Consider the following 72089-nt stretch of genomic DNA (forward strand, 5'->3'; position numbering starts at 1 on the left):
TCTCCAAAAATAGCCTCTTAAACTCCCTCCATCTGTAGTTTGAATTGACCAAAAGATTGTGATACCATATAGACACTCTACCTTCTAAGGTGTATGGAAAGAGTCTACAAGCAACATCGTTAAAATTTACCTCGAGATTTTTTAAATGCATGTAGAAGTCGCCAATATGGTATTCTTATTGGGATCAAACTTTGACAACAACTTTTCTAGATTTTTTGACATGTTGTGAAGATTATATAGAAGAGCAAGTGGCTCTTGGGCCATCCAATCCAAGTCTGTATCATCCATGTCTTCATATCTTTGCCCCTCCTCTTTTTCTAAGTCTGAAGAGGGTTCTCCTCCACCATTAAAACCTATATAATAATCGAGATGTTCTTTGTCATAAAACTAAAAATATTCCCATTTGTTTTCCAAATTCTCCTCAATGGGTGGAAGTTCCCCTTGGTGACTTATTATTTCCATAGGATCAACTAACTCCTCAAGCGTTGTGATAAGTAAATCTTCCATCAGAGAAACAAGTACACCCCTAGGAGTTGTTTCTTTCTTTACAGGCTTATGAGGTTGAATAGAAACAACAGGGAGTAATCCAAAATCTCTTGCAAATTGACGAGTAATGGGTCGGATAGTCTAGCATTGATCATAAGTAACCTCAAATGCTTGCCTTGGACTAGACTGAGAAGTTTCTTCTTTCTCGGGAGTATGAGTTGGAGTGGAAATAAGAATTTTACTACCTTATGCAAAAGTCTACTTCTTAGGATGTGGTGAGTTACCAGGCATAAAAAGGTGGTTTCCCTCCTTCTAGCACCATAATGTTGATGGTCTTAGATCCCACCAACATGCAAGGGGTTCTCCCTGATGAAAAGTACCAATTAGACATTGCACCGTTTGGAATAGGATCCCTTTCTCAAATAAGGCCTAGTTGCAATTTTACTTAGAGAATTTCCTCGGCTGTGATGGTCAGCACCAGAGAGTAATGTACATGAAATTTTGAACAAACAAGTGAGTATGCCTTGTAGAATGTTCAATTGCATAATGTATCAAGGTTCTTTCACTGGAGGGGAAATAAAAATGAGCCTTTAAGAGAAGAGTAATAGTATCGATCTAATAAAGGCACATGAGCATACATATATGAAAGAATCATTGGTCAACTAGCGAAATAGTTCACATAGAAGAAACGATCGTTAAAACAAATAGAACACACCAACAAGATAAGCACCAAAACTACTAAAATAGTTCAATTTATTTAGTACATATGAAAACAACATATATTGAAAACATTCAAAGAATAGGATTACAACATTTACGACATATGCGTGAAAGTGTGTTGGCTCAATGAGCTTCAAGTATTAAATAAAAGTTCCAAGAAACACGAGTACAATGAACACCACTAACTCTAATTTTGGAGCATTGGAGCTACCACTTTCTCCTCCAAAAGAACTATCTTCCTCTCTAATTCCTAGTGGGAGGAGCCAAGGTGAAAAGTCTTTTCCATGAGCTATGAGGGTGTATATATAGCACATGAGGTGACTCTCCACCTCCCCTGTGACTCTTTGACTTCCACATGACCTTTCACATTTTATAGGTGACTCTTGGACTTCCACTTTACGTTACATTTATCATATCATTGAAAATTACATAATTACATCTACAAATGATGTGGCAAATGATGACTCATATGGCACCTTGACATGAAAGCTTCACAAGACATGACATGACATTGATGACATAGACTCAATGATGATGTGGCAATGTCAAGCCACTATTTCTGCTGCTATCTTTGTGTCTTCTTGAGATATGGTACATGTTTTTCCTCTTCCTCATCCATAAGGCTTGAAGGTAGGGAGCCTTCACTTTGATCTTGATCTTCAACTGTTGTTGCAATATAATTTCACTCCATCTTCTTGATCAATGGTTAGCTCGTCTTTTCAGCTTCATAGTTATCTTCTAGCATGATCTCCTTCTTCTTCTCCTCCATCATCATCTTATCATGACAAGATATAATACTTGCAATTGAAAACCACGAATGATAATATGACATCAATCCAAAAAATATCGTAGCCTAACTTGCTTCATGAAAATTTTGATTGAACTGGAACTGGGGGTTGGATTTAGAGGCAGATTCAAGGATTGCATAATGCACACTTCCAAGGACTAGGAGTGGCGGATTGAATCTTTAGACTACAAGTGTGTAGTTATGGGGGCCTAGGAAAGATGATTGCATAGTTGGGGAGCTCAGTGAGGCAGTCTTGAGCCTTAAAATTTTCCAATGCACACTACAGGAGAGAGAGGCTTAGGGATTGCGAAATTCCGCAACTATAGGAGGCAAGATAACAACTTGTGGCTTGCCACTATGTATTGCACATAAGGAGTATGACTGGGAGGATGAACTTTGAAGATGTGGAGGTCAAGGTACCTCGGTTCCGAACTGAGACTGTGCAATGCACAGTCCTTGGAGGAAGGAACTAGACACTTATAGCAAGCTCATAGACACTTATTAGGTCCCTATACTACTTTTGTAACCCCTTATTGTTATTAGTACAACCCCCTTATTATATTGTTGTACCCATGTAGTCCCCATATTGTTACTATTGTGCCCCATAGAAGCCCACTATTGTTATTAGTGTGCCCTTACATTATTATTGTTATGTCGGCTCTGATTATATTATGACCCCTTAGACTCCTATATATAGAAAGGAGGTCTTGTCATTTGTATCATCCAAGAATTGTTCATTTGTGTAATGTAAAGGAGGTTGCCCCCTCGAAGTGGCTTATTTCTAGGCGTTCATCTATCTTTTCTATCTTTTTGTGAGCTGGTTTCATAACATTTGGTATCAGAGCTGTGGATTCTAGGGTTTCACTGCTCCAAACAGGTCATCGTGGGATTTTCACTATAACTATTTTGCTACGAAGTTTCAGAAACTTAAAAAAAAAAACCCATTTGAGATGAAATCGGTCTGAACATTGGCTCTGAATTATAGATCATGTGTCGCTATATTTTTGAGATATAGTCTGAGGAAGCTAGGGTTTTTGCAGACCCCCGAATTAGATTCCAAACATGTGACCTTGGGAAAATTGTCATAACTTTCTCTCTGAGAATCGGATTGAAATTTCATAAAAAGTTATAGAAAGAGGATGGGCTATAGTCTCTTGTGTACATTTTTAAGATCCAAAGGTCGAAACAGTGACACGTGTCACGTCGTACAAGTTCTCTCTACTGAACTAGTCTATAATCAGGTCACCATGGGAGATTTGGCATAACTCTTCCTTGGAGAATCCAATTTGGATCAGGCTTGAGGCATTGGTAAGAGGACACGGAGGGCTACTGCAGGTCGCAATTTCAGAACTTAAAGGTCTAAAAGTACAGAGTTATAGTAGTTTCAATATGGAGCTCCTAAAATCAAGAAAAAGCAAGATGAGGAAGTTTGATGGCAAGGATCCGATAAATTGGACACTATAGATGGAGAAATATTTTGATCTACATGGTGTACCACTATTATAGAAGGTATGTATTGCATCTTCATATTTAGAAAAAGATCAATTTTTATGGTATAAAAGGCTTTGTTCTCGTAAACAACTTGTTACGTGGTCAATTTTCACGGAGGAAATGATAGCACATTATGAGGATACAAAGAGAAAATCCTTCTTTAGCCAATTTATAAATCTCAAACAAAAGGGTTCAATGGAAGAGCACATTGAGGACTTTCAAAAATTGAATAGAAGGGCAAATTATATTCCAGAGAAGCAAAGGATTGATGTCTTTATAGGAACTTTAAAGGATAACGTTCAACATGAGGTTCGTTTTTGGGAACATGATTCATTGGAGGAGGCATTCGAGTTGGAAAGAAAATTTGAAAGCGAAATTATGGAAACAAGGGATCCCACCACTCATCACTATAATTATGGAAGTTTTTCTTCTCCTAGCCTTCCACAACCTACAAGACTTACACCACAGCAATTGGAAGAAAAAAAAGAAAAAGGGCTTTGTTACAATTGTGATAGAAAATGCACTAAAGGTCATAAGTCTGCGGAGAAGAAATTATTTTACATAGAGTATGAAGAGGAGGAAGAAAAGGATCAAGAAACATCAAAAGAAGACGATATATGCTAGGACCCAACCCCAGAGAAAGAAGAAATGAATCCGACCATATCTTGCAAAGCATTGGCAAGAATTACCACTCAAACTCTCAAGATAGAAGGACATATCAAGAAGAAAAAGGTTAAAGAAGTGAAAGATCACATCGAGAAAGAAGAAATGAATCCAACCATATCTTGTAACGCATTGGCCGGAATTACTACTCCTCAAACTATCAAGATAGAAGGACATATAAAGAAGAAAAAATTTCAAGAAGTGAAAGATCACATCGAGCATCAAGAAATGAATCCGACCATATCTTTAAAGCATTGGAAGAAATTACCACTCCTCAAACTCTTAAGATAGAAGGACATATCAAGAAGAAAAAGGTTCAAGCAGTGAAAGATCACATCGAGCATCAACAACAAGTTCTCCAACTTTTAAATGATAACACCACTTTGGTGCAGAATCAAATGAAACAACAGGTAGATCAACATCACAGTGAAAAAAGTTTTGATGTAGGTGATTGGGTATTTTTATGACTACATCTCAAGCAAGCTATTTATGAGAAGGAAATGTTGGCAATACTACATGCACTTAAGAAATGGCGACCTTACCCAATGGGAATACATTTGAAGGTAAAAATGGATCATGATAGTCTTAAATACTTTTTAGAACAAATATTATCTTTAGAAGAACAGAAAAAATGAGTCACAAATATGTTGGGTTATGACTTTGACACCATCTAGAAAAGGGAAGCAAAATTTTGTTGCAGATGCACTCTCAAGAAAGGATGAGGATGTGGAAGCATTGTTTTGTGCTATTTCTATTATCCAACTAGGTTGGATAAACGAAGTAAGGGATGAATGGAAGAAGGACAAAGAAGTGTGGCCACTCATTTAAAATTTAAAAAAGATCCCAATTCAAACAATATTGCCAGAACTTGAAGAGGAAGGAAAAATCATATTGGAACTTGGAGCAGTCATAGAAACAAGAACCTGGCAGCTATGAAATCGATCAATTTCAGAGTATCTCATCAAGTGGAAGAACTTACCTGCTGAAGATTCCACATGGGAGGACAAGAATTTTATACAGAAGCATCAAGAACTACTCAAGCGTTGAGGACAACACTTTTTGAAGGAGAGGGGCATGTTAGGCCCCTATACTACTAGTGTAACCCCTTACTGTTATTAGTACAACCCCCTTATTATATTGTTGTACCCATGTAGTCCCCATATTGTTACTATTGTGCCCCATAGAAGCCCACTATTGTTATTATTGTGCCCTTACATTATTATTGTTATGTCGGCTCTGATTATATTATGACCCCTTAGACTCCTATATATAGAAAGGAGGTCTTGTCATTTGTATGATCCAAGAATTGTTCATTTGTGTAATGTAAAGGAGGTTGTCCCCTCGAAGAGGCTTATTTCTAAGGCATTCATCTATCTTTTTGTGAGTTCATTTCATAACAAATGCACACTTCCAAGGACTAAGAGTGATGGATTGAATCTTCAGACTACAAGTGTGTAGTTCTGGGGGCCTAGGAAAGAGGATTGCATAGTTGGGGAACTCAGTGAGGTAGTCTTGAGCCTTAAAATTTTCCAATGCACACTATAGGAGAGAGAGAGGCTTAGGGATGGTGCAATTCTGCAACTATAGGAGGCAAGATCACAACTTGTGGCTTACCACTATTTAGTGCACATAAGAAGTATGATTGGGAGGATGAACTTTGAAGATGTGGAGGTCAAGGGACCTGAGTTGCGAATTGAGATTGTGCAATCTACAGTCCTTGGAGGAAGGAACTAGACATTTCATATTTCCAGGAGGCAAGGGATAAAATTGATTATTGACACTACACAGTGCATAGTTCGAGGAGGTTGATTGAGGTCAAGTTGATCAGGTAGGAACTTTCAAAATTTTGACTAAGTGTGGGATCAATGAGGTAAAAGTGAGCAAGGATAAAACTTGAACATGATCACACACTCAGAGCAATAGACAACATACCATTTATCATTTAGTATACAAGAAAAACACGATCCCTTAATGCGATAAAAATACAACAACCTCCTCCAAGTGTGACACTTAGGATGTACTTTGTGATGACAATGATGACACTTGTGTGACAATGCATAAAACTTTGGGAATGAGTGTAATACATATCTATATGATAAATAGGACTCATTATCACCAAAATAACCCCTTGAGATGAACCATAAATCCACTTATGTGATGTTCAACACTTCCCATGCCAAAAGACGATACTTTGGTTTTCTTCACAAAGGGACCAAAAAACTCAGAGGATACTAATAGAATGACTCTAATTACTACTAGAAATGAAAACATGCAAGGTCAAAGTATGCTGTGAAATTTAGATGTAGGCTAAAATTTTGGAGGGTGTTGTAGCAGCGACAACAAGTTCCCAAAATAATTTTCTGTCTGGTAGATAAGATACATGTTTTTTTTGTAAGAGCTTGGATAGAGGATAGTTTGGGTGATACGATTAAATGTTTTACTAAGCATAGGAGGTTTTTCTTGATAAAAATGAGGAGGTTATACATGTCTTTTATTTTATTTTATTTTGGTTATGAGGTGATGATGGTGAATATATAGTGAAATATCCATGATTTTGTAATTACTTTTCTTCAATAAAAAAGATAATCATTTTTTTCTAATGAATGTTTTTATAAAACATAGGTTTTCAAATGAAGCGGAATTTTGAAAGGAAGAAAATCTAATTTCCTCGAATTATACAATATACAAATCAAATGATTTTTTTTTGTTTTTGTTTTTTGTTTTCACCTCAATTATGGCGAATTTGGTAACCATGATTCTTCCTCTCCACTTGGTTCAGCCATGTTTCGATGTCAAGTAAACCACCCTCTCTAAAGTCACCGTAGTTAGAATTCAAAGTGGAGACTAAAAGAGAGGATCAATGATGCAAGAGCATTCCACTTCCAAGTGAAAATGTATTTTGACTAGAGTAGGGATCTTTTCAGTTACCAAAGGATTTGGTTCTCTAAATGAGTGAAATTGTTTAATTTGATGTATTTTTCATAGGTTTCTAGAATAATTGTACATAATTGATTCAAGTGAGGATTTATGTAATCAGATGAGAGATATCAAGAGTATTTAGGAGAGTTAGAGATATTTAGAATTAGTTGGATTTACGAGAGGTTTTTGTGGATTTAGAGATCTAGAGATAGGGATTTTTTGAAGAATTTGTGGATCTGAAAATAAATTGGTTCTAGTATTTAATTTTTATGAAAACATGTAACGATGGAATGAAAAGAGGATAGAGAGTGATCATAGGAGGGGAGTAAAGAAGCTTAGAGGTAGAGAGTGGCCATATGGCCGAGACGGCCAAATGATGTATTTTCAGGGCAAGGATCTTTTTAATTATTGTATATAATACAAGATCACTCTATTTCGAGTGTATTGGAATGTGATTACCTATTTACTGTAAAATTCCAAGCCATTTTTTACAACTATCAAGTCGAGTGTATATAAAATTTGGAGTTTGCAGGAATGAAAGCTCAAGAGGGAAAGTGTTCCAAGAATGCACATTTGAATCAATGCAGGGGTCGCAGACAGAGTTCAAAATATAAAACCAAACCAAAAACCTGTAATAGAGGGCATAACATAACTATACAAGCTCAGGAGTGATAGCGCTTTAGAGAAGTGAGAAGACAAAAACTTATTGATTCTTCCTAGATTTAGCTGTGAAGTTGAGATCATTGACCAATAGTGTGATTAATGATCTATTTCTGGTGAGGGATAAAAATGGCATAGTGTGCGAATGATCAAAGTGAGCAGCAGAACCATTAGCATGTAGAGGAATAGGGGCATAAAATTATAGGACAAGCAGAAGGACCAACGAAAAGTTCCGAAACTTAGACATTTTTAGTCTCTACAGAAATTTGTGACTTAACAATAATGAGATAGGGGAGTAGATAGAGCCAAGAGACAGTAATTAATAACATTGGCCTAGAGGTTCCATTTCGGAAAACAAAAGCGTGTAGCCAAAGGAGGAGCGTTGAGATGATAAGGTTCAGGCTTACGTGGAATCATGGCTCCCACCTAGAAGTTCTTCCCTGTAGGGCTTCATAAAGGGCTTTCCCCATTGAGTCGAGCTAATAATAGTGGGTTGTAAGGATTAAATAGGAGGATTGATTGGCTCCCATCTAGAGGTATTACCCCAAAAATATTATTAAAGGGATTTCCCAATAGCGCATAGATTGAATTGGAGGGGGCTATGTGATGTAGGCTCATGTGTCTTATGGGTCTGCCAAAGGTTTGGAACTCAATGTAGAATGACTATACAATATAGATGGGCAGAATTGGTGGAAGCCAATGTGGCAAGTGGTCCACGCCTGAAATATTGGAAGTCAGAGAAGTTAGAAAAGGGACCATAGTGGAAGCGATAACGTCGAGAGTGGGCCCACCCTCAAAGGTTTTATCTAGAGCATCAAATATCAAATAATTAAGAAGAGGCTAACTTTAGAGACCGAGCCTTTATAAGCCTTGATCCCAAGGCATGGTCACAAGGAGTAGAAAAGAGAAGCTTCACTGCTGGAGAATAGGAAAAGGGATCGGGTTATAATAGTGTGATAATTGGGGATGGTGTCATGAAGTCAAGTCGAAAAAAACAGAAGGGCCATGGAGGTCCTGTCATATTAAAGAATAAAGTGGCATGAAACCCTTTTGGCTCCTCCCACTTTAATCCAAATCCTCCCACTGTTAGATGTAAATGGATTTATATCTTGAGGGTTGAAAGAAGCACTTTTTTATACAGGACTAGGACTGTGCATAGAAGAATCAAAATTGGGTTTGCATCATGTGTTATTAGAGCCAGAATGCTTTGAAACTCTTAGGATAAAGAAGTAGAAGAAGAGTTGCAGCAGATTCGAGTTTGTTTGAGGTAAAAAAAAATCTTTTCAATTTGAATAGGAAATTAATGATTATGAATGAAGTTTTGTGTAGACATGGTCTGTCGAGGATATGGAGGATGTCTACATTGTGAATAATTAGAACATATTTGATCTAAGAAGAAGCTAAGAATAATTTTTTGAGATTAGAGGAGCATGAAGAACATATTCAAAGAATTTATTGAAGAAGATCTTGACACAGGTATGAAATTTTTATAAATTTTTTTTTGCTGATAACAGACCAAGGAGAGGTAGAATCCATAAAGTAAAATATTTTTAGGGAGGATTGTAACATAATCCAATAACATACGGATTTTTGAGGTGATGATAGAAGAAGTTCTCATAGGAGGAAGTGAGAAATTGAAGATGCAGCATTCCAACAACTTTTGAATTTTGAGGATCAGACGTGCTTAAAGAAACAATATGAAGAGGTTCTAATACAGAGGACTGGAGGAAGAGGACAATTTTAAACATATAGAGTAGGGTATAATTTGTTGCGGGAAATTCCATAGTGATTGTGCGTAGAACTTCCTAGAGAGAGAGAGAGAGAGAGAGAGAGAGAGAGAGAGAGAGAGAGAGAGAGAGAGAGAAGAGGCTTGCTGCAGCTCATAGGTGGAAAAAGATTGTTTAGAGAAGAAGAAATGGCTATTGATAGTGATGCACATGGTTCGAGGAGAACTCACAATAAGATAAAGAAGAATGCCAAGGAAGTTGGCATGAGGAGTATGAGGGATGAAGAGTTCAAGAGAGAGATGGTTGAGTTGAAGGCATAACTCAATCATTTGAGATAGTTGTCATGAGATGAGGGATATGGCTGGTTAATGAGGCAGAAGAAATCGAGACAGAAAATGCGTGCTAGGATGAAAAAATAACTCAGAGCAGTTGAGAGTGAGATGGAGGTTTATTATGAACTTGAGCACGGATCAATCCTCAGAGGAAGTGAGAAGGAAGAACATGTCCAGGAAAAGTCTTTTAAGGATCATCATATTGGTGAGCACTAGTATTGCAACAATAATACTGCAACTCCTGGGCTGCCTACTTTACTCTTATAAACCCGGTAGTTCGTAACAAACTTGGAAGCGTTGGTGCTGTATGCACAAGTACTAATTCTCACTGCAGGTTGTCACTTGGTCAGACGGCGCAAGATCACTAGGAGCTCAAGCCAACTTCTATGGATTCCAGAAGAAGCTCTATATGTGATGAAAGGAAAGAAAGATTACTCTACAGATGCTATTATAACTGCAGAAAGGAGAAAGACTGAAATGTAAAGCAAACCTAGTAAACCCTAATCAACCAACTAATTCTTCTTTTGCAGAAAGCACTATGAAAACCATGAAAGGAATGCCATTACTTACTCAAGGAAGTAAACAACATCTAACCATGCTATTTCTGGAAGTAAATAAGAAAAAAACATATTTTTGGATTTTTATGTATTTTTATGTGAATTTGACATGCATGTAATTTATTGTGTGTGAGTATGGTAGCGAATAGGTGGCGTTGAAGGGTGGTTTTGGGACTTGAGAGGATGTAGGATGGTGTGGATGGGTCCTAAGAGGTCTTACGTGGCCTTCTGGAGTATTTTTCCACACTGGGCCTTCAAAAGAAATCCTACAGGAAAATCTATAGGAGGACACAGGAAATCTACACGAGGAAAACAGGGAAACTACAAGAGGCCTACAAGAGGAGGCCGAGAGAAATTTTCACTATTTTGAGGGTGTGAGAGTGGGTGGAAAAGGTGGATGAAGGTTGGAATGAGGTGTTAGGGTGCCTAAGGTCTACTATGAATCACCAGGAGAGAGAAATATGATTGGGTTTGCTCAAGGAGAGAGGGAGAAGTTATATGGAAAAATGCAGGAAACTATGGCAGAATTGAGGTGAGATTTGGGAGACCTATAGGGCATGGTTCAGATGGAGGGTGTGATTGCTGATAAGCTAGCCTACTGCTAGAAGAGATCTGTTGCATAGAAACTGACAGTCAATCAAGGAAATCAAGTAACAAGTGAAATGAATGCATTTAGGAAAAACAAAGTTTTGCATAAAAATGGTCTAAACTATGATCTATGAAAGGAAATGATGAGAAATGCTGTAGGAAAAGAAAGCATGAAAGAAGACTATTGCAAATCAGGAAGTGAGCATGATGAAGAAGATCTAAAGCAAAGCAAAGATGGACTATTAACCTACTGAAAAGCTACAAACACTAGAAGTCCTATGAATGAGGAAAATCTGTGTTTTTGGGGCAACAAGAGAGTCTTTGCCTCAAATCATGGTCCCAGAGGGAGGAACAGAGGCCAAGGCACTGTTGCTAGCCTTTCAAATCTTCTCTTTATCACTACTTAACCTGCTACAGAAAGCACAAATGGAAACAAACTACTAAATCATCAAAAGCGGCCTATTCTTAACCATAAGAGAAATACATCTAACAACAAACTAATCTACAAACTGAAACAAGGCATACAAATACAAGTAAAGAGAAGCTTGGCTTCTTGGATTGGGCCTTAACCCAAGAGCTTCAACCCTCTGAGGTAACTCAGTGCTAGCTCAAAAAGGATTCCATCTTTATTTTCAAAACAATAGAAAGAGTACATGAAACTGTCACAAAAATAATAAGCTCGAAATTTGAGCAAAGTTTACATAAGAAAAAATCTGACCCTAGTGAGGCCCTAGGCCTCTCTACTTATAAAAATGAAGCTACCAACAGCTTCCTTAAAATCAAGGAGTCTTGGCTCCCAAAACTCGATATAATCATCAGTCATCCTCCACTTGCTCAACTGCCTTCTAGTGCATGCTTCGGCTGCTTGTACTTCGACCTGAATGAAGGGGAATTTGAAGTGAGGAGTAATAAATGAGGGGAATTCCCTCCTATAAGTCCTCTCCTATGTCCACTTCGAGTTATTGCTGCCATTTGTCCATTGGATCCTTGACTTTGACCTTGAAATCCATCAATAATCTGCATTAAATACATGTCGTACCACATGGCACAATAACTAACTCAACTCACTCTATAAGCATAAATGTAATCAGAAAATCATACGATAAGCTAAGAGAATGGTTGATTTGACTAGGTTAGGAGGTAAAATGAGCCCATATAATTACCCATTTATGAGGCTCATCACATATGATGACAAAGACATCAATTAAGGCTAAAGAGAATTATGTTTTTAAAACTGATAATTGGTGTGTGAATGCAGGAATTTTTGGAGGTGATGGATAGAACATTGATTTTGTTCGATACAATGAGATATAATAGTCATTGAGCATTGTTGTAGAGAGAGAAGGAAAGAAATAATTGTCTTGTGAAGACAATGAGAATAAGCCATGGATAAGTGCATTGACGAAAGAAGAACTTGAGGTGGAAGAATTTTTTTTAGATGAGATGCCTAAAACAAAGAAATTTTTAATTTTTGTTGATGAAGTTGATAAAGTTTCAATTAAGTCTATATGTTTAGACAAAAAGTATGTTGAGGAAGAAGTTGTTGTAGTGAAAGAAGCAGATGAGAGCTTGACAAATGGTTTCATGTTCCCAATAATGAAGAAGGAGGAGATGTCCGAGGAATTTATAGAGACTCTAAAGTCTCATGTTTTTAAAATTAATGAATGTTTTGTGTTTGCTGGTAATAAAGAGTGGAAATACAGGAATATTCAGATTTATGTCGAAGAGACAAAATTTAAAGGATATGAAGATACAAACAATGGATGTTTTCATGAGAATGAGGAAGAACAAGGAACAATATGATAGCTTGAAGATACTTCGATTAGAGAAGTACAAGGAATTTTGGGAGAAGATCTGCAAGAATGCAAAAAAGTAAGAATAGAACTTGCAAGAAAGGAAATGAGAACAGGAGAATGGAGAGGAACAATGGAAGAATTCTTATATAAAGGCATGAGGTGTTTATGGAAGATCTGTCATTTTAACTAGATGCAGAATATGAAGTTATTGGAGCAAGAAGAAAACTTGAAATTGCAGCTCAAGGATATGTTGCAGAGGACATATAGTTTTGTTGAACAAAGAGATATGGCGTTGGAAACGATAGCAATAATACAAATTCCTTGTAAAGGTCAACAACTAGAAAATGACAGTAAGGTTTTGCAGAATATGTAATAGCAAGAGGACCAACTAGACATAGAAATTGAGAAAATGAGGAAGTTAACCATGAGAGTGTCTCAAAAGAGGTAGATTATCAAAAGGAAGAAGAGAATGGACAATAGGATACATTGGATTGAAAGATTTTACATCAACATGGAACGAAGAAGACTACAACAGAAGATCTAGAAACCAGGAAGGAAGGAAGAAACAATAGTAGAACAAAAACAACATGACATAGCAACTAATATATTGCAAGTCAAAGTTTGGGATCCAAGAGGATTACATCAGCTTATGAAAGCATGTGATTAGGAGACCATGAATATTTTACATCTTTGGAATCTGATGTAGAAGCATTCCACTTCCAAGTCAAAATTTAGTTTGACTAGAGTAGGGGTCTTTACATTTACCAAGGGAGTTGGTTCCCTAAATGAGGGAAATTGTTTAACATTATGTATTTTTCCTAAGTTTCTAGAATACTTGTGCATAATTGATTTAAGTGAAGATTGATGTAATCAGATGAGAGATTGTAAGAGTATTTTGGAAAGTTAGAAATATTTTAGAATTAGTTAGATATAAGAGAGGATTTTGTGGACTTAGAGATCTAGAGATAGGGATTTGTTGAAAAAATTGTGGATCTAAAACTAAATTTGTTCCAATATTTAATTTGTATGAAAATATGTAATGATGGAATGAAAAGAGGATAAATAGGATAAAGAGTAATCATAGGAGAGGAGTAGAGTGGCTTAGATGCTGAGAGTGGCCATAAGGCCGAGAGGGCCAAATGATGTATTTTCAGGCCAAGGGTCTTTTTAATTATTATATATAATACAAGATCACTTTGTTTCAAGTGTGTTGGAATGTGAGTCCATGTTTACTCTTAAATTTTGAGCCAATGTTTACAAATATCAAGTATAGTGTATATATATTTTGGAGTTTGCTGGTATCAAAGCTCAGGAGGGAGAGCATTATGAGAAAGAAAATTTGAATCAATGCAGAGGTTGCAGACAGAGGGCGAGAGATAGACAAGGAAAAAATACATGATCTCAATATATTAGAGAGAGAGATCAAACCAAAATCCCATAATAAAAGGCATAGTAGGGTTGTACAAGCTCGAGAGAAATAGTGATTTGGAGAAGTAAGAAGATAAGGATCCATTGATTCTTCCTAGATTTAGTTGTGAAGTCAAGATCATTGATCAAAAAAGTGATCGATGATCCAGTTCCAGTGAGGGATCAAAATGATGTAGTGTATGAAGAATCAAAGTGAGCAGTGGAAGCATTAACATGCAGAGGAACAAGGACCGAAAGTTATAGAACAAACAAAAGGACGAACAAAAAATTGAAACACTTGGACATTTTTAGTCTCAACGGAAATTTGTCACTTAACAACACCAAGATATGGGAGTAGACAAAGCCGAGAAATGGTAATTGAAAACACCAGGCCAGAGGTTCCATTGTGGAAAACATTGGCGTATAGCCATTAAAGGAGGAGCGTCAAGATGATAAGGTTCAAGCTTATGTGGAACCATGGGTCCCACCTGGAAGTTTTTCCCCTGCAAGAATCATAAGGGGATTTCCCCATTGAGTTGGGCAAATAATAGTGGGGCCAAAGAATTAAATTGAAGGATTGATTGGGTCTCGTCTGGAGGTATTACCCCGATGGGATTATTAAAGGGATTTCTCAATAGCTTTTGGCTTGAAATGGAGGGCAAGGGCTAACCAACCATATATTAGGTATTAAATGCTGGCCCATCTATGTATGTCAAGCACGTCATGGGGGGCGCATACATATCCATGGAACGGGACTCCGGCGGCCACCTTGCGTTTCCGGTGACGAGCGCGGGACCCACCAACCGCGGGCCCGCCCCGTCTCGTTCTTTGACAACAACGACCTCCCCTCGCGCCAAAACGCGTTCGAAATCGGTCTGCCTCTGCAACCCGGATTGACGCTGCGCAAGATCTCTGTTACATTCCTGGTACATTCCTGTTCGAAATCGGTCTGCCTCTGCAACCTGGATTGACGCTGCGCAAGAGCTCTGTTACATTCCTAGTACATTCCTGGTACATTCCTGTTACATTCCTGGTATCTTCTATCGATTGAAATCTGATTTTGCTGCAACATCTGCAGCAGGGAATCAATACATTTTGTCATTTCTTTACCAGCAGATTAGATATGATTTTCAGAAATCAAAACTGAGTGAGTGATTTATTTAACTGATCTAAAGCCAAAAGTCAATTAGTTTAGTTAAAGAGAATTTCTCATATTTAACTAAATCTGTCACAAGTCCACTTACAACGTTTATGACAGATATTTTTGCCCCAATTCTCACACTCAAATACTCCACCGCAAACTTGAAAATTGAGATCACAATACCCAATACAGTATTAAAGATCATGAATCATATAATGCCAGTAAAAACACAGGAAGCAGCCCTGCTTTTGGGTGCCATATCCGTCTCTGCAAATGACAAATCGTGGTTTTAAACCATACTTAGATCTGTATTTAGAGAATCTTCTGGACATAAAACATTCATTTTTATTTAAATCTGCGAAGTTGGTATATAAATCTAGCTGTGACAAGGGCCATGATTTCATGCACTGAACACATCACCGGACAAGTTTTACATAGCCCTCCAAGCAATTACCAACAATAAGGAAATCAACTATTTCAACCCAACTCCTATGGAGCTTTGGGCATCTGTACTCCATGAGCTGCAAATTTATTTCACCAGCTGCAATGGAAAATTTCCTTACACACCCATACAGAAGCACTCTTCAATGGCCTATATTATAGATGGCCATAAATAAACAGAGACTGGTTTTCAAGATTCAAACTCTAGTCTCTCACAAATTTATATCTAGGGAACCATCTTGATAATCAAGTGGTGATTATGTGTTTAATCATTCCCATTAATTAGGCTGGGAGCATAGCGTTTCCCACACTCAGGCAGGCGAGTGGGATAGCGTTCTCGGTCCTTGCATTAGTTGTAAACCAAATTGTTTCTCTGAATTGACTTCATCCTCGATCTCTCTTGGCTCGTTAGGCCTCCTGTTCCAGTTGAAATGAGAGAATTGGAGAATGAGGCTGAGCATGTGGAGTCTGAAACAGGGCAGCCACTGAGAATGAACTTAGAGAACTTAGCAACAAATGGCTGATATCTGTAATCTGCTCTGTATTTGCCATTTTCAGTAGCCCAAGAGGAAGCATCCCATATTGATCCATATACCCAAAGTGGCCTCAATGGATAAGTAGATGAAATTCTTCTTGGGTACTTTCGGATAGCAATATCATCTACATAGAAGCTGCCATAGATCAACATGGTGAGTTGGATCAGAGCTGCAATGCAACCAAAAACTACATAGAATTTTACACAGAAATCAGGCTTACATGATATAACTTGGAGTCCAGAGAAGGCTGTAGTTATGGAAGTCTTGAGTTGGGTCAAACCAGAGATGAAATTTCAACTCCCTGCCTGTGAGAACCTGCCCATCCCCTGTTCCATTTATGTAAACATTGGTCTGTAAGGTGTAGGGTTTTCCTGGTGTTGTCCCCAGGAACTCAATGTCTATTTCGTCATGGTGACCTGGGTACTCCTGGTTATTGGAGAGCTGCAAAGGCACACAGAAATACTTGCATGTGATCATTGTACAAAAATAGCAGCTCACACCCAGCTAGACCTCTCCCTGGTAAACATATGATCAATGGACATAAACCCATCTCTCAGATGTTCCTTGATATATACCTATAAGAAGCTACCCCATATCTGATAAGTACCTTCGTAAATACACATAAGAGACTAGCATTTACACATAAGAGACAGTAATCTCGCACACTACATAGATAAGAGATTCATACATCAATTTGGTATTGGCTTGGCTGTGACCTCAAAATAATTAGAAGAGGATAGATAAGAGATTCATACACTAACTTGGTATTGGCTTGACTGTAACCTTGAAATTAGAAAATAACAATGATAAAAACACTAATACAAACCCATCTATACCAACAGTCACTTAAATCTGCATTCGGCATATGGAAATACCATGCACCTCCAAATTATTATTTAGGACGTAAGATTTATGTAATATGCATCAGCCACCATGTTTCTAAAATGCAGCTCCATTTTCTTTATGCAACTTGAATGACATTAGCAATCCTCATGAACAAACCAAGTTCCAGGAAAAGATAATTTAACGCTGAAATGCAACTTACATAGAGTGCTGCGATGACTCCAGCTGTATAACCTGCCTGTAGCTTAATAGCAGCACTGAAGAATCCGGACTTATAGGCCTCCAAAGACTTGAATCCACTACCTGAAATTATTCAACAGCAGATCTCTTGGATCAGGAAGAATACCAGAGCTAGCTGATGAGTTAAGGAGAATCCAAAACCATGGCTAACATCCAAAGTCAGGGAGACAAACACTCTTTAGACTGCATCACATTTCATGCAAAAATTAGTTATTCTACCGAAGGATAAACCAAACAAAATTAACCTGAAGAGCTGTCAAGCCAAATTGTGGTAGAGGACTCATCCTCTGACACTTGCTGATGCTGAGGACCCCAGAGATTAGAATAGCCATTATAAAAGTTTATGGTCTGGAACTTGGAGGTCACAGGAATGTGCTTCAAGTGAATTGTAGATGATGTATCTTATATTTCACTACTGAACAAATATATATCAAGAAATATACAAGTTGTCCCGCCTTGTGTAGGCAAAAATAGCCAGCTTAACCACTTTGGCTACAATTTTGAAAGATTCTACATCTTTCCCAAAAATGCCAAGCCCAGCTGTAATCTTAACTGCCAGCCCTTGAATGCAATGCCAGTTAAAGAGTAATCTCCCCTAGGAGAATCAATCATAAGCTTCTAAAAAAATAACATGCATATCATATGGACACTTTGTTATGTAATTGTTTTGGACTTCATCTGAGCATAACAAAGTGGAACAAACTGATTAAAGTTGTATAACAGTTTTTTCTTTGCAATAGATTTTTCATGTTATTATGTTTCTTTTAGCAATGTATTGATTATACCAAGATGAAGCATTTGAAAGTCTATAATACTATTTTGTGCATGGGTAGGAAATATTGAAGGGGAGATAGGGAATTATGCTGTAAATGTGTTTATATCTGGTGAGGTCTTCAGTGTAAATTCTACACAATACAAAAAATTGCATTTCAAGTGGTGTTCAATATTCAATATGTTTAGTCAATATTCGTGTTCCCTCATTTGTATAGGGATTTGAAGAATGAGGAAGTGGGAATTGATCAATGAGTTGGAGGTTGAGGACCCAGAAGGGATGATAGAGTTTTCAGCGGAAGATTTGACATGGACAGAAGTAGCAGGAGACCAAGTCGCAATTATTCCATATTGTCGACTTGAGGATTTTATAAGGGGAGAGCAAATGAGGGAACCCGCACCTACTCAATTTGTTGCTAAAATTCGAAAAATTAAAGATGTGAAGGATATCAAGAGGACAAATTATTCAACATATCTAGAATATGTTGTGTGAGTCTCTCTCTTTCTCTCTCTCTATCTATCTATATATATATATATATATATATATATATATATATATATATAAAATTTTGATTTTAAGTTCACTATGTCAAACATGCATAAATATTTTATTTAATTTTTGGTGAATTGTTGATCACAGATATAGGTGTGCCTATGGTCCAAATCATGTACAATCCAGCAATGTGGCTGAACCTGGATCCACAACTAAGAAACGTCTTCCACGTCACAGCATCAAAGTTGGTTGTCAGTGTCACTTTATTATGCGACGACTTGCTCTTAGACCAAATGATGTCATTCTAATATATACAGCATGCAGACATATTGATGACAAAAATGTGGTTTGTCATGGAAATGAGGCAAATGACATGCCCAAGAAATTCAATTTTGCGCCGCATTTAACACAGCATATAGGAACTATTGTTGAAGATTTGGTTCGTGATGGTTTTAATGCTACGATGATCTGGGAAAAATTTATCTTTGATTTAAGGTATGGATCTGGTGAGTTTTTCACAGGGGCACCTTGAGATTCTTTCATGACAAGAAAGGATGTGTCAAACATGTACAATAATATCAAGAGGCTAGAGTATGTGAAGCATGAAAGTGATCCAATGAGTGTGGATTGTTGGGTTAGTGAGTGCCCAGAGAGCTTTTTCTTCTACCAACAACAAGATGTTGTTAAAAACATTCCTTTCATTATAGGCATACAAACTAAGTGGATGATTTCAATGATGGTGAGATACTCACACAACAACATGTTATCAATGGACTCCACTTTTAGCACTAACAAATATGGGGTAAACATATTTACCAAAACTTCATTTATTCTACTTTATTTCAATGTCGTCCTTTTATATGCTTATAATCTTATTTTCTTATTGTAATGCAGTATCAACTGTACACCATAATGGCTTTTGATGATCATCACAATGGGATTCCAGTGGCATGGGTAAAATATCATCACGGCATGGTACTTCTGATATTTGTAAATGGATGTCGCAATTATTTGCAAATGGGAAAAAGGAAAACCCAGATTGGCATGTCCGAGCTGTCATCACAGATGATGCAGCAGCGGAAATTGAGGCATTAAGGTGAACCAGTTTTTTCTTTTTAGAAGAGATAAAAAGCAATAATGTTCAAGGATATTCTCTTATAATGTTATATTATTTCAAGACTTGCACAAACTGTACACTATTATTGTGTGTATGGCATGTCAGTAGAGCCTGGTTGAAAAATGTTGGAACGAAAGTCAGGGGAAAGGAAAATAAAGTCCGTATCTTCCGTACTCTGGGATTAATCATGCATTCGTGTGAAGATGATGCATCTGTGCAACATGAAATTCAAAGTTTCTTTGATCAATTCAAAGAAGAAACTGTGTTTTTGGATTATTTTGCAACCAACTTGTTAAACAACAACAAGCTATGTAAGTTTCCTAAGGTTGCATTTTATCAATTTATTTTGTAATTGACCATTTTCTATTGTTTTTTCGCATCTAATATATGTTTTTTTTCCAGATATGTGGGCAAAAGCATATAGGGACTTCCCACATTCCAACCAGGATACTAATAATGCTATCGAATCTTATCACCGGTATCTAAAGCAAAGGTACCTCTGTGAGAAGAATAATGCGTCCCATAGAAGGGTGGATTGGCTGTTGCACCTATTATTAAAAAAGGTTGAGTTGTATTACATTCACATGCAACGTCTAAAAAATGCTGGTTTTGTCCGAGCTTCAAAAATTGAGCAACAAATAAATTTAAGTGCGTGCAAAGCAAAAAATATCCCAGATGAAGATTGTATGGCTGATGGAAACAAGGAAAGTGAGTATTTGGTTCGTAGCCAAACTACGGCAACTCGTGATACATGGTATCATGTCATCTATAAATGGCTAAACCTAAACTTTTGTAATTTCAAATGGGCCCTAAATGGCAATATTTGTAAGCATATTTTAAAAGTTGAGATGGTAGTGACTAGCAAGGTTTCAAGGGGCAATGAATTGCCTAATGTCTGTAGGTCTATTATAGAAAGAACTAGATATTTACTTGATTTAAATGAATCATTTGTAATGAGCCCAGAAATTGAAATGAACCTTCCAACTTCTCCTTCCACTGATTCAACCATTGTAAGGCAAGATAGGGCCCTAACAATCGATGAGGAAATTAAACTTGTGATGTCATCAACTCATAAGAGATTGAGGGGTTTATTACAAATAACACCCACATCTTTGGAGCAGGCATATGAACTAAATCAATTGGTAAAAAATGTAAGCCAAGAGTACAATAATAAGAAATTTGATGTTGTAACTCCATCCAAGGTCACTACCAAGAGGCGACATAGTTTCTTGAGCCCAACAAAAAAAGGGGGGCAAAGTGTTCCTGCGTTGAAATCAAGAAAATATGGACCACAGTTTCTAAAGGTTGGACGGTGTCGTGGAAGGAAAAGAAGCATGAATGAACAATTGGAGATTTCTTCTACAAAAGAAATCAATCTAGACCACACATCTAGAAGGGTACAAGGTTCTATTTTGCAAAATACTGGTATGGAAATATTAATTGATGTACCATTTAATGTGAAATTCAAAATATCATTATCTTCATTGCCTTCAATGCGATTGCATAACAACGTGTTTTTTTCTTTTTTGTTACAGCTGAAGAATCCACATCTCATAATACTTCAAGTTGCCAAGTTCGTTTATTTCATGAGAATAATGTGGATCCAAATATGGGGGGTTCATTGATTCATTTTCCATTTGATTCACCACGTCCACCTCTCCCGTTTGATCATCGAACCCCCTGGTTGTTTCCACCAATGGCACCAAATTCATTCATTGGGCAGCCTACTTCAACCCATAACATTTTGGTTCCACACCCTAGGGTGATGCCCCCTATTGTACAACCAGTCGGATTGTATCGCCGCTTGCACTCTATATAGGAAATAGCGGGTGAAAAGAACAGTCAAAGTGCCAGCAATCAATGGCAAGATGACAAATATTCGAGCTAATGAGTATTCATGGATATAATATGGGCATAACCCTATAAAGGGATCTCCTAATCCAAGAACATGTTGTGAGCATGATGGGTTGAAAATGTTTTTGGATATGTACAACATTATCTAATTTCAATTTTGTATGGTTATTGTATTGAGCTATTGAAATCTTTTTGTTGAACTCAAAGCATATAAAATATCAGTGTAAATGTTGGCTGACAAACTCCAAGATAAATCACTGCTCTGTTTTGCCACAACATCCATCACCAATAACTCCCTGGGATTATGTTGGTCGAGTCCAACATCAAAAATTCATCAGCAAATCTTTCTCAAACTTCTGATGACCATCTCATGTTACCAAATACAGGCACAAGATAATCCATTATCAAGAACCAGCGTATGACAATGAACAAGAAATTTTATAAAAACCTAGCCTTTGTGTTTGACATCTTAATGGGCATGTTCATTGTGGGTCTGCAAATACAGCATTTGCAAGTGTCATTCCTACCGATAACTGCAAGCTGGGATTTGCAGTAATCTCTGGCAAAATATTTCAAACAGATAAGGGCATCAATCTTTTAATAAGTAAATCACTCATATCAGGGTTTCGTTGCCTAATTTCTCATGCATAGTTGTCATATATATTGGTGTCAGTGACTGGGCTCTCAAACATGTCTAAGGATTTCTTCACCTCCAAAAATCTAACACAATTGTTGTCGAAGGTCATCAGCACTTTGCAAATATTGCTCAGCAGATTAAGTTACTAATACAGTGTTCCTTTGGCATCCATTACTACAGATTGCTACACCTGTTACAGCAGATATTTGCACCTGTTACAGTAGATTTTTTACATCTGATACATTAGGTTTCCAGCATCCACTACAACAAACATTTTACATATGTTACAACAGCATTTTGTGGGTGTTTGTTAACAAGGTGAATCTATGACCACCATTTTAAAACTTCAAGTACCCATGATCTCCACAAAGCCTCTGTTACATCTTCTAGTCTGATGTGATATCTACAACAATTTGTCATGTGTGGTGTCTGAAACAATTGTAGGCACTCACTTCTGAAATTGCATTTCATGAGCGTTTGTCAAGAGGGCAAATCTGTTATTGCCATTTTACAACTTCAGGTGCCCATGATCTCACAAAGCTTCTGCTTCATATTCTACTCTAGGTTGTCATCTACAATAGTTGTCTTGTGTGGTGTCTGCAACAAATCTGGGTATCAACTTCTGAAATTATGGATTGCAACTATTATGTTCCCTAGCATTTTTGGCTTTCACATACTCTTATGATGCTTGCTTTGCTCATCATCATGGGCATTTTACAAAAGTTTATAAATTTTTCTTGAACCTTCATGTGAAAACCCCTTATTAATGAAATTTCAGTCTAGGGCAATTAATGCAACTTCAGAAATTTCACCTCATAATGGAGGTTTCCTGGATTTAATCCCTTTGTGCTTTCAGCCTTAGGGTTGATCTGATATTTTTAATTTACAGCAGCAAACAGTGGGCCACGCTTCACTTCACTTCAACCCAACACACTAGGCAGCTCAAAAGAAAAGATACCAAACATATGCCAACAACTTTCAGCCCTTAGAGCACACTTTTAAAGCATATACCAGATCTGGAAATCACTTTATTACAACAGAAAATCTGCTCTCTTATCTTCTAGTTATGTGTTAAAGCACTTCAATTTCAGCCCTATTTTATGTCAAATCAGAATGAACAAGTGCTGGAAATTACCCAATGGAAAATACAATGCTAATTGAAAATCAGTTAAACAACTTTAGATGGTTGGAAACTTTAGATATATATATATATATATATATATATATATATATATATATATAAAGAGAGAGAATAAATGAACTACATATACATACCACAGCTTTATCACAAAGGCAGTACAAACCCTAGGTAGGGAAAACCATGAAAACACTAACCACCACCAAGGATCCACACAATGCTAGCATCAACACCAGCATGTCCTCCTTGGCTTCAACACTTGTCTCCCAGCACTGTCCAAGATGTTTCCTCCTCAATCAAATATCACAAGTAGCACTAGGGTTTCCAATACCCTAGTCTTCTTCTCTCACACGAGCTAAAAGAGCAATGCTTTCTTATCCTCTATAGTTTATCACAAACACTAGTTTCTTTGCCTCCTTTAGGATGAAATACTAACCTTAGAAAAACCTTGAACTGCTCCAAGAACCTAGCACTCCAGGACACAGAGATAATATGATGAAGTGTACAAAGAGAAAAAGGGACAAGTTCACTGCACTACCCACATCTCAAAGACAATATGATCAAATCAATGTATAAAAGAACTCTCTCCTTTATTTATATGACAGGGAAGAAGGCCAACAATATAAAGTGGGGCTAAACATCTGCAAGCAACCTAACTATACACAAGACTATATATATATATATATATATATATATATATATATATACTGATTTTCAAAACACTTGCCATTTATGTTTCAGAACAATATCCATCAGTGCAACTTAGCAATAAAATAGAACAGTTAAAAAAGAGAAAATTTGAGAGTTCCTGCTCAAACATTTTATGCAGACTATGTTATATAAATTTCTCCCCATGCTCATAAATCCATATGTGGATATGTTGTTTCACCATTTCCTGAAATTTTCATGGTGTGATTTCTGCAACCTGTATCCATATCCTCACTCCAGGTGACACAGGACCTTACTGGCATATTACTATACTAAATTCATGATTCCAAGAGAAAGAGATCTTGTGAAGATGCCAAATACACAACTCATTATAAGGACTTCTCTTACACAACTCATTATAAGGAGAAGCTAGTGGCAAATCAATGAGCCAAAGTCCAATGACACAAAACGAGCTGTGATCATTGATAGTTGCAAATTGTGGAGCTAGGGAGGCATGCCTTCAGAGGGAGCAGCCTTGAGAAACTTGTCACTGTAAATTGGTTCTTGCACGATTGAGTTGATCTTTGGTTGTGTTCTTACCAAGTGTGGTAAGTTACATTCTGAGTTGATCCTAAGTATGATATCATTGAAAACATGAATTCCAGTAAAATATATTTAAGGGTATATATACCATCCAAAAAGATTTAAAACTTACAATACAATACAATTGAAATATATATATATATATATATATATATATATATATATATATATATATATATATATATATATATATAGATATATATATATATATATATATATATATATATATATATATATATATATATATATATATATATATATATATATATATATATATATATATATATATATATATATATATATATATATATATCATAGAGTGGGTTTATATATTTGTGTGAGAGGCACAATTTTGTTGTGAAGAAATTTTCACTTTTTGGAGTCACTATATGGCGGGGATACATTAATTAAATATTTTTTAATGCATTACATTTTGTCACTATATGTGTAACTCGGTTTATAAAAACCTCAACTTTAAAAACTATGTACTTTTCTTGATCCCCGTTTTAGATATATTATTTCACTTGGTCAAATGTAAAGTGATATTCATTTTAAACTTTGAAGTTTTAAGAGAGCTTCGAACTCATTGTAACGTTTCTTTGTAAAAGACTCTGCTTTACTTACTAGTTTGGATGTGAAAGATGCATGTACATGAGGGTAACAGAATGCTGTAAAGGTTACCTAAATTGCCATTGAGCAGGTAATGGTGTACAAGTACTTGAGCTCTGAACAGTTTAGGGTTGTTGCTAGTTTTGGGTTGTTACAAGTGGGAACATTGTTCAGTTTTGGCATGCTATTGAAGGGTTCTTGCCATATTGTGTGGATATTGAATGGAGCATTGTTCTAAATGTTTGATAACCTACTCTGTTCCTTCAGGATTCTTGTAGTTGCTATGTATATGTTAATAAGCATGGTATTTTGTTACATCTTTCTTCGTTACACTTTGATGAATATGGATGGTGATGATGTATTTCCCTGTTATGGTTTATGGCATGCTTTTTATGGTCGCACATCACCGTTGATTCTGGTGTAAAGTCAATAGTGAGTGTTCTTGAGTAGATGATTAGCTATGGCCATTAGCTGAGTTAGACCTGTGGTAATGAGATGGCCAATATTATGGGGCATTACGCTTTAAATTTGTAGTTGTTATTGTTGGTGTCATTCTTGCAAATTCCAAAGCCTTAGTTTTTGGTTCCGGTGCTGGAAACATGGGACACTAGACTCTAGAGCATTTCTTGTGCTTGTAAGAAAGGTGTCCTAGTTGGAAGATTAGTGTGGGTGTGATGAACAAGCGACATGTCACGAAAAACAAATGTCAAGAAAATGGGGGTTAAGCTTTTTGAAGCAAAATTTATCATTATGATTTTGACAAAGTTTACGGACTCCATATTTTTAATCTTTTAGGCAATTTTGAAAGATGAGCGTTTCTTCACTTGTGTTCTTTATTTATTAACTTTATTTATTAAGATTATGGCATCTTCAAAGGCATCATGGGCATGTAGGGCTTCATTGATATATGCGTACATTGCATCATTCTAGGGCAAACCATGTACCTAAGAAAATTAACTTCATACTAGGTTAGAGTTTGTCATTATTATGCATCAATGTTCCTAGGAGGGTTTCATGGTATGGAATTCTTCATCTCACATTAGATTACGCATCAACTATTTTTGGCCTGTCATCATATATATATGGATATAGCTAGGGTTTGCATCAGAAATGACTTATACTTCTTAAATGTTGTGAAAAGCAACAAACCAGATGTAAATAACCTTCTTTTGTTACTTTCATTTATTCCCATGGCATGACTTATACTTCTTAAATGTTGTGAAAAGCAACAAACCAGATGTAAATAACCTTCTTTTGTTACTTTCATTTATTCCCATGGCATCCATCCAGGTGGAAATCAACACTATTAAAGAGGTAGCATCTGAAACTTGAAATTAAAATTAAATTCATACGAAGCTACAATAATATTCGTTGAACCACTAGTAGGTTAAGAATAATTAGTTCACCTCAAATATAATGTACATAATTGGACACATGAATTCAGTTATAACATGATTGGACATCTAAGGTGAATGATATTACAAAACCAAAAAAAAGTACATTAACGAGTACTTTACTGAAAGAACCACGGTATGAGAATCCCAAGAAAAATGACAACCATGGTGTATACACATAGTTGAGACCTATATTGATGCTGATCAATGTTTGCCAGTGGAATGAATGATGATCCTGAATCATCTCTGGCACCTGCATCTACACTTGAGATTTCTCCAACCATTAGATCAATAGAGATTTTATGGATCTTCGCAAGGTGCTTTATCGAAAAAGAATTAAATCGAGCACTCCAGATTGTTGCCTCTTTGTAGAGGGGCTTCAAATTGTCTGCGCGAACATTGTAGATGCCTTCCATGTGATTACAGATTAAATCTGAGTTTGTCAGCACAGTTATGTTATTCACCCCATTGTGATTTGCCTCTTTTACCTGCAACAAGTGTAATGTAGTATGCTTCGTTATTGGTTGTCTTTCCCTGCACTTCCCATATTCTATAAATCACATGATTTTTTGCCCCATTGTGAAGGACAAATTTTAAAGATGCTGGACCTGGATTGGGGCGGCATGATACTTCAATGCACAGTGTCCACTTTTCCACCATTCCGTGGGCTTAGAAGCACTGCATAGTGACAACAACAAAATAGATTCATGTTAGAATACTTTAACATGACAAAATATCCTGATTGAAATTGATTATTTTTATGCTACCTCAAGTCTGAATGCACATCCTTGAAAAATAACAGAAAATCAAATATCAGTGATAAGACTTAGAGGATGCACATCCTCAGCATCAACAAGTGTCAGAGGATGAGTCCTCTACCACAATTTGGCTTGACAGCTCTTCAGGTTAATTTTGTTTGGTTTATCCTTCGGTAGAATAACTAATTTTTGCATGAAATGTGATGCAGTCTAAAGAGTGTTTGTCTCCCTGACTTTGGATGTTAGCCATGGTTTTGGATTCTCCTTAACTCATCAGTTAGCTCTGGTATTCTTCCTGATCCAAGAGATCTGCTGTTGAATAATTTCAGGTAGTATCTGATTTGAGTTTGAGTCATGATGGCAAAGGAGAGCTCTCACTCTATTAAGTACCGCATCAATATTTGTAATTTGTTTGTGCTGTTGTAAAACGTTGAGAAAACCCATACGAAACAGAGAAGTAGAGCAACAGATCTCCACGTGATCAACTTTCTTGAAAACCAGTCATGTTCTGAAGCAAGGGGATGAAGAATGGGACCACTTAAAAGCTTCTTTTTGCCTCTTCGTTTTTGTCTTGTTGTTTAGCAGAGCTTCTTTTGTGGATATGTGAAAATGTTCATTTCCCATTTCTGCATTCACTGCAGTGCTATCAAACATCGCCTAAGGTTTTAGGCTATGAGGGTCTTAGGCGTAAGGGTAGCATTAAAGCTCTCTGATGTGTTATGACTTACCACAAGGGTGGCCCTCTAATCCGGAATTATTGTAGAATCGTATTGAACAGATATACTTAGCAGATTATAATCATGGCAAGGCAGATGAGTCTATTCTATGGACCTTCCATGTTGATATTGCAAATGGCTATCAGTGACCGAAGGCTGAGGTCTATGACCAACATCCCTTTGAATATGGATGTGGAAGCTGCAGATGGCTATGTTTTTGGATATGTACAACATTATCTAATTTCAATTTTGTATGGTTATTGTATTGAGCTATTGAAATCTTTTTGTTGAACTCAAAGCATATAAAATCTCAGTGTAAATGTTGGCTGACAAACTCCAAGATAAATCACTGCTCCGTTTTGCCACAACATCCATCACCAATAACTCCCTGGGATTATGTTGGTCGAGTCCAACATAAAAAATTCATCAGCCAATCTTTCTCAAACTTCTGATGACCATCTCATGTTACCAAATACAGGCACAAGATAATCCATTTTCAAGAACCAGCGTATGACAATGAACAGGAAATTTTATAAAAACCTAGCCTTTGTGTTTGACATCTTAATGGGCCTGTTCATTGTGGGTCTGCAAATACAGCATTTGCAAGTGTCATTCCTACCGGTAACTGCAAGCTGGGATTTGCAGTAATCTCTGGCAAAATATTTCAAACAGATAAGGGCATCAATCTTTTAATAAGTAAATCACTCATATCAGGGATATATAAAGCACCAGGGGTATAGCATGAATCCATCTTTAATCCCTTTTTGACCTGGGATCTATAAAGCGCCAGGGGAATTACAAAAGCTTTAGGTGTAAACTTCTGGGGTTGAGATGGATTTACCATAGCTATTTTCTTTCCATTTTGGTTTACTTGTATAATACATGTGATACATCTCTTTTAATTGTGTTGCGCACGGTACATCACAATATTCAGAATCAAATTCTGAATATATGGTACAGCACTGTTTAAAAACAAAATTTGAATGTATGAATTTTAATATTGCATTTCAAAATGGGTGCTGGTTAGGATTCAGGAACAGCATAATGTGCTCAGAATAGTAAATAGAAAATAAAATTAGAACCTTTTCTAAAATCGCTTTGATACTTGCACATGAGTTTCTTAGTTGAAACTGTGATTGCTTACAAAATTATGAATTGTACCATCCAAAAAACCAACATAGGATTGAAAGCAAAACTCAGGAACTGAGTTGACATGCAAGTATTGTTAGAATAAAACTTGTATTTGCCTTACTGCTTTTAATTTCTCTATTTTCTTGTTATGTGACATTGCTGTGACCTTTATCACTCGCATCGTAGTTAAAGGGTCTATGGAATTTTTTAAGACAAATATGCTCTGTTTCAGCTTTTGGCCCAAATAATATATACATGATGTACATCTTTTCGATTTGAATATTAATATATCTCAATACCAATCTGTTTGGGAGGCCAATTTGAGTGCATTTGTAGATTTAATCCACTATTAAACCTTCAATATATTTTCAAACACAAATGTCAAGACCTTAAATTTCCAACAAGATTACTGAGATGACGGTTTGGACACAATTCACACTTCAGGATGATCACATATGTATCACTTCATTTTGCATACAGATAAGTAGGGCTTGTCCAGCTGGACTTGGTGCCCATGATTAGGGCATTGACATGCAACTCAATATGGAGAAAAGTTAACAGAGTATACCGGCGTTTTATCAGGGTTGAAGAGACCAAAGTGACGCTCTGTCTCAGCCCCTGGCTTCTGGTTCTCGTTGAAAATAGCGAAGATATAGGTCTCGATGCTCCTTTCAGGTCTCTGCAAAATCAGATTTCAATCGATAGAAGATACCAGGAATGTAACAGGAATGTAGCGGGAATGTAACAGAGCTCTTGCGCAGCGTCAATCCGGGTTGCAGAGGCAGACCGATTTCGAACGGGAGTGAATAGCGTTTTGGCGCGAGGGGAGGTCGCTGTTGTCAAGTTCGAGACGGGGCGGGCCCGCGGTTGGTGGGTCCCGCGTTCGTCACCGGAAACGCAAGGTGGCCGCCGGAGTCCGTTCCATGGATATGTATGCGCCCCCCATGGCGTGCTCGACATACATAGATGGGCCAGCATTTAATACACAATATATGGTTGGTTAGCCCTTGCCGGTGTGAAAATTAGGGAGGTTCCACGTAGGCCAATCCAAAAGTATAGAAGGGTTGTGGACGTCGTGTGGTAGTAAAGAATAAAGGGGCATGACACCCTTTTGGCTCCTCCCACTTTAATCCAAAGCTTACCACTATTAGATGTAAAAGGATTTATATAGCGAGGGTTGCAAGAAGCACCTTTTTATATGGGATGGGACTGTGGGTAGCAGGCTCAAAATTGGGCTTGCATCAATCAGTTAGTAGTAGAAGTGGAGAATAGAGCAGAGGATCAAGTAGATACTAGTAGAGAGGAGGAAAAAAAAGAGGCCATAACAAGTAACCCCAGAGGCAGAGATTTGAACAAAAATAATAATTATCAATTAAATTGTATTTATAATTTTCAATTAAATTGTATTGTTTGAATGTTCAAAATAAATTTAATTTTTTAGAAATATTATGACAATATAAATTATAAAAATTTAAAGTAGAAACCTTCCCACACAAAATGGTCCCTAAAATAAGCACCTCCTTAAACTACTGCTATGAGAAATAGCTATAAATATTTTCCATATAAAAATATTGAGATATCAAAATAGCTATAAATATCTTATATAAAAAAATATTCATAGGTCATACCTCTACATATTGCATGGTGTTTTGAGGCTTCAACTTCTCCAAATCTCACGATTTTTGTTATAAATTATGTTATTTTAAAAATTTAATATTGATGTCAAACTAATAGTGGGGATAGTTATTATTGGTTGTTATCTGAGGCTAACACATTATTTTTATTTAAGAAAAATCTCACCACCCCGGTATACTCTTTCACCTTTTCCATATGCCTCTAGGTCTTGGGCCATTAACCTATTTCTCTAGATCTGAGGAAGAAAATCTCTTGCCAAACAAAATTAGTTTTAAAACATGCTCCGAACTCATAAATTTTAGATTTTAATAAGATGAAAACAATTTAATTTTACAATTTTATTAGTTTAAATCTTATAATGCTAATAATAAATTACAATTTCAATTGGAAATAAATTACTTATTGAAGCAGGAATGTAGGAACACATGTAGATATGCATTAACTGGCTAATCCCAATAATTGTATACGACCTTAAAAAATTGGATAATTGGATGATAATGACTCAATTGCACATTTGTACCAATAATTTGAAGTGCACATTTTTAATAAATAAATGAGGGTGGTTATTCTAAGATGTTTTGGTACAGCTATAATTAAGTTTTACAAATTTATATTTTTTAAAATAGTAATTTTGGTAAATATTGATAGTTTAGTTTAACTCAGGCAAAGTAAACTAATTAACTCCTTGAATCTTGTTATCAGAACAAGATAATGAGATATATTGCTTCGAATGATCAATGTAAAGTGGAAATAGTTTTGGTATTTTTTGTTTTAGATGTATTTACATTGCAAAAAATATTAAATGAAAAGAAAGAGAAAATTGATATACATATGAAGCATGATATTCACATTGAGATAAATGATCAACACGTACTAAAAAAAATTAAAAATCAGACTTGAATTAACAATGAGCTACTTAGAATTTTAGGCCAAAACCTTGAAATCTTGTAGAGGATAAGCAATGAAAGAAATAGAGAAAAAATTTAACAAAATGCGAGAGGTATATAAAGATGTAGATTGTGTAAAAGAAAAATTTGATTTTATTGAAATAATAGCCAAATCTTAACAACAGGCCTCGGCAAAGACCATTAACTAGTTCTAACACTCAAACTACAACAATGTATAGACTCATATAAAACATTCAAGGAAACCCAATGAAAATGGAAGCATATCTATCTTTCAAGAAAGTAAATGATTAGAAAGTACACAAGATACCTTTATAAATTCTTGCATAATTGAGGAAAACAATCTTAATTGATCTCTCCTTTAGAGATAGAACTGTTGTCACCTTTAAGATCAATTCTCTGATTTACAGAAAATAAAATCACAGGAATTAAGAACAAACTAATATTGTTGTAGCATACCCCTATTCACAAATTTATCTATCCTTACTTCATAGATCTCTCCTATTTTTAAAGAGGCCTCAAGTTCTTTTGACAGTTTCCAAACTTAACAAATCAAATTAGTTGCATTCCTAGACAATGTGATTAGGGTAAAGGCTAGTTTAGCAATTTTTAGTTTAAGAGTTAGACACTAATAGGTGAGACCCTCATTTCCATTTGATTAGGCCTCTTTGTCTATTTTAAAGCATAAATCAAATTAAAATCATCAACTTCAATTATCTCACAAATGTTGATCATTATAAAACATAAATAGATTGTGGCACAATCATAAATCATATGCAGTCAACCAAAAAATTGTATCTGAATCATCGCACATCATGATATCATAAATAGAACCTCGTATCTCCAATCCCCTTATTTCTTCATTTATGATTAATATACATAGTGGCACCACAAAATAATATGTGCATAAAAAAATACAAATATATCCGTTGTATTTTTCAGAATATAAACATAGTATCCAACAGATCAACTCAAAGGTAACATGTTTTAAACTTGTGAATAAGCAATGACAAAAACTTGGTCTGTGCCCAAAGTAGTGTGTTGTAAAAACCAAAATTAATTCCCCTACCTCTGAGAAGGATTTGACTCTGCCTATTCACTCCTATGCTCTTTCCCTCTTCCTCTTTTTCGATTAAAGAAACTCATTGTTGTAGATTTAATTTATTTTTCATTACACACATGTGACAAATAACATGACATCATTTGTTAACTTGTGAACAAGACACTGATTTTTTTAAGAAAGACAAAGGAAACATAAAATAAAGGTAGGGACAAGGAATGAAATTATATATACATATAATCAACCGCAGTGGCAGACATAAATCAAAACCGAATGGAAGGATACCCTTACTCACAAAAGGGAGCCCCCACGAAGCCTGAACATATTTAGTAATGTTCATGATACGAGAACAGATAATAACAAATAATAATGAAGAATACATATAATTGAGTGAAAGTATCAAATATACTCATCATGTTTTATAATGGATACCCTGTGGGTCAGGGTTAAAACAAAATATTGACAGAGTGAAGAAAAATACATGATTGCTTTTTTATTTTTCAGATACATTGAGTGGTTATAAGGAAACATAATCCCTAGGTGTCCAAACGAAAACAAATGGAACGAGAAAGGTTCTACTACATATATATTTTTATGTAGATACATTTATTAGTGAAATTGGAAATGAGTTGAGAAGGATCCTCTCTGCATTGCCTTCACATGGGTTTCTTGCCTGAAGCCCTAAGCCTCAAAAGCTCCCTCATGGGGCATGATAAGTAGATTTGAAAATATATTAGACATTAATTAAAATCTATGGAAAATTAATTATTTCATTGCAAATGTAAATAAGGGTGAAGTTTTAAATAGAATTAGGATAACCCAATAGCCATTGAGAGCACAACAAGCTTGAAAAACAAATTATTATATAAGAGATAATCAACACCTAGAAACAATAGTTAGTGCTATAATTGATCAATTGGGGGTGTCTAATTGGAATCTATGGTATATATATGACCAAGCCCTTTTACAAATAGCTAAACCATATAATCTGAAGGCTTCTCGTCATGATGCAAAAGGAAACATTGCCAAAAATTAAAATGATATTTTTGGCTGGAACTGAACTCATTACCATATGTTTTGAGGGTAAATTCAATCGCCAACTGAGAGGGAAAATACACATATATATTCACATGTAGACAACAGGAAGGGAGTAGGGTAAAATGGGAAAAAAACCAGTGTAATCCACAAAGAAAACAAATGACTAATGTTTTGTACATACCTGGTGAGTAGAGGAGCCACAATCGAGAAATCAAATCTGTACACACAATTGAGAAATCAAATTTGCACATACTTTCTGCAAGCCACGCTACAAAGATTAGACACAAGAAACCCTCATCGACCACCAGAATCCACTTACAGAGATGGGAGAGTTTTCAAATAGTGGAAATAGAAACATAGTAGGGTTTTGGGAATTGTCAAAAATCAATATGATTAGCCTGAGGTGGTGGAGTAAATGGAGGCGAATGAGATGGACAAGCTCATTAACTGAGCAATAATTCCAATGTAATATTCATGCATTGCAATTGTATATGCTCAAGAAAGGAGGTGTTGATGTGGAGGATTTCCATGCAACAACTTAACAATAGACAAGATTCATGTCAAGTCCATGGTGACCTAGTCAATCAAACCCTCAAAATAATGCCAAGTCAACTTCCAAACAAACGCAATAATCGTCCATGTAGAGGCCTCTAATTCATGTTGGATTAAATTTAAATCATGTAGCATTACTCTAATATCACCAAATAATTTCCAAAGAAAACAAAAATAAATTTTCTAGAAGTGAGGATTGGGCCAATAAACCCAATAACACCCTTAAAATCAATACTGACAACACCTAGTAAACAAATTCCCAATGCTATTAAACGTGTATGTCCATTTCCATATGGAAATACATCACCAAATAAAAATTGATAACCAAATAAAGTTACCATAGCATAACTTTCCATTAAATAAGAGAGACAAATCATAGAGTATGTTACATGTCAAGAACATTAAACCACGCCCGAATTTGGTAACCCTATTTCAATCCTGCCATAAACAATATCACACATAAGCATAAACCTTAACATATAAAATTTTGACAAGATCGAAAATCAAGAACTTTGGAATCACATTATTAAGCGCTCAACTTATACATTATATAAATATGCTCTGACCAAAATACTCAATACCTTTCCATGGAAAATGTGTATATGTTTTGTGTGTAAGTGTTGGCATTGATGTCAAACAAGGCTTAGCCTGATGATTTGGCTTCATGCCTTGGTGGTTGTGATTCCTTCTATGCAGAGACTTTGGAGCCTTCCTTGAGGTAGGATATTGGCTCAAATATCAGTTGTACCCCCTCCATTGGATAGTGCTCAGAATAATATTTCCAGCAGTATGTCGACATCCCATAATGGACTTCTGGATCAAAAGTTACAACCAATTGAAGTTTTGTCTCTCCAAACCAGAAGACAAAGGAAAATGGTTTGGTGTCATTTTGACAAGTGCCCAATTGGAGGTTTCGACATATCACACATTAACATTCAAAGGTTAAAATGAGAAGTGCATAGCGATTGCAAATTTTCGATCATTGATTAGCGATATCGCTTATCGTAGGACCCGACATATCGAAAATGAGAGGACTCCAGGGTGCGGCACAACAACTAAGGAAATTCATTGATCAGCAAATGTTGATTGAGTTAAACAAGCTGGGACTATGCATCCTTTGTTAAATCGTTGGGAGATACAAATAGAAATTTACAAACGAATTTGATGTAAAACAAGGGTAGATGAGGCCCATTTCTCTCTCCTCCAGGCAAGATACGTGGAGGCATCCGGTTGGGTCCGATAAGGACAAATGATAGTCACAGATGAGTTCTGATGTAGACACATGGCAAGAACCTATTGGTTCTGATAATGCCAAGTGGTTTCTGATGTCAGCATGATGTGGCGGTATAGAGGGACACATGGCAGGAAGTTTTGGTGTTTTGAGGTGGCCTAATAGGCCATATTCAGGTCACATGTGTCACCACTCAAAAGATGCCACATGGCAATGATGACGTCACATCAGCAATCAGTGATCAAAGGTTTGATATGGTTGGCACATTTTCCACAATGGGGAATCACCGATTTGAGGGCTAGCAAGTGGTCACGAAGTCTTAAGGAACCGAAGTCTAGGGATTAGCAGAGGAGCCTATAGGAAATTGACAATCGGCGATTTATGGTTACTGACGTAGGGAGAAATATGTAGAAATCTTTGATAAAATGGCTTCGGTTGTATTAAGCACCTGTGTTTGAAACAAACATGAAACCAAAGGAAAATGGGATAGCAAATGAAATATAGCCCTCGTCGAGGGTTTGGAGGTCTTAGAACTTTGAGGCTGAGCACTCAATCACCGCCCTCAGTCCTACGATGGAAGTTCGATATGTGTCAAATCAAAAGGGGCTAGACATATTCAGAGGTCGGAAATAGGCTATTTGTAGTTTTACACCATTACACATCACTACAGTGAAAAGCTATGATATGATAGTACATGGAGCCATTAATGATGTATGAATCAGAATTTGTGGTCTTGAATGCAAAACACTAAGGTTGATGGTCAAATACTTCCCGTACACACATTGTAAATATAAATGAAGAACATAGACTCCATGGGGATGTACAACTAGATCTCTGTGAGCCATAAATATGCATGGGGAGTCTCTGTGAAATGTGTAAGGGGACTAAAAACACATACACAACATGGAGAGTTAGTAGTGTGATAGAGAATTAATCATCCCCTAGTCTTATGATTTTAGTGCTGCGACAAAATTAGAGAAAGTGTGAAACAACAAAAGCATCAGGTGCCATGCCATGGGTACATGTTTTGGGTAGTGTTGATGGTGACAGTGGTTACATCGAGCCAAGTGCATCACTGGAACAAAACTCAGAACCTCCATTGAGTTGTGGGGGCAGAATGAGCATATGTGTGGGAGAGTAGAGCAGTGAGCGAATCCATCTAAGCAACGTGTTACAAGGGTAGTGTTGAGGTGAAGTCAATGGAGAGCCCTAGCTAGTGAAAGTAGAGAACAGAGGAAGTGTTGCTGTGAGTAGAGAGAGGAGATATACCACAATTGTTCAGAAAGAATAATGTAGAAGTTGAATCTGTAGACATCCATTAGTTGGTATTTTACTTGTAAAATTGTATGCCTTTGTTTTTAGTTTGAAAATTGTATGAAATAGTAGAACAGTGGCAGTGGTAGTTTGGTGCCTGCATACTTAAGAGGTTGGTGCCCCTTGGCAAGTTGGTGCAGATGTAATTAAGTTGGTTCTTAATTTACATCATAAAAAAAGCAACAAAATTGGTGGTTTTTTCCCTCTGGGTTTCCACGCAAAAACACGGTGTAAAATGTGTGCTCCTCATGAGATTTTCATTTGAGTATATGTGTCCCAAATTTTATTGATTTATTGTTTCATGAATGAATTCTCTCATATATGAAATAACATAAGAAGTAACTGTAAGCATAGTAAGAAAAGAAAATTAACATTTTCATAAATTACTAGTTCACCCCTCCCCCCTCTCAGCATTTTCTTATTCCAACAATTGGTATTAGAGCCACGTTTCTTCAGTGACAGTTTAAACACATGAAGGTAGATCAATAAGGAGTTATGAATAGGCAAGAGAGTAAATAAGTTTACTCGATTAGGGTGCCAGTCTTTGATGGAGCCAACTATTCCTTTTGGAAAGTAAGGATGGAGGCATATCTTATGTCCTTGCAGGTAGATGTTTGGACGTAATTACTAGTAAATTACAATGCCCCTGATATCCCCTGCATAGATGCAAATGGTAAGAAGCTATATTTGAGCAATGGTAAAGCCAAGAATGTTATTCTTGTTGGTCTTAGTTAGTCAGAACTTTTGAAAGTTATGCACTATAAGTCTGCTTATGAAATATGGGAGAAGCTTAACCAGTGTCATGAAGTAAATGAGAAAGTCAAGCAAGCGAAACTTCAGACTTTCAGAATGAGGTTTGATAGCTTGAATATGTCTGAGAGTGAAAGCATAGAAGAATACTTCCTGAGAGAGTATGACATGGTTAACATGATTAGAGGACTTGGTGAAGAAGTCAAGGAAGAAATGATCATTCAAAAAGTATTGAGATATCTACCCATGAGATTTAATGCCAAAATCTCAACTATTGAAGAAATGCCTAACTTAAAGGATCTAGAGATGGATCAGCTACGTGGTATTCTCAAAGCCTATGAGATGAGAGTAGGAATGGAGAAATATGAACCAAAGGAAGTGACATTCAGAGTATCCAATAAGGGCAAAAAGCACAAAATTCATTAAGACTTCTCTAGCAGTGAATCTGATTAGGATCTAGCTCAACTAGCCAAAAAACTGAAGTGTGGCTCTGGTAAATACAAAAGGAAGTTTCCCTTTAATCATTTTGACTATGCAAGAGTTGAAAATTTCTCTTCCAAGTGCCCTTACAAAGAAAACGCTGAAAGAGAAGAAGATCTGAAATTTAGATATAATTCTTAGACATATCAGAAGAAGAAACCCTATAAGAAAGAAGGGGTTCTATTCAAAAGAGGGTAGCTCAGCACTGCAATCAGACAGTGAGAACTCACCGGAAAATAAGTCAAATAAGTATCTTCTTATGGCCCTCGGAACAGACTCCAAGAAATAGAGTATTCTTTACTCTGAAGAGGAAGGAGTGGTGGACCTTGAAGGATAACTCATCAGTTCCCTTGATGAGTTGAAGAAAGGAAGGAAGAAAAATAAGCAGTTGCAACATGCAGAAGAAAGAATGTATAAATCTGATAATGAGGAGTTTTCTTATCAGAAAGAAAAACTTGAAGAAGCTATCAAGAGAAAGATAGTCTATATCTTCTACTTTAAGGAGAAAAAGGAGATCGTGAAAAACTGGAAGAGGAGAACAAGTGGTTAAAACATGAGTTGATCAAGTTGAAAAGGGAAAAGACCTCTAGAATCTACAAAGATGATTTTCTATCTTTGAAGGTTGAATTGGAGGAGGCCAAATGAAAGGAAGAGGTGCTTCAAGATATAATTCAAGAATGGGAAGAAAAATGTCAGTGTCTTGAAGTGGAGATTGCCTCTCTAAGAAATAACCTTGAGAAATCAAAGACCGAGAAGGATCTAAATGAGAAATTTGTTGAAGTGACTATAAGACTAAGTCATATTCTAAGTTGTTAAAGGCCCTCAGGAATCAGAAATGGATTAGGGTACTCTAAGGGACGAGAATATTCTCTTGGGAAGAAGAATATAAACTCCAAGTTTGAAGGAGTTGAAGAACCACAGGGTCATAGGAAGAATCATCATGAAAGAGTTCATGAAGACAAAATAGTAGCTGGACAAAGAGGAGATCATTAATGGAGGACAAACCAAACCATTAGATGACCAAGGTATTTTTATGCTAAATGACATAATTCTTTTATCAATAGGTGTGCCTACCTCTTTTATCATCATTGCTATAAGTGTCATATCTTTGGACACAAAGCCATTGATTGCAGAAGTGTTAAAGTTGAAAGAGATGAAAATTTGAGATTTAATACACACCGGTCTGCTAAGTCTCAAGATTCCTCTCTTAGGAATCAGAATGTCTTCTCACCCCTACAAAGTGAATTGGAATTCTTTAAATGCAATAATTTCATGAACAAGGCTAGTGAGTGTAGAATAAAGTTTGAATACTTGTCTAAATTGGAAAATGATAGGCATACACATATCCAAAAGGATAAAAGAAGATGGAAACTAAAGACCAAAAAGAGCATGCCATATGGACTCGCCTTATCAGCGCATGATAAAGAAAGAAAATGGTATGTGGATAGAATTTTTTCCAAATACATGACTGGGGTCAAATGAAGGTTTTTTTCATTGAAATAAAAAGAAAGAGGAGGCAATGTCACTTCTGGAAACAATGCTCCAGCAAGAATCAACGGGAAAGGAGTGGTCAGTCTTGATCCAAAGACAGAAGCACATAATGTATAGTATGTGGAAGGCCTCAAACTTAACCTGCTCAGTGTTAGGTAGATGTGTGACAATGGATATGATGTGAAATTCTGATCAAAATACTGGGAGATCCATAATATAAAGGATGGAAAACTAGTGGGAAAGGTAATCAGGACCCACAATACCATATATGTGTTCGAAGACTCAAGGATCAGCTATTACTTGAGAAAAACAAGTGAAGCATGGTTGTGGCATAAGAGGCTCAGGTACATGAATTTTGAAATCTTGATAAAGATAAGCAAGATAGATGTAGTAAAAGGATTACCTATATTATCAAGGCATGATAACACCATCTGCAAGTCATGACAACTTGGCAAGAAGACTAGGGCTCATTCCAAATCAAAATAGTTATCCTCATCTACATCTTTGGAGCTTATTCACACAGATATTTGTGACCCAACTAGAGAAAAAACATCAAAAGGAGAGAGGTATTTCTTGTTGTTCATTGATGATTTCACCAGGATTACTTGGATTCTACTCTTAAAAGAAAAGTTGGAAGCATTTGAACACTTCAAGAAGTTTAAAGCTCAGGTAGAGAATGAGAAAGATCTGAAGATAAAATTCTTAAGATCAGATAGACAGGGAGAGTTCACCTCAAGAGAACTTGATGAATTATGTGAAGACCAAGGCAATAGAAGGAAGTACTCAGTGGCCATAACTCCTCAGCAAAATGGAGTAGTGGAGAGGAAGAAAAAAGCAATTCAGGAAATGGCCAGAGCAATGTTAGAAGAAGCAGGAGTGTCCCACAACTTCTGGGGAGAAGCAACTCACGGAATAGTATACTTTCAAAAAATAACTCATCTCAGGCTGGATAGTGACAAAACTCCCTATGAGTTATGGAAGGGAAGACCTGCATTAGTTAAGCACCTCAAGGTGTTTGGGAGCAAGTGCTTCATTAAAAGAAATGAAAAGAACCTTGGGAAGTTTGACTCATGCAGTGATGAAGGAATACTGCTAGGATACTATATTTGAAGCAAAGGGTATAGATGGTACAAGAGGATGAGGAAGATAGAAGATTGCATTGACATAGTAGTTGATGAAGTAAGCTAAAAACTTGAACCCTTTGAAAGTAATATGAACTCAGATGATGAAGAAAGTTCAGATTTGAGGACCACCGATCTGAATGAAACAAATTCAGACAATGAAGGTGAGGAAGCAGGCACATCTTCAAGGCTAAAAACACCTTCCAGGTATGTGCAGATGGAACACCCTGAGAGTCAGATTCTTGGAGATCAAAGATAGGGTATCCATACTAGAAGGAAACTTGTGGGAAGTAGAAATCATGCAAATTTGGCTTTATTGTCTTAGATAGAACCCAAGAACCTCGGTCAAGTAAGTGAAGATAAGTTATGGATGAAAGACATGAATGAAGAGACATACCAGATTAAAAAGAATGATGCATGGGAGCTTATTCTAAGGCCAGGAGAGAAAAATGTTATTGGAAGCAAGTGGGTTTTCAAGAACAAAATGAATGAAAAGGGTCAAGTAATCAAGAATAGATCTCTGTTGATACACAAAGGGTATGCCGATATAGAAGGGGTAGATTTTGAAGAAACCTTTGCACCAGTAGCCCGACTAGAAGCCATAAGAATATTTCTTTCTCTTTCCATTCATAAGAACTTCAAAGTATATCAGATGGACGTGAAGTCTACCTTTCTCAATGGAGATTTAGAATAGGAGGTTTACATTGAGCAGCATGAAGGTTTTCTGCTCTCCTCTAGTGAAGGGCTCGTATGAAAACTGAAGAAGGCCATGTATGGTTTGAAACAGGACCCTAAAGCCTAGTATGAAATGCTGGATAAGCATCTCCAACAACAAAGGGTTTAAGAAAGTCTCAATGGACATCAATCTTTATGTAAAATCTAAAGATGATCATCTATTGATAGTGGTTGTGTATGTGGATGACATAATATTTGGCAACGATGTGGAGCAGTTGGGGCATCAATTTAAAAATTGTATGCAAACAGAGTTTGAAATGTCCATGATTGGTGAGCTGTCCTTCTTCTTAGGTCTGCAAACTACTCAGCTTCCACAAGGATTTTTTATATCCCAGTCCAAATATCTCAAGTAAACTCTGAAGAATTTTGGAATGGAGGATTGCAAACCTATCAGTATGCCCATGACAACAGGATATAAATTGTGCAAATAATATGAAACATCGTAGGTAAATCAGACTAAATACAAGTAGATGATAGGAACCTTATTGTATCTAACAGCTTCAAGGCCAGATATCATGCAAGCAGTGGTAATTGTCGCAAGATTTCAATATTTTCCACGAGAAAGTCATGTGGTTGTTATTAAGAGGATAGTCAAATACCTTGAAGGTATAATAGAGTATGACTATGGTATGCTAGGAGTAAAGACTTCAATTTGAAGGCCTACATAGATGCAGATTGGGCTGGAAGTCTTGATGCTAGGAAGAGTACTTCTGGTGCAACCTCGATTTTGGGAGAATGCTTGGTATCGTAGGTCAGTAAGAAACAAGGATCTATCTCTCTATTGAGTGTTGAAGCAGAATATATTGTTGCTACTACTTTCTTTACATACATTCTATGGACGAAGCAAACCTTAAAATATATATAGGTAGAGTTATCTAATCCTATTCCAATAATGTGTGACAACACTAGTGCAATCAACATCTCACAAATCCATTCATGAATTCAAAAACCAAACATATTCCTATAAAGTATCATTTCTTGAGGGAACAAGTTGCAGCTAACATTGTTAAACTTGTATATGTACCCACTAAAGAGAAGCTTGTAGATATCTTTACCAAGCCACTGTTAAGGGAACAATTTCAGTAGCTCATGCAACAGATAGGAGTTGTGACTCCTCCCTCCAAATGACTTCATTTTGATAGGTGGTGGAAGCTACTCAGAAGATCAAATTCATTAGGGTAGGCTACACTGGTTCAAGGGGAGTGCAAGTGAAGTTTTTGTTGTCACTGATGTCAAAGGGGTTGAAGATTGGCATTGGAACAGACCATGCCAAGCCTGAGGGGGAGTTTGAAACATTTCCATCATTTCCAAAGGGGGATATTGTTGGAAATTTGATTCTATTTAGGTGGTTGGTTGTGTAAGTTTTATGATTGATATCAAACAAGGCTTAGCCCGATGATTGGGCTTCATTCCTTGGTGGTTGTGATTCTAGTTGTGTAGAGATTTTGGATCCATACTTGTCGTAGCCTATGGGCTCAAAGATCAATCTAACCCCCTCCATTGGATATTGCTCAGAATAATATTTCCAGCAGTATGTGGAAGTCCCATAATTGACTTCTGGATCAAAATTTAGAGCCAGTTCAAGTTATGTCTCTCCAAACCAGAAGAAAAAGGAAAATGGTTTGGTGTCCTTCTGACAAGTGTCCAATCAAAGGTCCCGACTTATTTCACATTGGCATCTGGAGGTTGTAAGGAGCACTGCACAACGACTGTGAATTATGGATCAATGATTAGCGATATCGCATGTCGGAGGTCCCGACATATTGAAAATTGAAGGACTCCAAGGTGCGGTCCAACAGCTAAGGAAATTCGTTGATCAACGAATGTTAATTGAATTAAATAATCTAGGACTGTGCATCCTTTGTTAAATAGTCAGAAGATCCAAAGAGAAATTTACAAAGGAATTTGATGTAAAACAAGGGTAGGTGAGGCCCCTTTCACTCTCCTCTAGGCAGGACACGTGGAGGCATCCATTTGGGTCCGATAAGGATAGATGGCATTCATAGATGATTTCCGATGTGGACACATGGTAGGATCTGATTGGTTCTGATAATGCCAAGTGGTTGTTGAAATCAGCATGATGTGGCAGTATGAAGGAACACCTGGCAGGCAGTTTTGTTGTTTTGAGGCATCCTAATGGGCCATATTGAGGTGACATGTGTCACCTCTCAGAAGACGCCATGTGGTGGTGATGACATCATATCAACAATCATTGATCAGAGGTTTATGATGGTTGGAACATTTTCCACAATTGGGAATCACCAATTTGAGGGCTACCGGGTGGTCATCAAGTCTTAACGAACCGAAGGCTAGGGATTAGTAGAGGATCATATAGGCAATTGACAATCGATGATTTATTGTTGCTGGAATAAGGAGCAACAAGTAGAAATCCCCGATAAAAGGGCTTCATTGGTATTAAGTGTGTGTGTTCGAAACAAACGTGAAACCAAAGGAAAAGGGGATAAAAAAGGAAATATAGCCCCCATTGAGGGCTTGGAGGTCTTAGCGCCTTGAGGCTGAGCCATCAGTCACTGCCCTCGGTCCTATAATGGAAGTTTGATATGTGTCGAATCAAAAGGGGCTAGACATAATCGGAGGTTGGCAATTATTTATTTCATAGTGTTACACCACTATAGAACACGATGATGAAAAGATCTGATATAATGGTATAGGGGGCCATTAAATATGTATGAATCGATAGTTGTAGTATTAAATGCATAATAGTAAGGTTGATGGCCAAAGACTTCTTGTGCACGGATTATAAATATAAATGAACAGTAGAGAATCCATGAGGATGTAGAACTAGATCTCTACGAGCCATAAATATGCATGGGGAGTCTTCGTGAAATGTGTAAGGGGACTGAAATTAAATACACAACATGGAGAGTTAAAAATGTGACATAGAAGTGATTATCGCCTAGTCTGATGATTTTAATTTTGCGACAGAATTGGATAAAGCGTGAAGCAACAAAGGAATGGGGTTCCATGCCAGGGGTACATGTTTCAAACAAAGTTTATGTTGACAGTCGCTACATCAAGCCAAGTGCATCACTAGAACAAAACTCAGAACCTCCATAGAGATATGGGGTTAGAATGAGCATACGTGTAAGAGAGCAGAGCAGTGAGTGAATGCATCTAAGTAGCGTGTTGCAAGGGTAGTGCTGAGGTGAAGTCAGTGGAGATCCCTACACAATGAAAGTAGAGCATAGAGGAAGTGTTGCTGTGAGCAGAAAGAGGAGGTATGCCACAAGTGTTTAGAAAGTAGAGTGGAGAAGTTGAATCCGTAGACAACCATTAGTTGCTATTTTACATGTAAAATTATATGCCTCTGTTTTCAGTCTGAAAATTGTATGAAATAGTAGAATAGTGGCAGTGGTAGGTTAGTGCATGCATACTTAAGAGGTTGGTTCCTCTTGGAAAGTTGGTTCTTGCTAAAAAAATGGGGTCAATGCCTCTAGTGAGTGGGTGCTCACAAACAAACAGATGTAATTATGTTGGTGCTTAATTTACATCATAAAACAAACAATAAAATTGGTTGTTTTTTCCCTCTGGTTTTCCACATGAAAATATTTTGTCAAATGTGTGATGCTCATGAGATTTTCATTTGAGTATATGTATCTGAAAGTTTATTGATTTACTGTTTCATGAATGAATTTTCTCACATATGAAAGAATCTAAGAAAGAACGGTAGGCATAGTAAGAAAAGAAAATTAATAGTTTCTTAAATTACTAATTCACCCCACCCCCCCCCAGCAATTCCTTATTCCAACATTTTCACCAGTCGCGGACATCAAATGTCAATGAAAATTTATTATTAGTTCCCAACAAACAATACAAGCCATATAGAAGTGACCCCTTGAAAACAAGCGATACACATCAAAACTTTGCATTTGAACCCTTTTTTCAGTTTTGGTAGCATGTAATATATGTATATCTTTGAAACCTATGTGTGGTTCATCCAATTAATAGAATAAAAACAAATAACTAATTATCATCCAATGAATCACTCATGCCATGGATATAAATTTGATTTTAGAAGTAGTTTCCTTGTGGCCAATTTTTTCTTATAATAGGGGTCCCACCTATTAGGTCTTTAAGTGGTAATCAAATATAACAAATGATATTACAGAGTTCATTGTTTAATATGAAATGTTTTGCAGGTGTAATTAGTGTTGACCATGTTCAACATTGGGAACTTCACAGGGAGACTTGAAAATTGAGTCAGGACTTAGAATCTTTGGTTATATAGAAGGTAAATGAATGTAAAAGAGGAGGTTTCAAGTTGTCCAAAGGGAGGGAAGCATGGGTAGTAAGAAATGGGACTAAGAGACATAACTTATGATGAATTATGCAAGTAATAGGGTTTAACACTTAAAGGAATGTCCCTGTAATGATAAGGTGAAAGAGTGCTTGGTTCTTCTACAAAAGATCTTGCTGCAAGGATGTCTTATTTTAGAAAGATACAATTCTTTTAGAAAATCCAGTGTAAAAATTCAGATAAGCATTTTCCCTTTATAAAAATTACTTACTAAAGGATATGTTGCGATTAGGCCTTCTTGATTGTTTTATCTGATGAGCAATACTAAACATAATCAACCTTTTTGAAAAGGACATGAAATATGAAAAGAAGAGTTGTCAATAACAAGTAAAGTACTGCAGAAAATAAACCAAATCAAGTAAGAAAAAGATTAAAATAGTGAAACAAGTTAAAGCTAGGGAAAAGCAAATGAAAAGTTTGGAGTTTTTTTTATATTATATATATAAAATATATATATAATATAAAAAAATTGCCCAAAAGCCTCTGAGAAAAATTTTGCTAGAAAAAACCTCCACAGATCTACATGGTGGGAAGGAGCACAAAAAGAACACTACACTGTCATCAAAGAAGAATATTCTAGAGAAAACTCTGAGTCACAAGAAATCAAGGAAGAAGGAAACAACTCTCAAAGCAAGCAAGGAGAAAGCCCGCCCCAACAAATCAACAGTGATAAGGATTTGAATACCAAAGCAGATCTCCTAAACCAAACTTCTCCGACTATAGATCGCGAAGCTATGACACCAATGTCCCAAGAACCAGAAGAGATGAAGGAGATGCAAGACAAAGGAAGTTGGAAGACCGTAGAGAAAAGAAAGAAAGCTACAACACCAATCTCGCCAAGAAAGACGAGGAGCCAAACAAGTAAAAATTAAGAAAATTGTAGGTCCGATAGACCAATTTGGTCTCAGTGGACGTTAACCACCACCATCATCATCATCATCATCATCATCATCATCATATATTTTTTTATTTATGTACATGAGGAAATGTGATGAGTTTTGATACTCATATTGGATGAAATTGTGCATAAAGGAATGTGTCGTGAATCAAACATGAAAAGTTCATAACTCATTGGATGGTAGTTAGGCAAGGGTGATTACCTTGCCAACCAACAAAATTGTGTGGTTGTGACAATGGTTTAATGAAAATCCAAAAATATTTTTGATCATCATGCATAGCGTGTCAACTATCAAGTGTGCTCTGACAGTCACATACCATAATGGGTAAACAAGGGGATTCATGTGCACAATACCCAAAATTAAAATTTATAGAATGATTAATGACATTGTTCGTATCATGAAGTGTTTTATGAATTTCAAGTTCAAACCTTTAAAATTCAATGAAAATAGAAGCCTTGCCATATATAGGGTTGAAAATGGTTAATTTGTTAGGTCCCTATACTACTAGTGTAACCCCTTATTGTTATTAGTGCAACCCCCTTATTATATTGTTGTGCCCATACAATACCAATATTGTTATTATTGTGCCCCATAGAAGCCCATTATTGTTATTGTTGTGCCCTTACATTATTATTTTTATGTCAACTCTGATTATATTATGACCCCTTAGACTCCTATATATAAAAAGGAGGTCTTATCATTTGTATCATCCAAGAATTGTTCATTTATGTAATGTAAAGGAGGTTTCCCCCTCGAAGAGGATAATTTCTAAGTCGTTGTCCTATCTTTTATATCTTTTAGTGAGCCGGTTTCATAACATTTGGTATCAGAGCTTTGGATTATAGGGTTTTGCTGCTCCAAATAGGTCATCGTGGAATTTTCATTATAACATTTTCACTATGAAGTTTCAAAACCTAAAAAAGAAAACCCATTTGAGCCGAAATTGTTCTGAACCTCAGGTCCAAATTTAAAATCTTGTCTCGCTATATTTTAGAAGATATGATCTGAGGACGTTAGGGGTTTTGGAAGCTCCAGAATTCCATCTAAAATAAGTCATCATGGAATTTTCGCTATAAATGTTTTTCTACGAAGGTTCAGACTCTGTAATTAACACCCATTTGAGCTGAAATACTTCTGAGTCTCAAGTCTGCATTTCAGATCTTGCCTTGCTATATGTTCAGAGATACCATCCAAGGGAGTTAGGGTTTTTGCAGGCTTCCGAATTACATCCCAAATAGGTGACCTTGGGAAAATATTCATAACTTTCTCTTTGACTATCATATTTAAATTTTGTAAGAAGTTACAGAATGAGGATGAAATTTAGTTTTCTGTGAATCATTTTTAGGTCTGAAGGTTGAAACAGTGACACGTGGCACTTCGTACAATTTCGCTCTACTCAAAAAGTGTATAATCACGTCATCTTGGGAGATTGGACATAACGCTTTCTTGGAGAATCTAATTTCGATAAGACTGGTAGCATTGGATAGATGACTCGGTAGGCTACCACATTTCATAATTTTAGACATTGGAGATATGAAATTTCAGAGATACATCAAATTCAATATCGAGGTCCTACAAAGTGAAAAGAAGCGTGTAGTTTTTTAAAATTTTGCATAAGTTGGGTTTGAAAAAATAGTTTGAATGAATTCAAAGTGCATAGTGAAGAATAATTATCATTAATTGATGCCCCGAGGAAAGACAATGGAAACACCTAGTAAGAAACTTGAAAGCTCTAGCATGACTCATGAAGAAGAGTAAGAAATGAAAAATGATATATCAAAATTATGAGACCAAGTGCAAAAAATTTCACTCTCATAAAAAGTAACAGAAGCTAAGATGGATGGTTTAAAGAAAGACGTGGAAGATAAGATGGATGGTTTAAAGAAATACATGGAAGCTAAGATGGATGGTATGAAAGACAACATTGAAATTGGAAGAAGGACATGGAAGGTTGGAAGGAAGGTTTGACAAGGTTTCTACAAGAAAGGCTTCCTAAGGGCGAAAAGGTAGTAGAGAAAATTCATAATAAGAACAAAATAAATGTTAATCATAATTCGAAGAATGACAACATTGAAGATTTGAAGAAAGATGTGGAATATTTGAAGGAAGTTTTGAAAAAATTTCTACAAGAAAGGCTTTGTAATGGTGAAAAGGTAGTAGAGAAAACTCATGATGAGAACAAAATAGATGTTAATCATGATTTCATAGACTTTAACCGCGGACTGAAGACCCACCATGTTCCAACAATCGATATGAGTCAGTTTTATGGCAAGGATCCTGTAACATGGATACTACAGATGGAGCAATATTTCAATCTCCATAATGTGCAAAACACACAAAAGGTACGCATTGCAACTTTATATTTGGAACCAAATCAGTTTGTATGGTATCAATGGCTTTGCTCTTGTACACAAATTGTCACTTGGGCAATTTTTATGGAAGAAATGATAGCACAGTATGAGGATAAAAAAGCAACACTTTGTTTAGCCAATTGATAAATTTCAAACCAAAGGGTTCAATGATGGAGCACATTGAGGACTTCCAAAAATGTAATATAAGGGTAAAAGATATTACAGAGAAACATAGGATTGATGTGTTCATAGGGACTTTAAAGGATAACCTCCAACATGATGTTCGCCTTTGGGAACCTGATTCATTGGAGAAGGCATTCAGGATGGCAAGAAAAATAGAAATAAAAATTATGGCAACAAGGAAGCCTACCACTCACAACTATAAATATGGAAGTGTTGTTGTGCCTAGCCTTCCACAACCTACAAGGTTGACACCATAACAGTTGGAAAAAAAGAAAGAGAAAAAGGGCTTTGTTACAGTTGTGATAAACAATACACTAAAGTTCATAAGTGTGCTGAGAAGAAATCATTTTACATAGATTGTGAAGAGGAGGAAGAAAAGGAGCAAGAAACGTCAAAAGAAGAGGATATACACCAGGAATAAACCCTAAAGAAATAAGAAATGAATCTGACCATATCTTGTAATGCATTGGTCAGAATTACCACTCTTCAAACTATCAAGATAGAAGTACATATCAAGAAGAAAAAGGCAATAGTTTTGATTGATTCGGGTAGTACCGATAATTTTATTCATTGTAAGATAGCCAAGGAATTGAATTTCTTCCTATATCTAGCACCAGAGTGTCAAGGGATGGTTGCAAGTGGAGGAACCATAAATTTATCTGGAAAGTGCCATAATATCAAGTTATCCATGAGAGAATATGTATTGAATAGCCCAAAGCCTTCCATTCCAATGGGTGGTGCTGATGTTGTACTAGGAGTCCAATGGCTACAATCCTTGGGTACAATAGCTTTTAATTTTCAAGAACTTTTCATGAAATTTTATTTGTAAGGAAAGGAAGTTGAATTAAGGGGTATCACAAGGAAACCAGGAAAGGTAATCAGCTCGAATGGAATGACAAAGCTTCTAAGGAAATAAAAACGAGGCATAATTGCACAATTATGTTCACTAGAGGTTCCCACATCGAAATCATCTATTTCTCTAGATCTCCAAAAAGTCTTGGACAATCATTCCAAGGTATTTGAGACCCCCAAAGGCCTCCCACCTATTCGTGATAATGATCATGCTATTCATTTGATTCCAAGAAGTGTTCCTCCAAACATCAGGCCTTACAGATATCCATATGCCCAAAAGAGTGAAATTGAACATATGGTTGTAGAAATGTTAGAGGTTGGTATAAATTCCAACCAAATTCGATAAACGAAGCAACGGATGAATGGAAGAATGGCAAAGAAGGGTGGGAACTCATTCAAAAATTGCAAAAGATCCAAATTCAAACAATATTGCCAGAACTTGACAAGGAAGGAAAAATCATATTGGAACTTGAAGCAGTCACAAAACCGTGAAATCGACAGCTACGAAATTGATCAATTTCAGAGTATCTCATTAAGTGGAACAACTTACCTATTGAAGATTCCACATGGAAGGATGATAATTTTATACAGAAGCATCCATAACTACTCAAGCATTGAGGACAACACTTTTTGAAGGAGAGGGGCATGTTAGGCCCCTACACTACTAGTGTAACCCCTTATTGTTATTAGTGCAACCCCCTTATTAGATTGTTGTGCCCATGTAGTCCCCATGTTGTTATTATTGTGCCCCATAGAAGCCCACTATTGTTATTGTTGTGCCCTTAGATTATTATTGTTATGTCAACTCTGATTATATTATGACCTCTTAGACTCCTATATAGAAAGGAGGTCTTGTCATTTGTATGATCCAAGAATTGTTCATTTGTGTAATGTAAAGGAGGTTTCCCCTTGGAAGAGGCTGATTTCTAAGTCGTTGATATATCTTTTCTATCTTTTTGTAAGTTGGTTTCATAACATAATTTCTTTTCATGTTTATCGCAAAAGGTCTCATCATCCATTTCAATAAAGTGAGAAGCCTTCCCAAGACCAAAAGGGGAGAGTTATTTTCCAGGTTGGGTAGAAAATGAGTCATCATCATTCATGTCATGACAATGGTTTTCGTATTTAATACTCTTTTCTTCACAAGCAAGGACTTCATCATGGATTGGTTCATTCAAGGATGAAGTGTCTTTCATATGATGGAAACACCCTTGGGAAACATAATTTGACTCATCAATTGAGATTTGTAGCTTCATAGGTACTAAAAGCCCTAGGTTTTGGGGTTTTGGAGTAATCGGCACCACAAGTGGTTGTGTGGGCTTAGAACCCAAGGTGTGGGCTTTGCACCCAAGCTTGTGAGTGTGAAACCACAAGGATATTTTGACACTTGTCACTTGGAGGATGTAGGGCACCCTTAGAGGAGCAAGGGGACACTCAAAACACCAAGAGATGCCATGTAGTTTTGGAGATAAAAATTTATTTGTATGTTGGATGGGCTTAAGGCACCAAAGTCACGTAAACTAGGTGTAAGATGTGCCGTAATGAGAGTTAGTTGGTACCCTATGATAGGTATATAAATATGAGGTTTGTCGAGGCTATTTTAGCACATCCAAGAAGCATCAAACCACAAGTTACACATCTATTTTGGGTCGCATATCAGGGTATACCTTAGTGAAGGAGGAGGCTTGTTTTGGCATCTTTTAGGACTGTTTGACAGCCCTAGATATTAGGAGTAGGGGCAAACTATTTTGGAGATTCTCTAGAATTTTTGGTTAACATTTTTACTGGTTTCCTTACTAATTCGTGAGGTTTCTTATCCCTATGGTGATTGCATATATGGCTAAATTATGTATCATCCTGTTGGAGGGGTTGAAAATCCTAGAAAAGAGAGTATATCAATATTGTTAGCTAGTGAATGGAAGAGGATCCAAGGTGAAAGGAAACCACAACTGCAAAAAGGATTTTGTGGTAGATTGGAAGGGATGATGTGGACTACTATTGTGCCCTAACTAGACCGCATATCTACAAAAAAGATACACCATCCCTAAGGTATGTTGATGATGTCTTTTAGGTTGATTTATTGCTAGAGGATGTAGAGTTCTAGTTTGGATAGAATTGGAAGGTCATCCTAAGGTTGTAAGGAGGGAAACAAGTGGATGGGCTTACTAGCCCTAGATCATTTGACAATAAGGACTTTGGAAATTGTAAGCAGGGTGAAGATTGTGTAAGATTAGGAATGATGCTTGAAGGACAAAGGAGGAGGACAAGGAGAGTAGATTATGTCATCCCTAGATTGCTTGTAAAAGAAGGGAATCTACAGCTAAAGTGGGAACCCTATATGCCCTAAGTATGTCTTCATCAGGAGAGACAAGAAAGCACTAGTGGGAATATGTCCGTAAGGTTTGTGTCCTTGAAAGAATAAGGAGAAACTAGTGGGAAAGAAGTCCCAAAGGAGCCAAGGAGAATCACTAGGTAGTTGAGAGTTGTTCACAAACAAAGTTTTGAACAACTAGACATGAGTATCTATGTGTTGATGGGTTGAAGAACTAACGATCAGCTAAAGAGTAGTTGGAACCATTTTCAATAACCTAATGGAGTTGTTTCATTGATAGAGCTAGGTTGGAGTTGCCTTAGATCAAAGCTGAAGGACTCGGGATATGTTTTTAGGGCACGTGGATAGTATTGTCACTCATTGCTTTACAAGTTATCATTTTCTAGAATGCAAAAGAGAAGTGAAGTTGAAGCCATTTCCCAAGTCACAGAAGCTATCAGAGCTTAATCAGACCCTCTCCATTGCATAGTGCTCAGAAAGAGCTTCCAACGGTATATGGAAGTCTAAGAATGGACTTCTAGATTAGAAGTTAGAGCATGTTGACGTTACCATTGGAAAGCCCGGAAAACAAAGAGAAAAAACCAAAGGACAAAGGAAAATTGCATGTCGCAGGACAAGGAGCCAAAATCATCGCATATCAGCCATCTTGAATCCCGCATATCAGCGATCCCATGATCCTGCAGTCCCACATCCCCGCAATCCCGTAGTCTCGCAGTGCCATGACCTAGCAGTCCCGCAGTGTCGTGATCCCACATTACCGCGACCCTGTAGTCCTGCAATGCCGCAATCCTACATCCCTCAACTTCACAGTAAATACCACATATCGACGATCGGTGTGGCAGTGGGGTTCTATCTTTAAAAGCCTTGCAGTATCGCGGATTTACGATACAGTGTTAAATCTCCAGGGCGGCGCTGATTCTATTTAACAAAGGAATTCATGAAAAAATAAAGTCTGGGCGGACCCTTTCTCTCTCCTCCACATGGAAGTACAGAAGGTGATGCGGCCATACAAGGGACATGTGTCACTCAGTTCGACATTTTTAGGTGTCCTATAGGGGCATTTCTGAGTGACACATGGTAGTAATGGCGTCACCCCCCGCAGATTAGTGATCAACGATCACATAGGCTAAGGCACTCCTACACCTCATTCTCTCTTGGGCTGCAATTGCGATAAGAGGGGATCCTCTCGGACGCGATATAATATGTGATCGGGCCTATAAAGCTCTCGCATTCAAAAAGTTGGACAACGCTGAGAAAGAAGATGGAAGGTCCCCCTCTCCGTGGTTGCGATTGCGATATCTTTGGTGGGCCCGATCCCGGAGATCAATGATCGCAAGGATAAAGGGAAATGCCACAGGCAGAACACTATAACTCACTCAGATGTGGTATTCTATATAACAAAGGAAAAAGGTCCCCGAGACAGGAGCCTGAAGGCCTTAGCTCCTGGGGGCTAAGCCCTTGGTCATAGTCCCTAGTCATATGATAAGAAAAGCAGAAAGGATCTAAACCAAATGGGGTTGATGAGGATCATAGCCCGCGGATGCGTAATGTTTCAGAAGTAAAATTCCCGATTAGAGCAAGGCCCCGCTAGCACAATACAGGGCATTGAGGGTGTATGGGTCAATGACTGAGGTAGTCAATGAAGTTTGGCGCAATAGTAGATCAGTATGGGGGGGACTTAGGAAGACTTAATGGCACAACATGGTGCTCCACTCTGTCACACAAAAAAGGACTACTTGGAAACAATCCATTCCCAATTCACGATAGGCATTCACAGTCGACCCACTCCCTACTCGATTGAACGAGCTACTCAGGTAGTTAAGAAAGAATTGACAAAAACTAACCGAGCAACAGGGGAAGCACATGCCGATAGAGATGTGGCTTGACCAAGGGTATCCACAGGAACAACATATGGAAACCTGCTCCTTAATCTTTCTTTTTTCCTCCTTCTTTCATTAGTTCTGTAATTTCCATTTTATTTCCAAGAAAGGGAGCAGATCCCTATTGTAATCGTTTTGGCAATAGTGCCATCGCATGCTCAGGCAGCTAGTCTGTCGGATAGCTGGCACTGGGCTAAGATATTTTGTAAACTATAATTCCATCTCCCCCTCTTCTTATAAAAGCGGGTAAGCAACACTTTAACAAGGGTTGGGAGGTTTCAGAATTTCTCACCCAAGCAGTCTGAATTTTGAGATGCCATGTTGGTTCTATTTGTTTACTCATGGGTGACTTGACTAATGTTGTGCCAGATGTTGAAGACTGATATGTTGGACTCATATTGGATTGATGACACCCCCTGGTGATTCTAATGATGATCAATGTGCAATTTATTTTCCCTTCTGTAACCTCATTCCATAACATTTTTTTCCTCCTCTGAAATGGCGTAATGAGCTGTTGGTTTCTCTCTGATTAATGGATTTCTCTTGGCTATTAAACAAAGAACAGTACCTGTAGTAACTACATATTTACTTGTGTTATTGGATTAACCTGCAGTACCGATATGAGCATAGATTTACTTATGTTGTAGCATAATCCAGATTTACTTGTGTTATTCACTAGCATACAATACCTGTAGAAATTACAGATTTACTAGTGTATTTGATTAACCTGCAGTACCTGGGTTAGCTTAGATTTACTTATGTTTTTGGCAGACAATGATAACCATATTATATTGGGCCTGAAGCGTTCTTTTTTCTCCACTGTTTCTATCACTCCACCTCCATCTTTGATCCATATTTAAACAGGAACGCTACAAATTATAGATATAACCATAAATACAAATATGCAGTAGAAATAACACTTCATTTCATTAATATCAAATATTGAAATATGCTTACAAATAGAATGGAAATAAGACTAGCTCGAGTAATGGTATCTTATCTCTGAGAAGATATGTGGCGGCTACATGCCTCATAACTGTGTTACAATGAGGCTCAAAGGTGTATTTATTATTGAGAAACAATGGAAAACCATAAACATCCAAAAACCTAACCCTAGGAGATGAAGCGCCAAAACTGTGGGCCCTGTTTGGGTAAATTGGTACATCAACTTCCCAAGGTCATAAATTTGGCATACGATCTCCGTTTGGATATCATAATACCTCATTTTGAGTATCTCAAAGAGAAGGCTGAAAACAAATGGGAGAGGCAAATTGGGACATTTCCAGTCTCTTCGGTTTCCCTAAAAACGCCGTTTAGGGCCTCAAAACGACTCTGGAAGTTTAGGACCCGAAAAACTACCAAAAATAGTAAATTGTGCTACAATTAAGGAAAATGAAAAATTGAAAGAGAGTGTGGTTGGGGGTCCAAGTGGAATAGGCAAGTGGCCAAAAATATCCACTTGGATCATTCCTCCCCCCTTAGGAAGCAATGGTCCCCATTATGTTGAGTTCCTCCATGAGATGAGGAAACTTCTGCTGAACTTGGTCCTTGGTGAGCCACTTGCCCTGGTGGATTTGGCCTGCTTTGACAACTCGATATAGTTGGATCGTTTGCTATCGGGTGTTCTTGATTTACATGTCCATGATCTAATCAGTTGTGTCTTGTTCCATGCAATCTGGATTTAACTCTGTAGGTGTGAGTTGTTCTGCAATGTCTAATGTGCCTAGCAATGGTGGGAAGTATGGTCAAAGGCAGTCCACATTGAACACTGGGTGCAGGCCAAGGAATGGGGGAATGTTGAGCTCAAATGCATTGTCTCCCACCGCCTTGGTAATGGTGTAAGGACCATATCGGAGTGGTCTAAGTTTCCAATAGGCTTTGGCAAGGGGTTCCTTTTGCAAATGCAACCAAACTTTGTCACCCACCTGAAACTTGTGTGGCACCTGATGTTGATCATGTCGCTGCTTGTACTTGGCATTTGATTTCTCCAAAATGTTATGGAACTACTAGCGGATATGTTGGATGTGCTCAATGAAGTTGTTTTCCTTATCGGTTTCGGACTGGACATGAGTTGAATCTGCATGAGTAGTTGCAAATGGCATGGCCACATCAATGGGACATAGTGGCTGGAATCCCAAGCCCACTTGAAAAGGGTTGTGGCCAGTCCAGCTATGGAGAGCTCAGTTATAGTTGTGGTGGACATAGGGGAGGCTCTCATCCCATGTGCATGGATGCTTTCAGTTGTACATACGCAGAATGTGTATGATCATCCTATTGATGACCTCTGTCTAGCCATCCGTTTGGGGATGGAAAGTTGTGGACTTAGTGAGCTTGTTGTCTAGCATCGACCAGATACTGGAACAAAATGTACTGAGGAAATTGTTGTCTTGATCTGAGATGATCGATTGTGGGATCCCAAAGTGTACCCCCACTCATTCAAAGAAGAGTTTAGCAGTGGCTTCTGCTGTGATATTCTTCTTGTAGGTCACCATAATGGCCATGTTCGAGAATCTGTTGACGACTACAAAAACACATCATTTCCATACTTAGTAGAAGGAAGGCGTGACATGTAATCCATGGAAATGGATTCCCAAGGTCAACTAGGGGTAGGCAGTGGAGTATAGAGGCCTTGCCTCTTGATGGTCAATTTGGCAATGGCGCAGGCAGTGCAGGATCTGTTGTACTTCCCGACATCCTGTCGAAGATTCGGCCAATAGAAATACTTTTGCAGTACTGCCACCATTTTCTTGACCCCGAAATGCCCAACGGCCCGATTGTAGTGTGCTTCCCAAATCATCTTGGCACACTCTCTTGAAGGAACACAAAGGTGTCCCAAGTGGCATAATAGGGCATCCTAGAGGTGAAAATCTGGAACTTTCTGACCCTCCAAGAGCATTTGATATGTGTGGCCAAATTCTGGGTTGCTTTTGTAGAGAAGTGGCCAATTAGAAGTCTCGTGCCCACAAGAGTTGAGCACAGTGGTTAACACCATGCTCGGTGGTCAACTGAGGCAATCCGCAACATTATTGGTGCTACCCTTTTTCTACTTGATATTCAAATGGAACTGTTGGAGGTATGTGGACCACTTTTGATGGTGATGATTTTGCAACTTCCCTTGCCTCTGTATGAATTGCAGGGAATGGTGGTGTATGTGGATGACCGTTTCCTTCCCCAAAATGTAATGCTTCCATTGTCGGCAGGCCTGCATAATGGAATACATCTCTTTGTCATAAGTGGGATACTTCCAGATTGTTTCTGAAAGTGTCTCGTTGTGATATGCCACTGGATACCCTTGTTGAGTAAGGACTGCCCCAATAGCATAGTCAAAGGCATCTGTCTCGATCTCAAATGGCTGTTGCAAGTCTGGTAATGTGAGCACTGGTGTAGAGTAGAGGCAATGTTTCAACTCTCTGAATGCCTTCTGTTCAGATTCAGACCAAAAGAACTTTTATTTCACTCCTCCCTTCGTGACTTGACTCAAGGGCCAAGTGATATGAGAGAATCCCAACACGAACCTGCAGTAGAAATTTGCAAGACCTAGAAAGCTGCGGAGCTCTATCAAAGTGTTTGGAGCTAGCCAATCCTGGATGACTTGGATCTTGGCTAGATCCACATGCACCACATGTTCATCAGTAATGTATCCCAAATACTGAACCTGGGTCATGCCAAAATTTCATTTCTCCAAATTGGCACATAGCTTGTGTTTCAGCAGTGTTTGGAGAACCTATCGGATGTGGTGGAGGTGCTCTTGCTAACTCTGGCTGAAGATTAGGACGTCATCCAAGTATACCACTACAGATGATTTGGTGAATGGCTACAATATGTCATCCATCAGCCTCATGAAGGTTGTAGGAGCATTCGTCAACCCAAAAGGCATAACCAACCATTCGAAAAGGCCCTCCTTGGCTTTGAAGGTAGTCTTCCACACATCGGAGGGTTTGATTGGTACCTGGTGATATCCTGACTTCAAGTCGATCTTGCTGAAATATTTTTCCCCCTTCAGTTGGTCCAGAAGGTCATCAATTTGTGGGATCAGGTACCTATTCTGGACAGTGATCTTGTTCAACGCCCGATAGTCAATACAGAGTCTCCAAGTCCCATCCTTCTTCTGTACCAACACGATCAAGTTCCCATAGGGCGATGAACTCGGCCGGATGTGACCTTTCTACAACAACTCCTGAATCTTCCTCTTGATTTTGTCATTCTCCAGAATGAAGCACCGATAGATTGGTCCATTGGGCAGTTTCGCACCTGGGGTCAGATTGATGGAGTACTTGACATGACAGTGAAGAGGCACCCCTGCGGAGGAGGTGAATATGTCCTCGTACTCCTTCGTGACCTTTTCCATCTGTTGTTTTCATGCAGAGGGGGCCTGTTCTGGAAATGAGTTTACTACATTGTTTTGCAGTAACCAAAAAGATGGCGGTAGGTGGAGCTACCTCCGGTATCCTGTACAACTTATTTCCGAAAGTAACAATAATAACACGAGGCCTTGACTCATACATAACATGTCTCTTCCATAAGTATGGTTGGTCTAATAATACATCACAAACATCAAGGGGAGCAACGTCACATGATACCTCACCCGTGAAGGGCTTGATGCTGTATGGAAGGCGGCACTACTAGCTGACACGAAGATCCCGTCCTTGGTGAAGCCACCTGATGGTGTACGATTGTGGATGTGTTGTGGTTGGTAAGCCTAGCCTCTTCACAACCTCTACCGAAATGAGGTTCTTTTGGCTCCCACTGTCGACAATGAACTATAGCGGGGAACCCTTTACCCACATCTGGGAGTGGAAGAGGCATTCCTCCTCCTCTGGATCTTCAGGTTCCTCCTTCTGGATCTTTGTCGTGGCAACGGTGGCATTGGGCTTCGCATCAATAATCTGGTTCCCTTTGTCATTCCCCTTGTCGGGTTCTGACTCAGAGTCAGAACATGCATCTGATTCTGAGGCCTTTTGCTCAGCCACAAGTGACTGCTTGGCCAGACACTCACTTGTGTTGTGAGTGGAGCTCTTATGGAACTCACACCACTTTCCCGTGTCCTTCTTCGGCTTCGCGATGTTGTTATTTTTTTGTGGCTTTCGTGGGTTGTCCTAGGCTGCTCTGCCTTGGATTTTTCCTTTTTTTCTGTAGTTTGGGGGTACCGTTCCCTTGCTTCGAATTTGCAGATCCAAAGTCTCGCTTCTTCTGTTTAAACTTTTTCTCAATATTGATGGCATATTGGTGTGCCATGCGAGCGAGGAGATGTTCAGGAACTCCATCTCATCCTGGATGTACCTGTGTAGGCAGATGCAGTACTTGAGAACCAAATGGTTCTCATAATCCTTGATACCTAGCTTCGTGCGAAGGGTATGAAAAACATTGGTAAACTCCGGTACATCTTGGTCCCTTCCCTATGACAGTGTTGTCCACTTTATGTATTTATCCTCATAGCTCTTGAGAGGGTAGTACTGCTCCTTGATGGCATCCCAGAACGAGTTCCAAGTGGGTGCAGCTGAAAACAATGAGTTTTTACTTTCATCCTTCTACTCACAGTAGGTTTCCCACCAGTCCTTAACGTGGGGGGTTGCTTTGAGAAGTGCAAAAGTGATCTTTTCCTGGCTGGAAAAATCATGAATGGAAAAATATCCTTCTAGTATATTTAACCATTTATCTACAGCGTCTACGTCTATCTGACCCTCAAATATGGGAATATCAAAGTTAACTTGTACCTTAAAGGGTGTGGCGCTTCCAGAGTAGCTGCTGGAAGTAGATCCGTCGCCCTTGGGTATTCGCTGAAGGATCTGGACAAAGTTGTCCATCATCGCGTTCCTTTGTCACTCAAGGGCTTCTTGGAGCAATATTTTGATAGGATCTCCTGCCCCCTTGTCTTTATTTTCATCCACCATGGGAGGCCGTCGGGATTTTCGACGCTGGTCTTGCAAAGGTTCAACTAGTTCAAGTGCTAACTCCTTATATCCCGACCTCATTGGGGACATGCAAAGAAAAAAGAGAAAGAGCAGACCGCTCTGATACCATTGACCAAGATTTAAATAGGAACACAACAAATTACAGATATAACCATAAATGCAAAGATACAGTAGAAATAACACTTCATTTCATTAACATCAAATACTGAAATATGCTTACAAATAGAATGGCAATAAGACTAGCTCAGGCGATGGTGGCTTATCTCTGAGAAGAGATGTGGTGGCTACACACCTCATAACTGTGTTACAATGAGGCTCAAAGGCCTATTTATTATTGAGAAACAATGGAAAACCCTAAACATCCAAAAACCTAACCCTAGGAGATGAAGCGCCAAAACTATGGGGCCATTTTGGGTAAATTGGTACATCAACTTCCCGGGGTTGTAACTTTGGCATACTATCTCTGTTTGGCTGTCATAATACCTCGTTTCTAAGATCTCTAAGAGAAGGCTTAAAAAAGTGGTAAGCATGTTTAGAATGTTTTTGGTCTCTCCGCTTTCCCTAAAAACACTGTTTAGGGCCTCAAAAGGGCTCAGGAAGTTCAAGACCCGAAAAACTGCCAAAAATAGTAGATTGTGCTACAATTAAGGAAACCAAAAAACTGAAAGAGACAGTGGTTGGGGATCCAAGTGGAATAGGAAGGTGGACACCAATATCCACCTGGATCACTCTTCCATATTTCTGCTCTAACATTGTTGTTGAGGATTATGTTTGCTACATCCCTAAGCATCTATTTCCCTCCTTCCTTTCTCCCTTTCCACCATTACTACAACTTCAGTATTGAGTTGTCTCATTGTTGTGTGTCAGCCACTAGAAGAAACCATTTCTCTTTGAGATTGCCCCAATATACCCCCCGAATTTGGATCCATCTATTAGCTTGAGTCTACCTTAATGAAGGCCTATTAAACCAAGCCCCTCTTATTTTCATTAGATGAGAATTGGAGTGCATAAGAAACCCCACTCATAATATTCCATGCACTCCTCTTCTCAAGATGTTCTAGGAACTGGTCTAAAATTAACCCAGAGGTTGTCTCTAGGGGGCTTTCTATCTCTCCTATAGCATTTGGGCTGCTGGTGTGATTTGAAGCGACAACAGACTGAAAGGGTTGTGTGTGGCCACCATCAACAAGTAGCTGAGGTTATATCTTGTTCAGGGTAGATTGGTTGTCAAAGGACCAACACCAAACTCTAGATTTATATCCTTTTATCAGTGGATGTATGAGGTACATTATCCCTGGTACAGGATCCCTAGACTGATGTATTACAATTTGTTGATATAACAAAGTTGGGAAGTTAAAAATTGTAATAAGTTGTCTATATTTGTGCACATGTTGATTTACTACATCTTTAAATTTTGTTGTGCAAATTAGTTTGTTGTGATAATTGGATTGGTAGTGTTAGTGATTGTAAGATTCTAACCTATACTCTAGTATCATGGAAAAACATCATGGAATCATAGCTACATTTGAGGGAGAGTGAATCAGAGTGTGTAGAGCAAAGAAACTTAGAGGGAGTTGAGATTATCTAGATCATGGAGAAGAGGTTTTAACTGAAGACATGGAGATGGAGTCTTGACTAGCTTGGTAGTGAGATAGGATGTGAGTTTCGGTGGATTGTTGGCGAATCTAGTGAACAATAGTTTGTTGTAGGATAGATTGTTGATCATGGACTTCCAATGATTTTCCATGGATTTTGTTATATACCTAGGGGGGATAATATGGGGTACCAAGGGAGGTACCCAAGGTAATAATGTAATAATGGGATGGGCCATAGTAATAAATAAGGTGGTTAACCCATGTCATGTAAGGGACCACAAGTAGTTAATAATAATGTAATGGGCCCATGGTATTAGTTTGATGGTATGAGGGAACCATGGTAATGATCCATGGTATTATATGTATGAGGCCTATATAGAGGCTAGAGACTCCACATGGAAGATAGTCAAGGATTATTGTATGAACATGCATATGGCTTGTGGAGTGTTCTCCTTCCTTAAGGAGTGAATGTATGGTGTTGCCCTACCTTAAGGGTTTTGATAATAAAGAAGTATTTCTATCTATTTCTATCTTATTTCTGGGTATATTTGTATTCTCTTATATTTTCATATAGATCTGATCCAAAAATATATGAGAATAGAAAATAACACAAGAAAGAACAAGATATAAATAGATAGAAATGCTTTTTTATTGATCAAAACCCTTATGGTAGGGTAACACCATACATTCACTCCTTAAGGAAGGAGAGCACTCCACAAGCCATATGCTTGTTCATACAATAATCCTTCACTCTCTCTCCATGTGGAGTCTCTAGCCTCTATATAGGCCTCATACATACAATACCATGGATCATTACCATGGTTCCCTCATACCATCAAACTAATACCATGGGCCCATTACATTATTATTAACTACTTGTGGTCCCTTACATGACATGAGTTAACCACCTTATTTATTACTATGGCCCATCCCATTATTACATTATTACCTTGGGTACCTCCCTTGGTACCCCATATTATCCCCCCTAGGTATATAACATTCCACCCCACTTTGCATGTTTCGTCCCCGAAACATGGGAAGAACACAAATAATAAGATCTACTCAAAAGAGTAGTCCACTGGTACCATGCATGTGCATCTAGCCATCCAAGAGAAAGGTGAAACCTCGATCTCGCTGATGCCTCGCTCGCTTGAGATGGAAGTTGACCATGGCATCTCTTCTGTGCTGATGTGTAGTAGGTGGATCTTCACTCCTCGCTATTCATTATACAGGGGTTGTTGTCCTTGTGGCTAATTGGTTGCCATCTTGTTGGTTGTTTTCTTGCGGGGTGATGTGGGTGATGATATGTTGAAGTTTTAACCCACGGTGTCTTTTTCTTTAATTCTCCCTGTTGTGGTGCTTGTTGTGGTGTCTTCTTTTCCAATATGACTTCAACCACTGAGCCCTCCTCTGATGTATCATCACCTGTAACCTTTTCTTCTTTAGCCTCTCTTTGTGTTTAATTGTTGATCATCAAAGGCTCATCATCTGATAGGTCAGTCCTTGGAACATCTTCTGCTTCCGCCTCCATGTACTCTACCTGTTTATTGATGGAAATATCATGTAATGTAATTTTCTTCTTTTTATACCAGAGCTTCAGGAATTTCTTCTGCACATTAATATTGATTGTACCCGCAGATTCCATCCAAGGATATCCCAAAACAACATCCATATTATCCATATCTGAAGCATAAAAATCACCATGAAACACATACTTATCCATATAAAGCTTCAAATCCTTATAAATTTGAACATCCTCATCATCAACCTGTGTATTTTCAATTTGTTTTGCTGGAACTTGCAATTTTTTTGCCAAATTAACATTGATAAAATTATGTTTACAACTAGGATTGATAGAAACAATGATCTTCTCTTTCTGAATTAATCCATGAACCTGCAATAAGGATATACCAGTAGGAAATAACCCCACATGTTTCTCCTTATCTTGTTTTCTAGTATGAGACCATCTGTCTAAAAGTAATTTTTCAAATTCTTCATCGAGCAGGTTGGAACACTTTTTTTGGTTAAGTAATCCCCACCATGTGGTTATCTCATCTCTAAAGTTATGCACTATCCACCATTTCCAATTGTTGTTCCATAACCATTTCTGTTTTTTATGTATTCTTCAATAGTAGGACCATTATCTTCTCCTGTAAATAATAGAACCTTGCTAGAAGCCATGAAGAGGGTTCTGAAAAAAAAAAAATGGTGAAAATTTGAATTTGTCACAATTTTGTTAATATTGCTCAGAATCCCTATTATGACCTGTTTTCAGAAATGGAACAATCATTTTGCATCTACCCATGTGATAGAAATCTTGATCCAGACACTAGAATTTCAAATCTATGCTGCAACTCTCCCGCCGTCACCCAAAATTTCTGAAAAAAGAGCCGATTTTGAATCAGCGATATCTCCCTCATCCAGACTCCGATTCGACTGATTTTTTTTTCGAAATTGGGTATTTTTTCACAAAGAATCCAGGATCTGCAATTATATTTTGCAAATATTATGCCAAGGCGTCCAAATCTGTGCCGCCAATTTGCTGGCCCGAAAAATTGTCTGTAACCCCACTGATTTTTAAATCAGCGATATCTCCTTCATCCGGACTCCGATTCACCCGATTGTTTTTTTGAAAACGGTATTTTTTTACATAGAATCTAGATCTGCAATTAGATTTTGTAGATTTTGGACAAAAACGTACAGATCTGATCTACAAACTCGTCGCCCTGAAACCCTGCAAAAAAAAATAAAATTCTCCACTATTTGCCCAAGAAAGTGCTCCGATACCACTTGTTATAGATCTGATCCAAAAATATATGAGAATAGAAAATAACCCAAGAAAGAACAAGATAGAAATGGATAGAAATGCTTCTTTATTGATCAAAACCCTTATGGTAGGGTAACACCATTCATTCACTCCTTAAGAAAGGAGAGCGCTCCACAAGCCATATGCCTGTTCATACAATAATCCTTCACTCTCTCTCCATGTGGAGTCTCTAGCCTCTATATAGGCCTCATACATACAATACCATGGATCATTACCATGGTTCCCTCATACCATCAAACTAATACCATGGGCCCATTACATTATTATTAACTACTTGTGGTCCCTTACATGACATGGGTTAACCACCTTATTTATTACTATGGCCCATCCCATTATTACATTATTACCTTGGGTACCTCCCTTGGTACCCCATATTATCCCCCCTAGGTATATAACAGATTTTTAGGACAGCTTGAGGATTGCTTTGGAATAGATGGGATTGGTATGATCGAGATTGCTTCATGTGATGGACAACATGTTGACAGGCTAGTTACTTCATTGGATGATTTTGTTCCATATCTGATATTGTAGGGATGTGTATGAGTTGTGTTCAATCTAGGAGGATGGGTTCTTGCAAGATTAGGTTGTGGCCATGATGGACCAAGTTTGACAAAAACTTAGATTAACCTTGTAGGAAATGAGATCAGTAAGAGGTTGATTCAGTGGAGATCGTGTTGACTTAGAGGGAGTCTATCTTCAGAGGGAGGAACCCTATGGAAGTTTGAGGTATTCAGGTTTAGATCATATGAGACAGAGTGCTACGGGAATAATACACCCTAGGGTATGGGTTGAGCACGCCAATAGAGCAGAGGGAATCCACCAACAAGAAGAAAAAGAACAAGAAGACTCAATACTTAAACTATTGAAGTAGGAAGAAGAAGTATTACCTGAAGGTACTACGTTTGAGGTCGTTCCTGTAGGGTCCAAACCCCTTGCTTCCTCCAATGCTTCAAAACCTACAACTCATTCAAGAAAAGCACATATACCAGTAGTATTTGAAAACATGTTCATCATATAAATGTTAGATCATATAAGCATATAAGTATAAAAAATAAATCATACATTAGTTAGATTAAAACATTAAGATCATAACATCAAGAACAAGACATGGCTTCTTTATTGATGACTGCAAAAGAATGTGGAAGGATACAACTTGATTCGTCCACAACTCCAAGCGAAACCTTCCTCTGGATCCGTCCAGCCCAAGCCTAAACAATCCTCTTTCAAATGCATACACATGGATGCCATATAAAGGATATGGACATCACAATGAGGAAACAGGGGTTTCCTATAGCTGGTAGTGTAGAAGGCACATGGATAAATCAAACTTGATCAGGGACAAGTTGGATATAAGGTCAATACTGATCTTTCTCTCCTTAGGCCTTCCCCATGAGGTGTATTTATATCACCTCAAAACATCTTTTTTCAGTTGGGAAACAGTTAGTCCACGGGCTCCTTTAGGTAGGCTTCCGATGTAACCTATAAACCCCACCCAAAAGATAGGGATTTTATATTTTTTATATATTTTAAATCATATACATGGGTTGGGTATAGCTAAACCCACGTGTGAACATGCTTTTTGTAGGGAAGAGTCGCATATCCAATTTAAAATAATATATTTTAATATTTGGACCAAGTCTGAAGGGAAAGGGTTGCCCAAGGCCATGATTCAGAGAATAAAGTATACAAAGGTGGAAAATGATGGTATAACACAAAGTCACTACCATAATAGCATGATTCATTTTACAGAGTATGATGCAGTAATAGACACCAGACACCAGATGGGCTAGTGTCATTGGTATTGTTGATGGAGACTTCCTAGTGTTGGAAGTACCTCCCTAGCTAAGAGGGAGTGTTGAGATTTGTAGATTTAGGGTACTCCAAGCCCTAGGGTTCAAGGTTTTGGAGGAATGGGCACCACAAGTGGCTTTGTGGGCTTAGAACCCAATGTGTGGGCTTCACAACCCACCTTGTGCATGTGAAACCACAAGGATATTTTGTCACATAGCACTTGGACGATGTACGCAACCCTTAGAGGAGAAAGGGGACACTAAAAAAACAAGAGATTCCAGGTAGTTTTAGAGATAAAAAATTATTTTTATTTTGAATGGGATTGTGGCATAAAATTTAGGTCAGTTAGGTGTAATATGTACCCTAAGTACAATTCATCCACACACTAGGAGAGGCCTAAAAATGTGAGGTTCATTGAGGCTACATGAGGACATCCAAGAAGCATAAAATCATAATTTACACGTTTATTTTAGGCTGAAGATTAGGGAATACATCATTGAAGGAGAAGGAGGCTTGCTTTGGCATATTTTAGGACTATTTGAGGGCCGCACAGATTCGAACCTGGGCTGAGCTATTTTGAATATTTTATGGGTTGTTTGTTTGGCATTTTAGGTGGTTTCCATGTTGATTCTAGAGGCCACATATCCTTATGGTTATTACACAGCAGGCCAAAGTTTGTAGCAGCTTGTTGGAGGGTCTAAAAGGCTTATAAATGGGAGTAGGATAGTCTTGGTAGCTAGTGAAGGGAAGAGGAGCTAAGGTGAAGGGTAGCCACAACTGTAGAAAGGATTTTGTAGCTGACTAGAAGGGTTGATGTGGACTCCTATTTTTCCCTAACTAGACCACAAACCTACAACAAGGATACATCAACCCTAAGGTATGTTGATGATGTGTTTAAGGTTGATTTTTTGCTAGAGCATGTAGCATCCTAGTTTGGATAGAATTGGAAGGTCATCCTAAGGCTGTAAGGAGGGAAACAAGTGGATGGTCTTAGTAGCCCTAGATCAGTTGACAAGAACGACTTTTGAAACTATAAGAAGGGTGAATATTGTGTAAGATCAGGACTAATCCTTGAAGGACAAAGGAAGGAGGTCAAGGAGAGTAAATTATGTTATCCCGAGATTACTTATTCCGAGATTACTTATAAGAGAAGAAAATCTACAGCTAAAGTAGGAAGCCCTCCATTTCCTAAATGTGTCGTAATTAGGCAACACAAGAAGGCACTAGTGGGACGAAGTTCCTATGAGTTTTTTCCTTGAAGGACTAATGAGTAGATAGTGGGAAAGAAGTCACAAAGGAGATGAGGAGAAGCAATGGGTAGTTGAGAGTTATTTACAAATGAAGTTGTGAACAAATCGACAGGAGTCTCTATGTGTTGACGGGTTGAAGGACTAACGATTAGCTAGAGAGTATTTGGAGCCATGTTCAGTGACCTAATGGATTTGGTTCAATGGTAGAGGTAGGTTATAGGTGTTGCAGATTGAAGCCAAAGGACTGGGCAGATGTGTTCATGGTACATGGAATGAAAGGGTTGTGTGTGGCCACCATGAGCGAGTAGGTCATGTTGAATCTTGTTCATGGTATATTAGTTGTTAAAGGAACGACACCAAACCATAGTTGTATATCTTTGTATCAGTGGATGTATGAAGGCCATTATCCCTAGCACGGGAGCCCTAGACTATTGTATTATACTTTGTTGATATAACAAAGTTGTGTGTTAAAAATTGTAAAAGGTTGTCTATAGTTTTAGAGAAGATTCTTCGGCGAAAATCACATGGAATCTCATTTGTCGACGCGTTTCGAACCGCCTAGTGTGGTTCATCGTCAGGACAAGTTGAAGAAACAGATCCAGTCTAGCAAGTTAAATAGTCCAAGCAGAGACTCCAACGGCTACAAAAGATTAACGGCTAATTTCTGACTCTAGAACCCAGGTTTAATTATTATTTTATTAATTTAATATTATTACTATTATTTATAACCAAGTAAAAATGAATTAACGGTTAGTTTTTAAAATATTACTTATATATATATATATATATATATATATATATATATATATATATATATATATAGATATATAAATCTTAATTAAAATAATAATAATCGAATGATAAGAAAAGGTTAGGATTAATAAATTAAATACTAGGTTGGTATAAAAGTTAAGTTAATTGTTATATATTAAATTAATATATATTAATTATCATTAATATTTACTATTTTAATTTCATAGAACTAAGGTGAATTAGGTACAAATAAACAAATTAATGGTTAGTAATTCCTATATTTATTTAAATTATGTATATATATTTAATAAAATAAAATTATTTAATTAAAATAATATGTATAAATTGACCAATGGCTAATATAAGGACCATGGTCAAAATAAGTTATAATGGATGAAAGTAATTATAATTAGTATTAATAGTTAGTTAAAAGATAATATTTAATAATTATGAGCTACTTAGAAATCAAAAGGAAGGTAGGACCTCCCCTGATATTATAAGACTAAATTATATTTATATAAAAATATAAATTATTGGTTAGCTTTTTATTCATTTATTTCTTTAAATTATTACTCATATATATATATATTATACTTAAAATAATAATAATCAAATGTAAAGGTTAGGATTAATAAAATAAATATCAGGATAGTATAAAAAGTTAAATTTAATTGTTAATTAAATTATTCATTATATTAATTATTATTATTATTTACTATTTTATTTAATGGAATAATTTATATTTTTATATAAATATAATTTAGTCTTATAATATCAGGGGAGGTCCTACCTTCCTTTTGATTTCTAAGTAGCTCATAATTATTAAATATTATCTTTTAACTAACTATTAATACTAATTATAATTACTTTCATCCATTATAACTTATTTTGACCATGGTCCTTATATTAGCCATTGGTCAATTTATACATATTATTTTAATTAAATAATTTTATTTTATTAAATAAATAAATAAATAAATATATATATATATATATATATATATATATATATATATATATATATATATAATTTAAATAAATATAGGAATTAATAACCATTAATTTGTTTATTTGTACCTAATTCACCTTAGTTCTATGAAATTAAAATAGTAAATATTAATGATAATTAATATATATTAATTTAATATATAACAATTAAATTAACTTTTATACCAACCTAGTATTTAATTTATTAATCCTAACCTTTTCTTATCATTCGATTATTATTATTTTAATTAAGCTATATATATATATATATATATATATATATATATATATATATATATATATATATATATATATAAAAGTAATATTTTAAAAACTAACTGTTAATTCATTTTTACTTGGTTATAAATAATAGTAATAATATTAAATTAATAAAATAATAATTAAACCTGGGTTCTAGAGTCAGAAATTAGCCGTTAATCTTTTGTAGCCGTTGGAGTCTCTGCTTGGACTATTTAACTTGCTAGACTGGATCTGTTTCTTCAATTTGTCTTGACGATGAACCACACTAGTTGGTTCGAAACGCGTCGACAAATGAGATTCCATGTGATTTTCGCCGAAGAATCTTCTCTAAAACTAATATGGATCACAGAAGCCTTAACTCTATTGTTGTCTATAGTTGTTCACATGTTGATTTAGTGCATCTTTATATTCCGTTGTGCAAGTATTTTGTTGTGACACATGGATTGATATCATCAATGATTGTAAGATTCTAACCTAGACTCCAGTATCATGGAAAAAAAACATCATTTTCTCCATACAAATCATATATAACACTGTAACTAGGATAAAGAAGGTCAAAAATAGCCTTGGGATGATGGTATTTATCATATATTAGAGATTTATTAAAAAATGAATCTTCAATCCTACCATGAAATGATTCTTGATGACTAAGGTTGGATCTATCTTCATCAAAATCGTAAAAATAGCATGGTCATCATTGTTAATATCCAAGTAATGAAAGATGTTCTAAGGACCAGGAGTCAGAACCTCTTCATTAGAAGATGAGAAAAATGATTGGTCATGTAGATCAAGAAAGCTATCCTCATCATCAAGATTCGACACTTTGAGATCAAAGTCCTCACAAATAACATCAACTTCAATACAAAGGAGTTCGAGATTGGCTTAAGGTTCACACTAGTCATTGTATGCATGACATTCGAGATCTTCTTTGAAGAAAGAGTCATCAAATGGAAATATATCACATGCATATCTTGAATCAACTAAGTATGGATTGGAAGCAACCTTTTTATAAACAATAGGGGATGTAGATACAAGATCTACAAACTGGAAGCCATAGGAAAATATTTTAGTTTGCATATTGGAATCCATAAGAAAATGGGGCTTCAAAATTTCTATATTGGAATCGATAAGAAATGATAGGATTTTTTCTTTTTAGTTTGCATTACCTCCCAGATTTGATGACAATTCAAAAATTTGAAGGATCATGGGTAATTTCGCAAGAATTACACTAGAACTGTGGTTGGCGAGGCCTACATGAAGGAGGAAAGTTACAGATGAATCCATCAAAGTGGGTTGGCCTAAAAATATCAGGGCATGGGTCTATTGTCTCTCCAAAAATAGTGAGTAAATAGACAAGAAGTCATATGAAGATCATAGACTCCTATTGAATGAAAAAAATTAAGAACTTAATTGCATGATCATGAGAGGATTCATTAGAAGAACCAGTGAAAGTTGGACAAATATTCCCAGGAAAACTCTTAACCAGAATTTACAAACGAGAGCACATGCTTAACAAAATGACAAACTAAGGAGAAAAAATAATTTCACTCCCCATAATGGTTTCCAAAATATGTTGATAGTTTGGTTAAAGTTAGGAAAACTAAACTCATCAACTCCTCGAATCTTGTTATCATAGTAAGATAATGAGATAGATTGCTTAGAATGTACAATGTAAAGTGGAAATATATTTGGTATTTTCTGTTTTAGATGCATTTACATGATAAAAATATTAAATGAGAAGAAAGATACATTAGAGAAATTTTGAGGTCTAAAATGGGCCTCCTAAGGAATATTATAAAATAATAGTGGAAATAATAAAATAAGATTAGATTACATCATCAAGTTCTGGAGGGAAAAAGGAAAACCTACTTTTTCAACTTATCTTACTATCATTTTACTCAAATTTTGTGTGAGAGCACCTGTTGGATGCGGAATTTGATTATGCATCCAAGGAGTACCCATGTTGCATACTTTTTATGGACCCTACTACATGAAAAATGTGAAATACATGAACAAAGGTGACTGCAATCACATTTTTTCATGTATTTCACATTTTCCTTGTAGTAGGGTCCTTCAAAAGTATGCAACATGGGTAATCCTTGGATGCAAAATTAAATTCTGCATTAAACGAGTGATCCTACTCAAAATTTGAGTAAAAACGTAAGTAGATAAGTCGAAAATACGAGTTGGAAAATTAGTTTATTTATTTATTTATCTTTTGACCTTTTTACTCCAAAAATGGTCAATCATCCCCCATGGTTGACATCATCATATTCAATCTTATCAGCTCCTATAAAGTTGATTTTTGTTGTACAATTTTGTTTTCAGGCCCATTTTTTACCCCAAAATTTCTCTAATGAAACAAATATACACATTGAGATAA

The 72089-nt window shown here is 37.1% G+C and overlaps 2 protein-coding genes across 2 annotated transcripts; one reads left to right on the plus strand and one right to left on the minus strand.

The window, feature by feature from the left end:
• Nucleotides 1–15784: 15784 nt before the first annotated feature.
• LOC149214041 (putative xyloglucan endotransglucosylase/hydrolase protein 32) lies at nt 15785–17946 on the minus strand. The gene is made up of 5 exons (XM_089389268.1): nt 17866–17946; nt 17580–17709; nt 17297–17397; nt 16472–16692; nt 15785–16386 (listed from the first exon to the last, which is right to left on the minus strand). The coding sequence occupies exons 1-5, from the start codon at nt 17944–17946 to the stop codon at nt 16065–16067; spliced, it is 855 nt and encodes a 284-aa protein (XP_089245394.1). The 3' UTR covers nt 15785–16064.
• Nucleotides 17947–18334: 388 nt separating this feature from the next.
• On the plus strand, nt 18335–38114 carry LOC149214042 (uncharacterized). Its single transcript, XM_089389270.1, has 6 exons — nt 18335–18594; nt 18746–19093; nt 19545–19694; nt 19821–20026; nt 20118–20866; nt 37728–38114. Exons 1-6 carry the CDS (start codon nt 18335–18337, stop codon nt 38112–38114), a joined length of 2100 nt encoding a protein of 699 aa, XP_089245396.1.
• The last annotated feature ends 33975 nt before the right edge of the window (nt 38115–72089 follow it).

Source organism: Pinus tabuliformis, chromosome 1_1 (assembly GCF_031772625.1).
Source record: "Pinus tabuliformis cultivar Carrire ecotype Pingquan chromosome 1_1, CPIR1, whole genome shotgun sequence".
NCBI lineage: Eukaryota > Viridiplantae > Streptophyta > Pinopsida > Pinales > Pinaceae > Pinus > Pinus tabuliformis.

Bases quoted from the DNA above. Each gene is read 5' to 3' on its own strand.
- LOC149214041 (XM_089389268.1), bottom strand. From the start codon at position 17,946: ATGATTGATTCTCCTAGGGGAGATTACTCTTTAACTGGCATTGCATTC. The intron at 16,693-17,296 runs GTAAGTTGCATT...GTGCCTTTGCAG, and splicing joins GAGTCATCGCAGCACTCTAT to CTCTCCAATAACCAGGAGTA. The intron at 16,387-16,471 runs GTAAGCCTGATT...GATCTATGGCAG, and splicing joins TGGACTCCAAGTTATATCAT to CTTCTATGTAGATGATATTG.
- LOC149214042 (XM_089389270.1), top strand. From the start codon at position 18,335: ATGAGGAAGTGGGAATTGATCAATGAGTTGGAGGTTGAGGACCCAGAA. The intron at 18,595-18,745 runs GTGAGTCTCTCT...TGTTGATCACAG, and splicing joins ACATATCTAGAATATGTTGT to ATATAGGTGTGCCTATGGTC. The intron at 19,695-19,820 runs GTGAACCAGTTT...ATGGCATGTCAG, and splicing joins GCGGAAATTGAGGCATTAAG to TAGAGCCTGGTTGAAAAATG.